The following is a 52,336-nucleotide window of genomic DNA, read 5'->3' as shown; positions in this document are numbered from 1 at the left end:
CATCCTCCCACTGCTAATTCAGTAAATCCGAGGGCAGTCCTGAGAATTTGTATTTTAAAAGTGACTCTGAAGATCATCTAGGTTTGAGAACCATTTATAGGGAGCCACTGTATTTCCCCAAATCCAAACAAAATGGCCCCATGAGGGTCAATTTGTGAGCTGGGCCCAATTTCACCACTTGCTTTAAACAATTAGTTAACCAGTCTATTTTACATCATGCCTGTCTTATTTCAAATCAAGCCTTTTAACATCTAAACATATAAAGTCCTTTATTTATTGACCAAATCTCTGTCCCAAGACAGCATTTATTCTGTGACTATGTGTACTGTAGATCCCTCTGGTCCTCTGCCCTCTCTTGTACTGTAATATCCTAGAAACAGAAATTGAGTATCTATCATTTCATCCTGCACAGAAAGACACATAATACATGCCTCAGCCCAGCACATGTGGCTTGATAGGAAAAGATGTCCGCCTTGTCATCCTCCAGTTTTAGTTCCTGGAGTTCTATAGACTCCTTTCTGGCAGGAAAATTAGACCAAGAGCTGCTTTAAAGATACAGTTCTATGCCCTCCAAGGCATTAATAAACTGAAATCATGTAGGAGCTTTCTAGAGCATAACCATGTCTGCAGTCAGAGCTGAGAGTCTTAACCAATTCAGGAGAGAAGTTGCTGCATATGAAAAGGAGATTTGCTGAGCTTATAAATGGATTTTTTTATGAACTTCTTGTCCTGCCTCTGATTTTGGCACTGGATCATGCTAGATTATGCTTCTAATGCCTTTCCCAATTCAAAAATTAGGCTTACAATAACAACCACTTTTAATAAGTCAAGGAATTTATCTAAAGAATGACTTATTTCATACAGACTGTATTTCTCTCTATTCAAATACTATAACCCTCTTGTTCCACTACCATCGACAGAAAGCCTCAGGGAGCAATAACTAACTTAATAGCTAAAATAAATGTTTAAATTTTCTGTGTAAAAAATAATAGTGTAGCTAAACTTAAACATTAAAAAATAAATTATTGGCTTTCCTTCAGAGTTGGCCAGAAAATATATTAAAAATGCCCCACATAGAATTTTTTTTTAATGCTGGGAAAGGCAGAGAAATGATATAACAGTATAAATGATGACAAAACTTTTTAATGAAGAGCAAAACTTAGTCAGTTAACTCTTGTCTACACCATGTCAGGAAATGTGTTTAATCTTTTCCCACTGAACTGTGTTTCTTCTTACTAAACTGATTCAATTTGCCTGATTGGCCTCAAGACTATATGTGCAATTCACTTCTGTTAGGGCAGTTAACTCATTCCCTGCATGTATGGCAGAGACAAATACTGTGTGGAGTGTAGTGGCCTTGCTTGTCTGGACATCTCATCACTTGGACTTGGGGACAAAAGACATGCCAGGTGACAGCCCCAGGATTTAGCCACTGTGACCTTTCCATTAGGGTCACTAGACAGACACTATATGGACATAAACCAAAGGCACACTGAGGAAGGGGCACAACTGAGCCTGGGATGGGGACAGGTAGAGAGGTTTCACCAAGAGGGGACTTTGCAGCCATGTCTTGAAGGATGAATAGGAGAACAACTAGCAGATCACATTGTCTCGGAGACCCAATAACCAGCTAATTGCTGCATAATCACTTCATTACCTGCTGCAGAGCTGGTGCGGTGCTGAGTCCTCTCTCCTTGCAAACATCCTCTCCTCTTAAAGCGTTATGGCAGGAGATTTCTGTGGGCACACATCCTCAACTTTCCAGTTCTCAGTTTCCATGATTTCCTTTGCTAACCCAATGGACTGGCTTGGGCAGCACATCTGCAGCTGTGGTGACAGGGAGCACTTCCTTCCGCTCCTTCTTATGGTGGTCCATCAGCCCAGTCAGCCCATGGTTGGTGCAGTACTACTCAGGCAGCTGTCTTGTCAGCTTGACTGTGTCCATCTGCCCAGCACTCATTTTCAGCTATTCTAATCTTTCCTATATTAACCTACAACCTTTTAATCCAATGTCCTATGCAGAACAGGGAGAAAAGACATCCAGTGGGCCGCCAAGGTCTGGGGCTCTGGGGGTACAGTGAGGGATCCTTCAGGGTAAAAGGAGTTTCAGTGGCCTGAGTCTTTGTGGTCAGGGCTGCCCAAAGCCATTCCCAAATGGCACTCTTTGTGCATGATGGGCTCCACTTTAAGAGCACTCAATTTATGAAAACCTGAATTGACAAAACAAATACCTCAAGGGCACATGTGTTTCACTCAGCATTCGGGGTGCTTCTTCAATCTGAGATTCATGTATTTCATCAAGTCTGACTATTCTTTTTCTGTAGGGTCATTTCTCATGTTGCTTAACTCTCTCAAATTCTCAGGGGCTCTAATTCTTTTGTGGCTGTGCCTGCTGATATTCTCTAATGGTCTATGAATTTTGCATGTGAGCTCATCTTTCCAGGGGGCACATACGTGTGTGTGTGTATGCCCTCACACATGTGTTCTGTGAACTCCGGAATGTGGAAATGTCCCCACAGAGCAGGTCTGAGTTCCCCTATGCTGAATATCCAAGTATTTCACCTGTGATTAGTTTTCCTCTTAATTTATTGGCTCTCTATTGCTACAACAAGCAGGAAGAGTAAATTTGTGTTCCACCTCCTTGCATGGAATAGGTTTGGGGTTTCAACTTCTCAAGAAGGTCTTTTTTTTTTCCACCCAGAGTCCTGATGAGATAAACTCCCATGCTAGGGTAGGTGTGCACCTAATCACAGAGGTGCAGCCATTCCAGAACCCAGGTTTATGCAGGTGTCAATTCCAGCTCCCCAGCACTTGTGGCTGAAGGCCATATGTCCTATCCCATTGTGGCCAATAAACTGTTTGGGTCAGTATCAAGGTCTGCTGTCCCTGGCCCATCATGGCACTGACTTTCATGGGCACCAATGCAGTGTGAACTCCTCTTCATTGATGGCACATGGGGAAATCTGTTTATTTTGAGCTTGTCATTGAATTTGAACTTTTCAAAAAACATTTTACTCTACTGTTTAAAGCAAGAGGGAGGTCCACATCAGTTCATCATACTATATTCTGAAACCCAAAGTAAATATTTTTAAAGTAAGATAATCCAACAAACAAAATACCAGGACCAGATAGCTTCACTGGTGAATTCTACTAAACACTCAAAGAAAAATTAATGCTAATCCTTCACAAACTCTTCCAAAAAATAGAAGAGGAGGGAACACTTCCAAACTCATTTCACAAGTCCAGCATCACTCTGATACCTAAAGCAGTACTCACAAGGAAAAAAAAATTAAAGTTCAATATCCTTCATGAACATAGATCCAGAAATCCTCTGCAAAATATTATCAAACCGAATTCAACAGTACATTAAAAGGATCATACACTAAGATCTCGTGGGATTTATTCATGAGATGCAAGGATGGTTTAACATTTGCAAATCAATCAATATGATACACCATATTGTGAAAATGTAGAATAAAAATTATACAATCATCTTAATAGATGCAGGAAAAGCTTTTGACAAAATTCAACATCCATTTATGATAAAAACTCTGAACAAGTGGGTATAGAGAAAAGGTACTGCCACATGATAAAGGCCATGTAAGACAAGCCTACAGCTAACATCAAACTCAATGGTGAAAAGCTGAAAGTTTTTCCTCGAAGATCAAGAATAAGACAAGGATGCCCACTCTCACCACTTTTATTCAGCAAAGTATTGGAAGCCCTATCCAAAGCAATCAGAAAAGAAAAAGAAATAGAAAGCATACAAATTGGAAAGGAAGAAGTAAAATTGTCACTATTTGCAGATGATATGACTCTATACACAGAAAATCCTAAAGATGCCACCAAAAACTACTAGTGATCATCAATGAAGCCAGTAAAGTTGCAGAATACAAAATTAATATACAGAAATCTGCTGCATTTCTATACAGTACAAGAAACTATCAGAAAGAGAACTTAAGAAAACAATCTCACTTACAATCATATCAAAAAGAATAAAATAACTAGGAATAAACCTACCTAAAGAGGTAAAAGACCTGTACTTGGAGAATATTAAGACACTGATGAAAGAAACTGAAGATGCCACAAACAGATGGAAAGATAGATTGTGTTCATGGATTGGAAGAATTAATATTGTTAAAATGACCACACTACCCAAGGCAATCTACAGATTCAATGCAATCCCTATCAAAATACCAATGGTATTTTTCACAAAACTAGAAAAAATAATTTTAAAATTTGTATGGAAACACAAAAGACTTTGAATAGCCAAAACAATCTTGAGAAAGAAAAACAGAGCTGGCGGTATCATACTCCCTGACTCCAGACTACAATACAAAGCTACAGGAATCAAAACAGCATACTACTGGCACAAAAACAGACACATAGATCAAAGGACCAGAATAGAGAGCCCAGAAATAAATCCACACACTTATGGTCAATTAATCTACAGCTAAGGAGGCAAGAATACACCAGTCTCTTCAATAAGTGGTGCTGGGAAAACTTGACAGCCAGATGCAAAAGAATGAAATTAGAACATTTTCTAACACCATATACACAAATAAACTCAAAATGGATTGAAGACGTAATGTAAGACCATAAACCATAAAACTCCTAGAAGAAAACATGGCAGAACACTCTTTGACATAAATCATAGCAATATTTTTTTGGATCTATCTCCTAAGGCAAAGGAAACAGAAGCAAAAATAAACAAATGGGTCCTAATTAAACTTAAAGCCTTTTTCACAGCAAAGGAAACCACTGACAAAACGAAAAGACAACCTACTGAATGGGAGAAAATATTTGCAAATGGCATGACTGACAAGGGGTTAATATCCAAAATATATAAACAGCTCATACAACTCAATATCAAAACAAACAAACAAAAACCCAGTCAAAAAATGGGCAGAAGACCTGAATAGACATTTTTCCAAAGAAGACATACAGATGGCTAACAGGCACGTGAAGAGATGCTCAACATCACTAATTATTAAAGAAATGCAAATTGAAACCACCATGAGGTATCACTTCACACCTGTCAGAATGGCTATCATCCAAAAGTCTACAAATAACAAATGTGGGTGAGGATGTGGAAAAAAGGGAACCCTGGTTCACTGTTGGTGGGAATGTAATCAACAGATGAATAGATAAAGAAGATGTGGTACACACACACACACACACACACACACACACACACACACACACACTGGACTATTACTCAGCCATAAAAAAGAATGAAATCTTGCCATTTGAAACAACATGGATGGAGACTTCTCTGGCGGTCCAGTGGTTAAGACTCTGAGCTTCCACTGCAGGAGGCATGAGTTCAATCCTGGTTGGGGAACTAAGATCCCTCATCCCACATGCCAAGCAACGCAGCAAAAAAAAAAAAAAAAAAAAAAAGATGGACCTGGAGGATACTATGCTTAATGAATTAAGAGAGACAAAGTCTGTATGTTTTCACTTATATGTTGAATCTAAAAAATTAAACAAATGAATATAATAAAATAGAAGCAGACTCACAGATACAGAGAATAAATTAGTGGTTACCAGTGGGGAGAGTGTTGGGTGGAGGGGCAACATAAGAGAAAGGATTTTAAGGTACAAATTACTATGTATGAAATAAATAAGATACAGGATGTAATGTAAAGCACAGGGAATATAACCAATATCTTATAATAACTTTAAATGGAGTATAATCTATAATAATATCAAATCACTATGTTGTACACCTGAAACTAATGCAACATTATAAATCAGCTATACTTTAATAGATGGAAAGAAAGGAAGGAAGGAAGGAAAGAAGAGAAAGAGAAAGAAAAAGAAAGAAAGAAAGAAAGGAAGGAAGGAAGGAAGGAAGGAAGGAAGGAAGGAAGGAAGGAAGAAAGAAAGAAAGAAAGAAAGAAAGAAAGGAAGAAAGAAAGGAAGGAGGAGGGAGGGAGGGAAGGAAAGAAGGAAGGAGGGAAAGGAAGGAAGGAAGAAAGGAAGAAAGAAAGGAAGGAGGAGGGAGGGAAGGAAGGAAAGAAGGAAGGAGGGAAAGGAAGGAAGGAAGGAGGGAAAGGAAGGAAGGAAGAAAGGAAGAAAGAAAGGAAGGAGGAGGGAGGGAAGGAAGGAAAGAAGGAAGGAGGGAAAGGAAGGAAGGAAGGAGGGAAGGAAGAAGGAAGGAAGGAAGGAAGGAAGGAAAAGAAAGCAGTGGAGACATAGATGATATGATATGTGGGAATCCTCAACAAAAGGAAGGAACCAACTAATAATCCTTCACGGAAACCTGCTGTAAAATCGACCTCAAAGAGCAGATAAATACCTCTAACACTGTATTTCTCAAAGAACTCTAGGGTTCTTCAAGGTATCACTAGAGGCTCTGTGAAAGATCACTAGTCAAAAAATGATAATAAATATCAGTTATGAACTTCACATGCCTTGTAATGAAATGATGGACAAAAAAAAGATAAATTATGATTTAAAAATTAGAGTGGAACATAAGGACCTGTGCAATTGTTATATTGTGCCTCCTGACAGGCAAAGGGTAATGGGAGATACATAAGGTTCTTTTTATTTTAAAAAAATTGTCAAATATAAGAAAAACTTATCATATTAAAATTAAACTCTGATCTTACGATATAGGTCATGGTAGGAGAATCTCTGGTGGGAAGGTGTATCCAGCTACTGTTATTCTAAGTATGTGTATGACGTTTACAGTTTTTATTTAATAAAATTAATAGATAATTGTTGTAGAAAATATGGTGACTCCAGATTACCAGCAAGAAAATTAAACTCTCAGTAAATCTTACCTTAGTTTATAGCATACCCATGTCTCTGCAGTATACTTAGGACTGATACAGAGAATCATGACTCTGTGCTGTCTCCTGAACCCTCAAAGAAAGACAAAAGCTTTCTAAGAAGGTATACTATAGCGGACTCTGGTGGCTGCTCTGTCACTTACTATATAACACTAGGCAAATTCACCTCTGTGCACCTCAGTTCCCTCATCATAAATTGGGATAGGAACAGTACATATCTGAGGGGTTATGAAGACTAAATGAGTTAATAAATGTAAAATGCCAGGCACATAGTAAGTGCAAATCAAAGATTTGTTATTACCTATAGCAATCAATTTAATATATAACCCAGTTCTTGGAAGGTTAATAATGCACATGTCACATTTGGTAACCCTCACTTATCTAGGAGAGTTGATAAACCAGAGCGCTGCCTTCCTTGACCATGGCAGATAACAGGAAATTTACTGTACTTGGTGTTGTAGAGGTGTACATTAGAAAGGATGGTTAACATCACTATGACCTCATGTACAGCTTAATATAGACACAGATGGATAGATACAGAAGTACTTAATAGATTTACGTACATAAATGGGTTAGTAAATATATATGTGTATTTCTCCTAACTTTGCCCATTGAGGGGGACTCAGTAGCAATGAGAAAATCCAGTGCTGAGATCTTATTTTCTAAATACCATTCTCCAGCAAAAGAAACTAGGTGTCCCTGGAGAAATGGCTGATTTTAGGTCTGGAGTAGGGAAAATATAAGATAAACCTGGAGCATCTTGTAATACCAGGAAGGACTCATTAAAAAAAAAAAAAAGGATGGGGACATGTCAAAGGGACACAGGAGCCAACCTGGAAGAGCTCCCAATGGCCAAGGCTGGAAAAATTTAAGCGACAAAATAAATAATATTATTGGGTTATAACCCAAAACATAAAATATATATACATGAGTCCATACTTATATAAACAAACAATTGAATAGATAAATAATGGAGAGAAGACAAATATTTTGCCAAAGAATTTCTATTGATACCCCTCCCCTCCAGAAAGTGGAGCTTAACTTCCACCCCAGCCCCAAATGGACTATACTTAGCAATTTTCTTCCAAAGAATAGAGTATGGTGGGGAAGGGGCAGCAAGTAACTTTACAATAGAAAAACATGGCAAACACTCCCTGAGGCAGGTGATCAAGGTTAGCATCACCAATGATAAGTCGTGTTGAGAGCATGTAGGATGTGATGAAAAGGGTACCTCGCCTTTGTGATAATCTTCCTAAAACCCATAACTCCATAACTGAGAAAAACTTTAGATAAACCCAAACTGAGGGAGAGTCTAGAAAATACGTAATCAGTACTTCTTAAAACTGTCATGGTCAGGAAAAACAAAGACGGAGAAACTGTCATAGACCAGAGGAGAATAAGAAATCATGTAGAGTTAATGTAATGTGATATACAGGATGTTACTCTGGAACAGTAAAAGTACATTAGTAGAAAAACAAGTGCAATCAGAATAAAGTCTGGAGTTTAGTTAACAGTAATGTACCAAGCTGGATCTTAGCGTTGTGACGGACTTATCATGGCAGTGTAAGATATAAAAATAGAAGGGTTTTGGGGAACTCTCTGTACTATCTTTGCAACTGTTCTGTAAATCTAAAAGTATTCTGAAATAGTTTATGAAACCCACCTTCCCCCCCAAAAAGGAGGGCCAAATATTTGTTTTCTTCTGGATATCTGCTCAGTTAGAGACTCAGCAGAGTCTGCTCCTTATTTGGGCGTCTGGGTAGATCAATCCTGAGTGTCCCTATTTCCCACCATTTTTGCCCTTCAGTCAATTTTTGGTTCCTGTAAGCATTTTTATCCAAGTTACATTAAAATAACATTTTAAATAATTTTGAGGCATCTTTCAAGTGCATAAGGTATAATCAACTACCTTGTTTCCTTCATAAGTTTATTTTATAATTCCAATGGAAAAACCATAGTATTCTTCTAATATGGTTCAAGGTCATATAGTCTTAACCTTTATTACTCACAATCCCACTGTCTTCCAGACTTTGGCACTGAATTTATTATTTTATTTTTAAACAACAAAAGTAGAATCAAGAATCCCTCATTTATCAGTTTAGAAGAACAATAGAAATGATTATGAAGTTTGAGGTATGATGGAAAGACTAATAATAAATCAATACTACATTTGCTAATTTGCCAAGCTTGAAGTGGATTTTTTTAATTAAATGGAAACTGTAAAGAAAAAAATGCTTAATCCCATTAAATGCCGCAGAGGTATTTCCTCTGCTCTTAGTGGCTGGAATACATGCAAATTCTCCAAGGGTTCCTTTAGCAGCTTTTGTCATATTCTTTTTTTTTTTTTTTTTTTTTTTTCCAGTACGCGGGCCTCTCACTGTTGTGGCCTCTCCCGTTGCGGAGCACAGGCTCCGGACACTCAGGCTCAGCGGCCATGGCTCACGGGCCCAGCCGCTCCGCGGCATGTGGGATCTTCCCGGACCGGGGCACGAACCCGTGTCCTCTGCATCGGCAGGCGGATTCTCAACCACTGCGCCACCAGGGAAGCCCTGTCATATTCTTTTTTTTTTCATATTACAGTTGATTTTATTTTGAAATTTTTTAATTGTATAATTGACTTACAATATTATATTCATTTCTGGTGTAATCAAATCTAGTGATTTGATATTTTTATAAATTACAAAAAGATCATCAGATAAGTCTAGTTACTATCTGTCATCAAAGTTATATTATTGAATATATTCCCTATGCTGTACATTACATCCCCGTGACTTGACTATTTTTTTAAAATTGAAGTATAGTTAATTTACAATGTTGTGTTAATTTCAGGTGTAAAATGATTCAGTTGTATATATATATTTTTCAGATTCTTTTCCATTTTAGGTTATTACAAGATAGTAAATGTTCTCTGTGCTATACAGTAGGTCCTTGTTGTTTATTTTATGTATAGTAGTGTGTATATGTTAGTCCCACACTCATAATTTATCTCCCCCCCCAAACCCAGCTATCCCCTTTGGTAACCATAATTTTGTTTTCTATGTCTGTGAGTCTATTTCTGTTTTGTAAATAAGTTGATTTATATCATTTTTTTAGATTCCACATCTAAATGACATCATATGATATTTATCTTCCTCTGACTTATTTCACTTAATATAATAATCTCTAGGTACATCCATGTTGCTACAAATGGCATTATTTCATTTTTTATGGTTGAGTAATATTCCATTGTATATCTATATATCTATATATATCCCCCATCTTCTTTATACATTCATCTGTTGATGGACATTTAGGTCACTTCCATATCTTGGCTATTGTAAATAAAGGTGTCATAAGCATAGAGGTGCATATATCTTTTTGAATTAGTGTTTTTGTTTTCTTCAGAATAAATACCCAGAAGTGGAATTGCTGGATCATATATGGTAGTTCTATTTTTAGTTTTTTGAGGAATCTCCAGACTGTTTTTCATAGAGGCTACACCAATTTACATTCCCACCAAAGGTGAACTAGTGTTCCCTTTTCTCCACATCCTTGCTAACACTATTTATTTATTGTCTTTTTGATAATAGTCATTTTGACAGGTGTGAGGTGGTATCTCCTAGTTATGATTTGCATTTCCCTGATAATTAGCAATGTTGAATATCTTTTCATGTGTTTGTTGGCCATCTGTATGTCTTTTTTGGAAAAATGTCTATTCAGATCCGCTGCCTATTTTTTTGATTGAGTTGCTTGTTTGTTTTATGTTGAATTGTATGAGATCTTTATATATTTTGGATATAAACCCCTTATCAGATATATCATTTGCAAATATCTTCTCCCATTTAGTAGGCTGCCTTTTCGTCTTGTTAATGCTTTCCTTTGCTGTGCAAAAGTTTTTAGTTTGAGGTAGTCCCATTTGTTCCTTTTTGCTTTTATTTCCCTTCCTGAGGAGACATTTCCAAAAAAATATTGCTAAGTCTGATGGCAAAGAGCATACAGCCTATGTTTTCTTCTAGGAGTTTTATGGTTTCTGGTCTTACATTTAAGTCTTTCATCCAGTTTGAATTGATTTTTTGTATAGGTGTGAGAAAGTAGTCCAGTTTGATACTTTTGCATGTAGCTGTCTAGTTTTCCAAACACCATTTACTGAAGAGGCTGTCTTTTCCCCATTATATATTCTTTGTCATGGATTAATTGACCATATAAGTGTGGGTTTATTTCTAGGCTCTCTATTCTGTCCCACCATTGATCTATGTCTCTGTTTTTTGGTTTTGTTTTTTGGATTTGGGGTTTGTTTGTTTTTTTGCCAGTACCATACATACTGTTTTGATTACTTTTGCTTTGTACTATAGTTTGAAATCTGGGAGTGTGATACCTCTAACTTTGTTCTTTCTCAAGATTGTTTTGGCTATTCAGGGTCTTTTGTGTTTCTATACAAATTTTACAATTATATGTTCTAGTTCTGTGAAAAAAAAGCCATTGGTATTTTGATAGAGCTTGCATTTAATTTGTAGATTGCCTTGAGGAGTAAGGTCATTTCAACAATATTAATTAATCCCATCCATGAACACAGTATATCTTTCCATTTGTTTGTGTCATCTTCAATTCTTTTATCATGTATAGCTTTCCAAGTACAGGTCTTTTACCTACTTGGTTAGATTTATTCCTATGTATTTTATTCTTTTTGATGCGATTATAAATGGGATTATTTTCTTAATTTCTCTTTCTGATAGTTCTTTGTTAGTGTACAGAAACACAACAGATTTATGTATACTAATTTTGTATCCTTCAACTTTATTGAATTCCTTTAGTTCTAATAGCTTTTTTGATGGTGTCTTTATGATTTTCTATATATATTATCATGTCATTTACAAACAGTGACAGTTTTACTTCTTCATTTCCAAATTGGATGCTTTTTATTTCTCTTTCTTGTCTGACTACTGTGTCTAGGATTTCCAATACTATGATGAATAAAAGGGATGTTAGGGCATCCTTGTGCTGTTCCTGATCTTAGAGAAAATGTTTTCAGCTTTTCATCATCGAATATGATGTCAGCTGTGGTTTTGTTGTATATATGGTATTTATTATTTTGAGGTATGTTCCCTCTACACTGGCTCTGTTGAAAGTTTTCATGATAAATGGATGTAGAATTTTGTCAAAAGATTTTCTGTATCTATTGAGATGATCATATGATTTTTATTCTTTAATTTGTTAATGTGGTGTGTCACATTGATTGATTTGTAGATTTGTAGAACCATCCTTGCATCCCTGGAATAAATCCCACTTGATCATGGTGTATGATCCTTTTAATGTATTGTTGAATTCATTTGCTAATATTTTGTTGAAGATTTTTGCATCTACATTCAGAGATATTGGCCTGTAATTTTCTTTCTTTTTTTTTTTTTGAGGTGTATGGTTTTGATATCAAGGTAATGACGGTCTCATGACGGTCTCATAAAATGAGTTTTGAAGTGCTCCTTCCTATTCTATTTTTCAGAAGAGTTTGAGCGTATAGGTATTAACTCTAAATATTTGGCAGAATTCACCAGTGAAGATATCTGGTCCTAGAATTTTGTTTGTTGGGAGTTTTCTTACTACTGATTCAACTTCATTATTGGTAATTGGTTTGTTCATATTTTCTATTTCTTCTGATTCAGATTTGGGGAGAATGTATGTTTCTAGGAACTTATCCATTTCTTCCAGGTTTTCCATTTTATTGGAATATAATTGTTCATAGTAGTTTCTTATGATACTTTGTATTTCTGTGTCAGTTGTAACTTCTCATTTTTCATTTCTGGCTTTATTGAATTTTCTCGATGAGTGTTGCTAAAGGTTTATCAATTTTGTTTACCTTTTCAAGAACTAGCTCTTAGTTTTCTTTTATATTTTTTTCTTTTTCTTTTTCTTTTTTATTTATGCTCTTTAGGCTGCTTATTTGAGATTTTTCTTGTTTCCTGAGGTAAGCCTGTGTCACTATAAACTTCCTTCTTAGAAATGTTTTTGCTGCATCCTATAGATTTTGGGTTGTTGTATTTTCATTTGTCTCCAGATATTTTTTATTTCCTCTTTTATTTCTTCAGTGATCCATTGGTCGTTTAGTAGCATATTGGTTAACCTCAACCTGTTTCTGTTTTTTGCAGTTTTTTTTTTCCTGTAGTTGATTTCTAGTCTCATAGCTTTGTAGTCAGAAAATATGCTTGATATGATTTCAATTTTCTTAAATTTACCAAGTCTTGTTTTGTGAGATAGCAAGTGATCTATACTGGAGAATGTTCCATGTGCATTTGAAAAGAATATGTATTCTGCTGCTTTTGGATGGAATGTTCTATATGTGTATAAAGCCCATCCTATCTAACGTGTCATTTAAGGCCAGTGTTTCCTTATAATTTTCTGTCTGTTGGTCCAAGTGAGGTGTTAAAGTCTCCTAGTATTATTGTGTTGTTGTCAATATCTCCCTTTATGTTTGTTAATATTTGCTTTATGTATTTTAGGTGCTCCTATGTTGGGTGCATATATATTTACAATTGTTATATCTTCTTATTTAATTGATCCCTGTATCACTATGTAATGTCCTTCTTTGTCTCTTATTTGCCTGATATAAGTATTGACACCCACACACACCCCCACTTTCTTTTCATTTTCATTTGCATGTAATACCTTTTTCCATCCCCTTCACCTTCAGTCTGTATGTGTCTTTAAAGTGAGTCTCTTGTAGGCTGCATATATATGGTTTTTTTTTTTTTTTTTTTTTTTTTCTGTACGCGGGCCTCTCACTGTCGTGGCCTCTCCCGTCACAGAGCACAGGCTCCAGACACGCAGGCTCAATGGCCCAGCCGCTCCGCAGCATGTGGGATCCTCCCGGACCAGAACACGAACCCGTGTCCCCTGCCTCAGCAGGTGAACTCTCAACCACTGCGCCACCAGGGAAGCCCGGGTCTTTTTTTTTAAAATCCATTCAGCCACTCTATGTCTTTTGATTGCAGCATTTAGTCCATTTACATTTAAAGTAATTATTGATATGTATGTTTTTATTGCCATTTTGTTAATTGTTTGAGGATTGTTTTTGTAGTTCTTTTCTGTTCTTTTTGTCTTCTTTTGCTCTCTTCCTCTGATTTGATGACTATCTTTAGTGTTATGTTTGGATTCCTTTCTCTTTTTGTGTGTAATTATTATTGATTATTGGTTTGTGGTTACTATGATATTTATAACTAGCAATATACATATATAATTATAATTTTATAATATATATGATTATTTTAAGTTGATCTCTTAAGTCTGAATGCATCCTAACAACCCTGCATTTGTACTTCTCCCGACTCAAACTTTTAATGTTTTTGAGATCACATTTTACATCTAATTGTTTTGTGTATCCCCTAACAACTTATTGTGGGTATAGATAATTGTGCTTATTTTATTGTTTAATATTTTTACTACCTTTATAAGTGATAGATCTACTACCTTTACTGTATGTTTGTCTTTACCAATGAGATTTTTCCTTTCTTAATTTTCATATTTCTAGTTGGGTCTTTTCTTTTTTCCTTAGAGAAGTCCCTTTAACATTTCTTGTAAAGCCAACTTAGTGGTGCTGAACACTTTTAGCTTTTTCTTGTCTGTAAGACTGTTTATCTTCCCTTCAAATCTGAATGATAGCCTTGCTGGGTAGAGTATTCTCAGTTTTAGGCTTTCTCCTTTCATCACTCTGAATATATCATACCACTCCCTTCTGGCCTGCAAACTTTCTACAGAAAAGTCAAAGTTTCTACAGATAGTGTTTGGGAGTTCCCTTGTACATAATTAGTTGCTTTTCTCTCCTGCTTTAAAGATTCTTTATCTTTAATTTTGCCATTTTAATTTTAATGTGTCTTGCTTGGTGTGGACCTCTTTGGGACAGAGAGTTTGGGACTCTCTGTTCTTCCTGGACATAGATGTCTGTTTACTTTCCCAGGTAGGAAGTTTTCAGTTATTATTTCTTCAAATAAGTTCTCTGCCCCTTTCTTTCTTTTTTCTCCTTCTGGGACCCCCATATGAATCCTAGTATGCTTGATGTTGTCTCAGAGGTCTCTTAAACTATCTTCATTTTATTTTATTCTTTTTTTTTCTTTTCTGTTCAGCTTGGGTGGTTTCCACTACTCTGTCTTCCAGTTTGCTCATCTGTTCCTCTGTATCACCTAGTCTACTGTTGATCCTTCTAGTGCATTTTTACCTCAGTTACTGTATTCTTTATTGCTGTTTAGTTCTTCTTTATATTTTCTAAATCTTTGCTTAATTTCTCACTATGTCCACTTGTCTCAGTTCACTGAACATTTTTATGATCACTACCTTGAACTCTTTGCTGGGTAGATGTTTTATCTCCACTTCACTTAGTTCTTCTTCCAGGGTTTTGTTTTGTTCCTTCCTTTCTAAAATATTCCTCTGTTGCCTCATTTTGCCTGGTTCTCTATGCTTACTTCTATGAATTAGGTAGGTCAGTTACATTTCCTGATCTTGGAGAAGTGGTCTTAGTAGGAGACATCCTATAGGGCCCAACAGCACTCTCCCCTCTAGTCACCAGAGCTATACACTCTAGGGGTGCCCCCTATGGGGGCTGCATAGGCCCTTCTGCTATGGTGGTTCTACCTACTGTGAGTGTGCTGGTAGACAGGACTGGCCACTGGCCCAGTTGGCTGCCAGGCCCTGCCTTGTGTGGTGGCTGCTGGCCCGCTAGTGGGCAAGACCAGGTCCCAGCACAGCTGACTGTATAATCCAGTGTCTTGGGGCTGATGCTGGCCCACTGGTGGATGGAACCAGGTTTCAGGGTGGCTGGCTGAGAAGCCTGTGAGGTCCCAGGGCTGGTGCCAGTCCACACATGGGCAGGGCTGGGTCCTGGGGCACCTGGCTGTGGGGGGGCCAAAGGAGTTTTGGGCTAGTGCCAGCCCACTAGTGGGCAGGGCTAGGTTTCAGGATGGCTGGCTGTGGGAGCTGGGGTCCAGGGATGGTGCTAGCCCACTGGTAGGTGGGGCTGGATCCCAGGGCCGCTGTTGGCCCACTGGTAGCAGGGCTGGGTTCTGGCTCATGTAGGCCCACTGGAAGGTGTGTAAGCCCCTGGAGATAATAGGCTAGAGGGAAGACTCCAAAATAGTATTTGCTAGCACAGTGCTCTCATGGTAGAACAAGCTCCCCCAAATGGCTGCTGCCAGAATCTGTGTCCCTGGGGTGAGTCCCAGTTACCTCCTTCCTCTCCAGGAGGCTCTCTAAGATCAGCAAATGGGTCTGACCCAGGCTCCTTTCAAATTACTGCCTCTGTGCTGGGACTCAAAGTGCGTGAGATTTTGTGAGTATCCTTCAAGAGCAGTCTGTTTCCCACAGCCCTCCCGCTCTCCCACACACTCCCACTGGCCTTCAAAGTCAGATGTTCTGGGGGCTTATTTTCCTGCTGCAGGACCACTGGGCTGGGGAGCCCAATATGAGGTTTGGATCCCTCACTTCTTGGGAAGAACCTCTGCAATTGTGATGATCCTATTTGTGGGTCACCTACCTGTGGGTTTGGGTCTTGACTATACTGAGTCTCTGTTCCTCCTACCTGTCTCACATTTCCTTCTTTATATTTTTAGTTATGGAAAATCTTTTCTGCTAGTCTTCAGGTAGTTCTCATAGAGAGTTGCTCTGTAAATAGTTGTAATTTTGGTGTGTCTGTGGGAGGAGGTGAGCTCAGGCCCTTCCTGCTCTGCCATCTTGGTGATGCCTCTGTTGCATCCTTTTCTAAAAGATATTTTCCCCCATGTGCAAATTCTTTTAGTGCAAATGTTTGCTCTATTCTTATTCTCTGAAGAAAGGTGTCAAAATTTTCACTACTTGGAGAGAGCTTTAATTTCTCACTCTCCTGGATTAAAAATATTTCTCTAATGTTTGTATTAATTTGGCAGAAATCTTCCAAGATCTTGCTTATAGAGTCTCATAGTTTAATTTTTATAATAGAAGTAATATAAACCAGAAAGTCAAAAATAGAAGTTGCAACCAAATCTGGCATGCACGTTTGTCTTGGTAGGTCCCATATAGCTCAAAAAAAATAAATCCATTTCCCATGAAAATTTGAATTTTCACATTGCCTTGAAACAGCAGTTCTGTCAACATGGGACTTTTTTTCTTTCTTTCTTTCTCTTTCTTCCTCTCTCTCCCTCTCTCTCTCTTTCTTTCTTTCTTTCTTCATTGCATGTGGGATCTTAGTTCTCCTACCAGGGATCGAACGCATGTCCCATGCAGTGGAAGCATGGAGTCTTAACCACTGGACAACCAGGGAAGTCCCAGGACTCACATTTCTATCTATCTGGCTACAATTAGCTAGACCTGAAAAGGGGCTTCTTCATTTAGTTGACATATGAATCCTTCAGAACACCACAATCCTCATCAATCCAAACTGTAGTACCCTCAGTTTACCCCATTTGTGCCCCTCTGCAGCTAATTAAATTTCCAAGTCCTGATCTAGAATATCAAATGCCTTCTTTGTCTAAATGATTTTCTTTTAAGTGTCATAAAGAGAGAGAAAATAACTAAACATATGAAGCAAAATGAACCTAGTACAAATGCTATAAAACCAGCTTAAAGTCAGCTGCTTACACATTTTTAGAATAAAGTAATAAAGAAATTAACAATTTATTATAAATGTACTAATTTGGGGATAGTATTATTGAAGCTGCCAGTCAAAATTTGGGGTTCTTGGTACACAAGGCAAGAAGCAAAGTCAGTTCCCAATCAGTACCCACCTTTGCAATTGCTGTGGGATTCTATGCAGTCCTAATGACTTTAAATTACATGATGAGTGTTTTTCTAAATTTGAAGTGTAATTGTGACTGGAAAACATCAGTTCACAGATGATGAAGCATGATCAATGGTGTTGAAAGAGGGAAAGAGATGAATGCCTTTTCTGCACCCTTTACCATAGTGACAGCACAGTTAGAGACTTTGCTGCTGACACAGCCTGCTCAGGGCAGAGCAGCACAAACACAGCAGAGATGCATGCTATCATTCCAACTTCTCAGATAATGTTGGACATTGACTTTTTTTTTTTTTTTTTTTCCGGTATGCGGGCCTCTCACTGCTGTGGCCTCTCCCGTTGCGGAGCACAGGCTCCGGACGCGCAGGCCTAGCGGCCATGGCTCACGGGCTTAGCCGCTCCGCGGCATGTGGGATCCTCCCGGACCAGGGCACGAACCCGTGTCTCCTGCATCGGCAGGCGGATTCTCAACCACTGCGCCACCAGGGAAGCCCAAGGACATTGACTTTTTAATGTCTATGCAATGAACAAAACTATACATATTTTCACTTCTTTCCTAAAAGGTTCATCTATGACAATACTATATATTTAAAATGGAAAAAAGGAACTGATTTATTTTTTTTCAGCCTAATAGAATGTATATACTGCTTTTCCTGTTTATTATAATTCATTTTGTCTTAAGCATTTCTAAATATTCTGCCACATCTTAGAGCTCTGAATCAAGAGTCATATACACTATGTATTGGACTCCCTCTCTCTAAAGCAGGAGTTGGTAGAGAGATGCATCTGGAAAGTTGGCTTGAAGGCAGGAAACCCCAAAGTCCAGTTGTCCCAAAGGTAGACAGGACCAATGTGAGCTGGGAAGACATAGGTGGCTGCACCACCCCCACCCAAATTATTCATCTCCTGGGACCAAGACTTGATCCAGCCCACTTTCTGGGCCTTCTCAGCTGTTCTCTTAGGGCTTCTCTCCTCAGCAGCAGACAAAGAACAGTTTCTACTGCCCTCTGGTTCAGGTTTGCCAAATACCCTGCCCCCTTTTAACCCTATGAAGTGGGATACAAAGGGGAAGACCGAACTTTAACAAATAGAGCCCTCTGGAAAATTAAATGCCGACCAGGTGGAGCACTTCTAATGGATTTTCCTTTACATGATGTAACAAGAGGAGGCTGATATGCTAGGCCTGGATGGGACGGGGTCAGATGTAGGTGGAGGGGAGGGCCAACTGGGTATTGTCCCAGAATAGAAACCTAAAAGAAATGCTAAGAGATTTTACTGTAGCAGAATAATTTTAGCTCTTTGCTCTTCATCTCCTCCCCATCTTCATCTATTCCAGACTAAAACAAAAGACACCCTGATTGAGGGCTGGTAGACTGGTGGGGAGAAAAGAGAGGTGGAGAGAAAGTGATGAAGGTTTAGACACAGGTGAAAACTGGATAAACAGGAGTGAATGCATAGTCTGGTGGACTATGCACAAAGAACACACTAAAACCCGAGAGTCTGAGAGCAAATAGGTTTGTGTCCTCTCGTGTGGGGAAAGCTGCAAAACTCCAGGGAGGAAATGAATGCACAGGAGGCTAGGCAGATGTGGCTTCAGAGAGATACAGTTACTTCCCAAAGCCTAAGCACAGCAATGGAAGCAGAAGCAGTGATGCCATTCACAGGTGTGGACCCAGCTACATGACCTAAAGGGTCCAGGCAGATTCAGGGAGGGACGGCTTCATGGACACTTGGTAGGCAACAAAGAGGACACACCTCAACTTCCTGGTATGACAAAAGCCCCTAGAGCTTAGACATAACCACAGGAAAGGGAGGAGCTCCAAGTTTCCACAGCCTTGGTCAAATAGGGGTCCTAGATAGAAATTGAATTCTAGAACAACAGAAAAAGTTCTATTTCTTGCCTACCTCAGTTGTATGCCCACTGCAAAATGTAAACTGCACTGGTTTTAGCCAAGGACGACAGCACCATGAAGCTGAAATCATAAAACATTTCCAGCATTTCCAGCCACACACAGCCATGGTCAATATATCTGAACTGAATAATACATGGTGTTGTATTGCTTATTGGGAATGAGTGACTTATTTTATGATCTAAATTTTAAATCCTTTAATATGCCTCCCAAGGGGTCATCTGATTTGGAAAATTAAAAAGGAGTGAATAGCTAACTAGTGAGTGAAAAAGACTACAGAAAAAGCAAACACTGTTTCACTGAATTTTTTTCTAACATGAACTGCTTTGACCAAATAAGGTAAATTAGTAAGCCAATCTGTTTCTAGGTACAATTTTTATTAAAATTTGGTGGAAAAGAAAAACTGTGTTCTATACAATTATTTGTGTATAAAATGTATATATGCTTACATGTGCATAGAAAATGCCTGAGATTATGCATAAGAGACTGTTATTAACAGAAATTATCTTCTGAGGAAAAAGGCTGAGAGTCTGGAGTGGAAGAGAAATAATTCTTTATTCATGAATGTATCATTTTAATTTTAAAAGCAACATCAGCAATTAGCCAAAACGATGACGACAACAACAACAACAAAACCAAAAACACCCAAAGCCATTGGTAAAGAAAATTTATTAGAGGAGTAGGCAGAGGAAGCCAGTGAGCAGAGAGTAGGACAGAGTAGGCCCTCCAAATTGGGGGCACACAGTTCCCACAGTTACTGGTCCCAGGTTCCTGTGGCAGCTCCTGGTATTGGATCAAGGTTTGGGTCAAACCTTATAAATCCTTATAATAAAACTATCTTTGGGGAATTCCCTGGCTGTCCAGTGGTTAGGACTCCACACTCTCACTGCTGAGGGCCCAGGTTCAATCTCTGGTCGGGGAACTAAGATCCCACAAGCCTTGTGGCCCAGCGTGGGAGGGAAACAAACCTTCTTTGCCTGAGTAAGCTCAAGGGCACCTCTGTTCCCTGCCACCCAGAGTCCTACTGAAATCACCAGTCTCCTGGGAAGAAAGGCTGATTTGAAAATAAAATATCTAGACCAGACAGTCCCAGCTTATGTACTCTCCCCATGAGCAATGGGAAGGAGTCTGATTCACAATTTTTACCCTGTGTTTTTCACCCTTTGTGGCAACTTTGTTGTCTCTCATCTGCCTTCTCTTGGCCATGGTTCTGACAGATGGGCTGAATTCTGTATCATATAGCTAATAGGTGCTATTTGGGCAGATTTTTTAATAGTTATTAATATGATGATGCATTTTATTTATTAATATATTTCAGTTGAAAATGGGTTTTGTGATTTTGGTGATCCATAAACCCCTCTGAAATTAAAAGAAGGTAGAATGTAGAATGCTGGGGCAATGGGGCAGTGGAAATCTGAGTGTATGCAGGGCCACTTTTCTGCTTTACAAACTTCTTAGAACATAACAGTTCTCAGTTAAGCGACATCAAACTTATTACAAATTCTCAAATTCACAACTTAGCATTAATAGGGGACATAATTTTTTTGATAGGGGACATATTAATAATACAAGTTCAACAGGAGTCTAAAGAAATTTTAATTGAGGGACTTCCCTGGTGGTCCAGTGGTTAAGAATCCACCTTCCAACACAGGGTACATGGGTTCGATCCCTGATCGGGGAACTAAGATCCCACATGCTGTGGGGCAACTAAGCCCACGCACCGCAACCACTGAGCACACGCACCACAACTAGAGAGCCCGTGCAAGCCCACGTGCCACAACGAAGATCCTGCGTGCCACAACTAAGACCCAATGCAGCCAAAAATAAAATTTAAATTAAAAAAAAAGAAATTTTAATTGAATTACATCATGTACAGAAAAAGCACAAGAGTAGATGTTTCTGAGCAGAACCCTGGTACCATTTACAATATGTATATATTTTAATATAAAAAACCTTTGTGTTTTCTAAACAAAAAGATTTTAAAATAAATTCATACGGAAAATGCTTGGGAACATAACACATTCAGAAAAATTTATTCACTCAGCAAACATGTATTCAGTGTCTACTCTATGCCAGGTACTTTGGTAGGAAATAGAGAAATAAAGACAAAAGTCACAAACCCTACCCATTAAGAACCTAAATTCGAATGGGTTCAACATTCAAGTTAAACATAATCCAGGGCAGTAAATGCTAAGCACATGCACAAGTCAAGAAATTGGCTGGGGCATGCTACTTGGCATTACCTTTTTTTAGGGGGCTTTATATTTTTGCTTTACACATGTGAACACTGTGTCAGTGCAACATACTACGGTTGCAGACACAACTCAACACCAGTTGTAAGAGCATTTCCCCATGGTTTTCACCCTTCACTTTTTTTTCACACCTCACAACAGATCCATAAGCCATTACTTTCTGTGTCATCTTTAAAAATCAATCCAGGGGGCTTCCCTGGTGGCGCAGTGGTTGAGAATCCGCCTGCCAATGCAGGGGACACGGGTTTGTGCCCCGGTCCGGGAAGATCCCACATGCTGCAGAGCGGCTGGGCGCGTGGGCCATGGCCTCTGAGCCTGTGTGTCTGGAGCCTGTGCTCCGCAATGGGAGAGGCCACAACAGTGAGAGGCCCGCGTACCACCAAAAAAAAAAAAAAAATCAATCCAGGGCTTCCCTGGTGGCACAGTGGTTGAGAGTCTGCCTACCGATGCAGGGGACACGGGTTCGTGCCCCGGTCTGGGAAGATCCCACATGCCGCGGAATGGCTGGGCCCATGAGCCATGGCCGCTGAGCCTGAGCGTCCAGAGCCTGTGCTCCGCAATGGGAGAGGCCACAACAGTGAGAGGCCTGCGTACCGCAAAAAAATATATATATATAATAATAATAAAATAAAATAAAATAAAAATCAATCCAGAATTCAGCCACTGCTAAGTATCTGGCACCAATAACACCCTGGACATCTCTTGCCTGGATTGTTGCAATAACCTCCTAACTTCTGCCCTTACTGCTCTTCAATCCATTCTCAATATAGCAGAGTACACTTTGAAAATGTCCATCCCACCACATTGCTTCCCTGCTCAAAATCTTTCAATGTCTTCCCATCTCACCCTGGGTAAAGGCCAAAGTCTATACAATGAACATAAGACTCTGTGTGTCCTGCCTTACTTTACATTTCTGACCCTGTCACACTCCTTGGCACCCTCCTGCCACAGGATCTGTACACCTGCTGTTCCTTCTGCTTGAATTGGAATGTTCTTTCCCCAGGTATCTGGTAGATCCTTCCTTCCCTCACTTCCATCTGGGCTTTACTTAAATATCACCATCTTAGGGAGGTCTTCTATGGCCACCATATCTAAGATTTCAATACTATATCCTTCCCCTAACAGTTCCTATTCTCTTTTCCTGCTTTTTCTTCTACTTAGCATTGATAACAATCACACTTAACATATTATTTTACTTACTTATCTCGTTTACCAACTAGAATATAAGTTCCATGAGGGCAGGGACTGAATCTGGCAATTGCCCACTGACTTTTCCCCCCAAGGGCCTAGAACAGTGTCTATACTATAAATATTTCACTTATATATTTGTGAAATGAACAAATGGATGAATAAATGAATATTTTATATAAGGAATTCATTATTCTTTATTATTCATTCCCCAGATATCTGAATGCTTTTGAAAAAGATTCTCTCGTTGACCAAATTCTACTCAGATTCCCCTGAACTTGTTTTAAACTATGCATGACCTTTGGACTTCTTTATTCATCTACTTCATTGTCCAATTTAAACAAGAATCCTGATAAATCTGTTTAGCCAGAATCTCCCATCCTGCATATCTCATCACCCTCAATATCTAATCAGGTTCCTCATCCTCTACCATCCCCCAGACGATGTCTGATCACCCTGGGCTGCCTTCAGCAAGAATCCTGTTAGGTCAGTTTAGCGAGAATCTCCCCTTACCTCTGATGTTGTTTCCTAGTAATTTTCCACCCACTGACCCCCACTCTGCTCCTTGGCTATAAATTCCCTCTTGTCCATGCTATGTTAAGAGTTAAGTGCAATCTTTCTCTCTCAATGCAAAATTCCACCCCAGTGGTACTATACCTATCACTATAGTGCTCTTCCCCCTCCTACCCCCTGTAAAGTCTTCCTTAATATGTTTTAACAAGTGTCATTTTAATATTTTACCGCTATGTACGAAGCACTTTTTAAAGTAGAGGAAATAAAACAAGCAAGAGAGATATAATTCCTGCTCCCATGAAACTTACAGAAGAGTAGGAAGGGATTTTTAAACTACTTACACCCTCAGAAAACTTACCGCACAACAGGACATAAGAACTGTGGTCTTCGGGCTGTGCACAAATCTACAGATGGCATTTCCTTTACCCTTATAGAGCATCCTGGAAGCTAACAATTATAGTATTTATCTCCTATCTCCAAAGAGCAATGGAATCCTTCTTATTAGTGATCAACCACATTCACGTCTCAATCTTCATCTAATTCTGGAATCCAATTGCTGGAAAACACAGGCAGTGTTGAAGCTGTCTTCATGGTCTTTAAAGAAAGAGGCCATGCCCATTCTCTAGTACCTGGCAAGAGTGAGTATTCAGTAAATGGTAGTTATTGTTGTTACTGACCACCTCAGCAAAGAATAGCCACAACTTGTGGCCTTTCCCAGAGCAACTTTTAGAGCAGTGGTCACAACTAAGATTTAGAACTTCATTAATCCTGCTAAGAAAGAGAAAAATGAACTCTTATAAGAAATTCTTGCAGAAGGTGTGGCACTTCACTTCAGGTCACCATTGATATGGTGGCTTTTTAGATAAAGAGAGCTATGCATTTATGAACCTTCTTAGTCTGCCAGCCCCCTAATCTGGATGGAAAAAAAGTATTTAAATAACTGATCTTTGGTTTGCCGAAAGAAAACTTCAGAATGGGATCTTCTTTCCAAGGAGACACAGACTGGAACTATAATCATTTCAGTGAGTTTTATCACTCATGGATATCCCCCTAAAGAGTATTCTACTGTGGTTTCTTTAAGAGGAAAAGAGGGCTTCCATCGCCAAGGCCAACAATCCTCTGGATTTCGTCTATGTATTTTTCCAGTTGGACCTGAGTACCTTGTTTCTTTAGCAGAATAAATCTGCTAGCCAAGTTCACAGCTAAACCACATCTAAAGTAATGTCTCCATTACGTTGACCTAGAAACTGTAATTCAAAGCTACTGTTCTTACAATTTCGAGATATCTTTCCCTGAAACACAGGAGAGACTTAATGACTGAGCTCAAGTGACAAACACTGATGCTGATGGCTGTTAGCTTTAGATAGTCCCCTGGGAGCTCCTTAACTCTAAGATATTTGAAATTAATGCCTCCTGTTCTAAAGAAAATTTGAAATTTTCTTTCAATTAAAGCAATTTCCTTTAAAAATCAAGTTATCAAAAATAAATTCAAAACATCTTTCAGCCTTGTAGAATACTCCTGAAGAATTAGAGCCTATTTTCTAAAAGTTGGGAAATAAAGAATAACTTCTAACGTGTTTTCATCTCTGGCATAGATACATATCTTAATTACCAGATAACAAGTCAATTGTCCATCAATAAAGAGCTAATTAAATAAATCATGGTACATTCTCACAATGTATGTTGCTACAAAAAAGAATCAGAAAAAAAAAAAGAATGAGGAAAATCTCTATGTACTGCTGTGGAAGGATTTTCAGGATTCATTAGGTGATCAAAGCCAGTGCAGAGCAGTACATATGGTATTTTACTTTTTATATTTAAAAAAAGTGGAAGTAAGAATATAAATTTGTATTGCTTGACTTGTATAAAGAAACAATGGAAGGATAAGTAAGAAATATAGGCAACTGGGGTGAGGTAAACAGGGGTGGAGAGGACAGGGATGGAAGCAAGATTTCCTTTGTATAATTTTGAACTACATAAATGTATTTATAAAAAACCTTAATTTCCTTGTAAGCAAGATGTCTACATTCATAAAGTCATAGGTCTAAGAAACATTCAAGCTGAGACAGACGAAACTGAAAAATCGGTGATTCTGAAAATCATTTAATGAAATTTTTCTAAAGTAGATTGAATCAAGTTCTTTTTTTTTTTTCTTCTTTTTCCTTTAAGAAACTGATCAATCCTTCAGACCCAGAAATTTAGAGAGAAAGCATTAGGACTCTTGATTTGGCTAGAATTGGAAAAATATCCAATATCTTTTAATATAAAGTTCTGTAATAAATCATTCTAGGGTTTTTGCAGCCAGATCACACCAGATTTGAACTGTTTCAAAGCAACACTGGCTGGTACTAGAAGAAGTTTAAATTCCTGTTGATTGGGTCTAAAATTATGAAGTCTGAAATTCTTCCTCTCTGCTCTCTGGAATTCACTGCCCATCAAAATTCCCATACCCTCAACTCCTGTGAACTTTCCCTTTGCCTTCTTATTCAAATGGAAACTGCAGCCCTCTTAAACTGTGGCTGTTTTTCCTCCTTTCCCCTGGGCCTGGAGGGTGACTTTAACCAGTTCCCAGACACTGAATGCCACCTAGCATAACTGCTGCAAATTTTCTATCCCAATCCTGACCCTGAGCTCTAAGTGATCAGATCTGATTCCTTAGTCTACATCTCTAGTTAGATATTGGAATTTCCAATTTAACTCGCCAAAATAGAGTTCTCGATTCACACAACCACCAAATCTTCCTCAGCCTTTTTCATCTCTATAAATGACTTTACTACCACTTTAGTGACTCAAATAAAAATCTGAAATCATCTTGATTTTTCTCATCTTTCAAATATCTATATTAAGTCCATCAGCAAGTCCTATAAGGACTCATAATCCACTGAAAGTACCACATACTCACTGACATTCACCATCAAACATTATCATCTGTCTCCTGCACACCCTCAAAGTCCTTGTTCTATTCTCATAATGGTCTCCACTTTGCTAAATCCAATCCTGGTGTGGCTGAAAGATTGTTGGGGTCAGAGTATTAGAGGGAGTGGAAAAATAGGTGTAATCAGTGAATGAGATTAAGGAGAGTTTGGCAATGACAAAGTCATAAAACCAAGAGAGTGAGTAGCTCCATGGCGACAGAGGACAAGACCACTGGATGTAAGTTCAAGGAAGTGAGAGGCCAGGCTGTTGGGAGTATCATTTACAAGCTAAAAATTAGGACAGTAGTGGAGTTGGAGAGCAAGCCAAGAGTTACAATTTTTAAGAAATAAGAGGGATTCTATGGGTCAATAAATTGACAATGAAATATCAGGTAATAGGTGATATTGTCTGGTGACTAAAAACTAAAGGCTTTACGTTTTCAGGAATATGGGAGGAAGAAATATCTGGAAATAGCAATGAGATTCACCCATATTATCTGCAGGCTTTACTTCTAAAATATATACCAGGGCTTCCCTGGTGGCACAGTGGTTGAGAGTCCGCCTGCCAATGCAGGGGACACGGGCTCGTGCCCCGGTCCGGGAAGATCCCACATGCCGTGGAGTGGCTGGGCCTGTGAGCCATGGCCGCTGAGCCTGCGCGTCCGGAGCCTGTTCTCCGTGGCGGGAGAGGCCACAACAGTGAGAGGCCCGCGTACCACACACACACACACAAAAATAAAATAAAATAAAATAAAATATATACCAAATCCATCCACTCCTGTCCATTTTTACTGTTGCCATCCTAGTCCACGCTGTCTATCTTTCTCTCTCTCTCTCTCTCTCTCTCCACCTTTCTCTCTCTCTCTCTCCTGAATCCCTGCAAATGAGCTTCCTAATTGGTTTGCTTGATCCTTGTTTACCAACATTTTACATTGTGTGTCATTGATTCTGTTATTTGTTTTAACCTGATGAAATTCACAGAGAAAGAAGGTATCTCATAAGAATATTAAACTGACTCCCAGATTGTGACTACCTTGATGGCTAAGTCAGAATTGAATGAGCTTTCTGTTTTCTATTCATTTTTTGCTCCTTCTTAGCTATGATTTCTTTTTTTCTGATTAAGCAATGTTAAGACCTCTTAGCACTATGTCTAGGAAAAAAGATTTGACACTTAAATGTCACTACAGATTTTGGATGATTTTCCTAATCTATATTATCAATTGTTAAATAACAATTGTTCTAACACTTAAGGTATGGAAATTTTATTAAGCAGATTCACAACTTTAGAAAACTTTAAGAATTGTATTCCAGAACAAAAGCATGTGTTCTTCATGTGTGAATTGACAAAATAAAAATAATTAACAGTATTCTAGAAACATATCCTATGGAAGCACTAAGAATATTCACAAGAAATTAGACTATAAGGCAGTTCACAGAAGCACTGTTTACAATGTTAAAAAAAAACTATAAACAATCTAAGTATTCAAAAATAGAATCACCATAGACTATTTTTAAAAGTACAATATCTCACCCTATTTCTTTTTTCTTTTTTTTTTTTTTTGCAATACGCGGGCCTTTTACTGTTGTGGTCTCTCCCGTTGTGGAGCACAGGCTCCGGACGCCCAGGCTCAGCGGCCATGGGTCACGGGCCTAGCTGCTCCACGGCATGTGGGATCTTCTCAGACCGGGGCACGAGCCCGTGTCCCCTGCATTGGCAGGTGGACTCTCAACCGCTGTGCCACCAGGGAAGCCCTCACCCTATGTCTGATCAATTCAGTCCGGAGCTCTGGGAGGACACTAGAATTTTTTAAAAGTTCCTCCAGGGGTTCTAATGTGCAGTTATTGAGTCAACTATCATAGGTGAGATTACCCAGTCTTATCTTTTTATACACCATCAATGTGTTGACAGGGTCCTAAATTTACATCTTCAGCCTGGACTGCAGCCGTTCCAACTCTATTCTTATAAACCCACTGCTTCCTCAGCATTGCTCCTTGAACGTCTAATAAGCATCTCTAATTTAACATGAACTCTTATTTTTACCCCACTCCCATTTCTGCCCCAAATTTAATTCTATCAGCTCCAAGTTCAAAATATATCCAGAATCCAACCATTCCTCACCAACTCCAGCTCTTCTACCTGGGCCCAAGTCATCCCTCTCCAGGGTTTTATTACAATAGATTCTCAACACAGCTACCAGATGCATTTAAAATACCACTTAGTTTATGCTTCTCTTCTGCTCAAACCCTTTAATGGCTTCCCATATCACTCAGGGTAAAAGCCAAAGTCTTTACAATGGACCTAATTGGGTCTTTCACAACGTCTGACTTCAACTCCTAATATCTCCTTAACTTGCTGTCACCCAGCCATACTGGCTTCCTTCCTCTAACAAACCAGGCATGCTCTGCCTTAGGGCCTTTGCAGGCCCACTGCTGGGAAGTTTTCTCAAATATCCTCGTAGCTAACTCCCTCACTTCCTTTAAAGTTCAAATATCACCCTATCAATGAAGTCTTCCCCAAATACCATAAATAAAAATAGTGTCCAACTTCAATACTTCCTTATCTCTCTTCTTTCTCATCTGTTATACTGTATATTTACTTGTTTGTTTACCTTCTGTCTTCACCACTAGGATGTAAGCTCTGTGAAGGAAGAGATTTTGTTTTGTTTATGATTGTATCCTTAGCCCTGACAAGTGCCTGACACACAGTGGATCCATAATACATATTTGTTGAATGAATGAATATATAGACATATTTTCACCACTATTTTTCCCCACACAAATGGTTAAACTTTCCAGTTTCTCTGCTTACTATACCATTGCAATGATATAAGCAAACTGAAAGTTCAAATGTGCTAATTGACTTGGAAGGGTTTGACATGACAGGGTTTGACAGGATAGCAGTGGGGCTATACAGCCATATACACTGTACGTACATGTGTATGTATACAAATGTATATATGTATGTAAACATAGCTACATATATACTATATATAACCATGCGTCCTATCACTAAACAATCCAGTTTAGCAACTGCAAGGAATGCAGCCTATCCAGTGATCCAAACCCCACAATTTTTTCTTCTCAGAGTACCAACAATCATCGATTCTAATGGCACTAATATCCTCATGACAAGAGGATATTAGGATATTAGGACTTAGGATATTCCATATACCATGAAAAATATTTCAAATGGCATCACCTGCTCTGTACATTCAAAACTAGTTAGATTTATAGAACACTCCACACAACAACAGCAGAATAAACATTCTTTTCAAGTGCACATACACACACAAAACTAGTTAGATAAAATGCAGAAAGCAAAACTACTGCTTGAACTGCCTGAATCATATACACAAGGCTATCTAAAATAATGGGTTACATGGTTCTGTATTCAGTTAGCTGGGAACAATATGAATGGCCTTTCTGGTTCATACAGTCTCTCCCTAGTCCGTATCCACCTACTCTCCACCTCAACCCCACAAAGTTACACAAGTATACCAAATTTTTAAAAAAAAGATAAAAGAAAGAAATTGAACAATATAAACCTAGCAGAAATCTGAAATCACTCCAACTTCAAACTTTAAATCATTTGCCTAGTGACAGCAGCCCTCAGATGCACTGTGACTCAGCATTTTATGATGCCTGAGACATGAAATGAGATAAAGGTCTTGTTCCCCTCATGGCATTACCTAAATATGGAGCGAAATGAGCTACCTTAAAAACACAAACTCAGTGGCTGAAATGTTACAGTGCTCACCCTGACGCAGATCTGACTCAATATGTGATGACAGGGAGGACGGCAACGGCAAGTGTCAGCTGAAGCACACAGAACCATTCTGAAATAACTTGTTGACCTGAAACATTAGCAAATAACAATGCTGACTACAATTAACACTCAGAAATGGAGAAAATATTGTGAATAAGTGAAAATTAAAAATATATGAACTGCGGCGACTGATTTAAGTCAGGTAAAAAAAAATAACTTAGACCTGGGGTGGGGTGGGGGGATTTACCCAGCTACTCTTCACTAGAAAACAGAAGCTAAAATTGAACCAAGGGAAAACCCTTGCTAAAAAAACATTAAAACTGAAACAAATAGAAAAGTTCAGCTCTTTTTGACTCATTATGGACAGAAAGAAAATAAGATGAAAATAAAATAATAAGCTATATGACAGTTGCAATAAAGACAAAGTTTTCAGTTTATATTCTCGTGTGGAGAACAAACGGATGGAGGAAAAAGAGAATATGGTCATCGGCAAGCAGGGAGAGCTGGATATCTGAGATCAGGAAGAAGGACTGAGGAGTATTCCACATAGGCAATGGAGGAAGTTGGGGAATTCCACTTGGGAATCCAAGAATTTAAATAAAGACAATGAATAGAGACGTGGAGACAGCTTATAGGCAAATGGGCCAAAAAAAGTTGCTAATACTTACTTGGTTTTAGTTCCTGTTTTTAGTACTCTGTATTAACTCTTTTAATCCTCAAAACAAGCCAATGCTATAAATACTATTAAACCCCATTTCCCACGTGAGGCGACAGCCTCAGAAAAGTTAAGTAACTTGTTCAAGGTCACATTGTTAATAAATGGCGGAGTCAGGCTACCAGCCCACACACTCTAACTCCACCACAACTTTATGCTGCCTCTTATGAACCACTCAAAATGTGAAAAGGAAGTGGGGGAATTGAAATTATTGAGGCTTTACTGCATTCAAAACTAGACCATCTGCATTCAAAAACAGAGGAGTGAATTTTCCCTAAGGAACTTACAGCCCATTAATGGAGTTCAGACTCACAGCAAAATACCACTCAAGTCCCACATCAGACCTATCTTACAAAAGGCACAAGCCAAGAACAGTGGGAACTCAAATGAGATAGTAATTTTCACCAGGTTGTGGAATCTAGGAAGACTTCACTGAAACAGCAGCATTTTGGACAGGATTTGAGAAAACTGGAAGAGTTAGGTGAAAGGAGCATCATGACTTCACATCAATTAACTCTCCAGGGTTTTCAGGATAAATTTCAACTCCTTGGCATGGCACTCAATGCCCTCCAAACTAGGTCTGGGGGAAAGCCAGGGAGAAGGGATTATCCTAAGTGAGATGCCTATGCTGGAGTCTTTATTACCAGTTCAGGTTCCGAAGGATCAGAACATCTTATTTTTTCTGTCTCCATAAATCGTTAGTGGGTTGAAGGCAGGAACCATGGCTTATTCTTAACACTCCCCTCCACCAGTCCAGGCGTCCATACCTCTTAGCACATGGCAGGTGCATAGCAAACATTTTCTGAAGCAAATCTAAATCATGGGCAACAATCACCAGATGACTGTGCGCCCAACCAGGCTGCCTGATACCATCTAGACCTCTGGTGTTGGCTAATTTTAAAGCTACCAAGAGACCTGAACACATGATCCGGAGGTAACGGTTGGAACTTGTGGATCTAGATGCCACAAACCAATTGTGAACGGACATGAGACAGTTGTGAAAATCTAAACACGGACTAGGAATTAGATGAAGGAATTCATTTCATTAAATGTGGTGATGTGATTATGCCTTAAAAAGTAATCTGTTAGACTTATATATACATAGAGTATTTATAAACTTAATGATTTCCCTTAAAACACTGGAAGTGGGGAGTATGGGGGGAATAGATGAAACAAAGTGGGCAAAATGTAGCTAACCGTTCGGTATAATATACTACTTTTGGTGAATGTCTGAAAATGCCCTAATATAAAACACAACAGCACACACACACCCAGGTGCTGTTTTTCATCGTAAACCCCGAGGGAACCAGATCCAGAGAGTTCACCGGCGGCAGCTCGGATTCTGAGGACTACCTCCGCGAGCCCGGACCGTCTTTCTCTCCCGCCGGACTCGAAGCTGACCGAGGGGGCGGCTGTGGGCCGCATCGGCCTCTTCATCCTTTCAGCACCCCCCTAAACGCCTCTGGAGAGAGCTGGTGTCACGGAAGGTAGCGTGCACACTTAATTATCCCAGTTTCTACGCTGGACTTCACCCAGCGGCCCAGAGCCTCAAAGTAGTAGACCACCTCAACCGCTCCCTCACCACCCGAGACGCGGCCACCATCGCGCCCGAGCGCTCGAGGCGGGCTCCGCGAAGCAACGTCACAGCGCGCCGTGCGTCGGTTCAAAGTTCGGCCCCGCCCCCGCTTCCCCCTCGCTGTCTCGCTCGGCCTGCGCTGCCGCTGCCGCCGCTGCTGCTGTGGGCCCGGCTCCGCTCCGCCTGCTCCGCCGCCTTCCTCCCTGAGCGCTGCCCGGCCGGCCGCCATGGCGAACGTGGCCGACACGAAGCTGTACGACATCCTGGGCGTCCCGCCCGGCGCCAGTGAGAACGAGCTGAAGAAGGTATTGGGGAGCGGGCCGCCCGGGCAGGGTGTGAGGGGCGCGGGCCTGCGCGGCTGGGACTGCCAGGCCGCGCTGCGGGGCGGCCCGCTAGCCGGCGGCGGCGGGCCCAGGCTGGGGGCCGGCGGCGAGACCGGCCCGCCGCGGGCCGCGCACTCCAGCCTCGGCTGACCTTGGGCCGCCGGCTCCGCCCGCCCGCCTACAGATGCAGCAAATAAAACCCACCCCTGCGCAAACACGACGAAAACGCTTCCTTCTTCCCTCCCCTGGCGGGCGCCGGAGGCCGGGCGCTCCCGGGAGGCAGCTGCCTGCCCGGCCCTCCCTGCGCCGAGGTCACCACCCTCGAAAAACAGGTTGGACCGAGACGCCCAGCGCATCCCGGCCCCGGGAGAGGAGCTGACCGCGCCGCGGACGTCGGCGCCCGAGCCGCGTCGGGGCTGGTCTGGGGCCTGGCGGAGGGTCGAGGCCGCCCCCGCCGGGTGCCTGCAGGAACTTAGGGATGTTTCCTGGGAGCCGCGGCCGCGGAGCTTCTCCCCCTCTTCCTCCCTCGCCCATTGACCCGGAGGTGGCGTGGGTCTGTGTCTGGGTGCATTGTTCTGTGGGCAGGTAACCCAAATGTTATGTACTCGTTTCAGGAAAAAGCTGTGGGTCCCAGCCAAACACCTGAGTGTACACTGACAAAAAATAAATAGAAGGCCTCATTGTCGCTGTTTGCATTGCTGCGAATCTTTCATCTCAGGATTTCAAAGCATTTGAGGCATTTGATTAAGCCCCACAGCATCTTCAGGCTTAGAGTATCCGGATTTGTAAGCTTAGAAAAATGAGAATGCTCCTTAGGCAGTGGGACGGGTGCAATTGAGAGTAAAAGCACTTCCTGTTACCTTACCGGAAATGCTATTCTGTGTTACATAATTCAGGTGTCTGTGAATGAACGCTTAAGCGCTTTATATCTCAGCCACCCAAATGTATGCAGCTTCACTAAGACCGAGGTCACTCCAGTTAAGACCCCAATCAATCCACTGTATGAAAATAAACCATGACCTAGGAGGTTGTCTTGGCTTTTTCCTGATGCTACAATTGGAGGAGCCATCGTGAGCCCGGATTCTTACCTTAGCTTAATTTTTTTGTTTTAACATCTTTATTAGAGTATAACTGCTTTACAATGGTGTGTTACTTTCTGCTTTATAACAAAGTGAATCAGTTATACATATATATATGTTCCCATATCTCTTCCCTTAGCTTAATTTTAATATAAGTGTTTTTGCAGGCTGTAGAGCTTAACAGTCATTTCTCTTTAGAGTTTATTGGAATCGTCTTGGTCTGCTTATGGGCCATCAAAGACATTTGACAATAGTGAAAATAGGGGATTTTTCAGTATTGTTTTTCTCTGTGGCTTTGTTTCATTGTTTGTATCTGGCTTTAGTATAACCTATTTTCAAGTATAACTACTGTCTGATTTGTTATTAGTGAGTAAACAGTATTAAGATGGAATATGCCCAATAATGCCAATGAATAAAGGATATTTTGGGAGGTTATAATTTTAGAACATTGCTTCTCAGAAAATTGGATGTTATGTTAGTATTCACAAATCTTTAAACTGGTCTTTATATATAACCTTTTTTCAAATAATCTTTTATTGAAGGCATACAGAAAGTTAGCCAAGGAATACCATCCCGATAAGAATCCAAATGCTGGTGACAAAGTAAGTTATTTGAAACTTTTTTCCCCTGAGATTTCTGTTTTAAATTTAAATCGCCCTTCTTGGGGAAAAAAAGGGAATGTTGTAAGAAAAGTCCATTTATGCCCATAGTGCCAAATTTTTATGTTAAGAGTATTTTGGTTTTATAATGGGAATACTATCATTCTGGGCAGTGGTTGGTGGTAAATAGGACCAGAATCAAACCAAAGGTAACTTGTAACTTTTCTTAGAATTAAATGAATTCTAGATTGCTATAGCTTTTTATTTGTAGTCTTTTATTTGAAAATCCAGTTTTTTTACTTTTTCTTTATAGTTCAAAGAAATAAGTTTTGCATATGAAGTACTATCAAATCCTGAGAAGCGCGAACTATATGACAGATATGGAGAACAAGGTCTTCGGGAAGGTAGCGGCGGAGGTGGTGGCATGGATGATATTTTCTCTCACATTTTTGGTGGGGGATTATTCGGCTTCATGGGCAATCAGAGCAGAAGTCGAAATGGCAGAAGAAGAGGAGAAGACATGATGCATCCACTCAAGTGAATATCTTTTTTCTTTTTTTAAATAAATGCTAAATACGTTTTTTCAAGTAGAAGTACTCAGTAAAAGAGAGAAGAGGCATCAAAAAGTACTCTGTCCATCAGAAAAAAAAAAATCTTCCATTTACCATGCTGTCCTCATTGGGTGACTAAGTTGAATTTAATAACCTGAATGTTGGTATTTTGCTAACAGATCTTAAAGGATGGTTGGTGTTTTTACAGGGTAGGAAGATTGTTTTGGTATATGCTTCTGAGGCTGCTTGTTTTTAAAGTTTCAATAATGAAGATTCTTTTCTTTGAAGTATTTAAACCTCCTGAGTTACTTTTTATTTAAAAACTTGCAAATTGAGTGACCATCTGGCTAGTTTGTTAACATGTTACAGTAACTCGTTATTTTTCCTCAGTGTGAACTCTCCTAAATTGATTTCCAAGCCTGACATTAACCTGCCAACATATGAATGGTGTCTGACCTTGATCTTAAGACTATGAACCCAATATGAAAATAACTGTTTTACTTTGCAGAATTTGTGAGATCTTTTGTCCCGTTAAATTTTCATCGACCAGTAATGGTTATACTAGCAAATGCCAGAGACTGAAGTTCAAGTGTTTATTTGAAATATTTCATAGTATCTAGTTTATACATTTGAGTAGGTGAGAGGAAGTAAAATGTAATTTGTTAAAATTTTCCTATTATTACAACATTTCATTTTGGGTGGCTTTATAATATTCCATTCCATCATTTATTTAATCATTCCCTTTTCTATAGGATGTTACCAGTTTTTTCCTATCATAAATAGTGCTGCTGTGAGTATCTTTGTATACAGCTTTGTCTCTCCTTGGCAGAGAGTCCTGGGCAGGCATCAGTGTTTTGAGGCTGATAAATATAACTAAATTGCCTTGTAGAGGATTGTGCCAATTTAGCCCCACTGGTGGAGAGTGCCAGCTTCACTAGACCATTATCCACAATTTTCCTTCTTTTGCCATGTTTATTGATATGAAGATTTTTCTGGCCTCTTACACAGTGGTGTTGCATACTAATTGCAGTTTAATATGTAAGGAGAAGAAGACCTACCTATCTATCATGTAAATGGCTGGTTAAAGGTTCTTAGGAGGAGGTTAAAGTCTTATGGAACCAAGTGCTTTGGTCTAAGGTCTAGATATGCCGTTGTTTGGAAGTGCTGGTAGTGTTTTGACCATAAGTGTTTTATTATACTGTCTAGAATGTATAAAAGATAACAATTTTGAGAAAGTTTGAATGCCACAAAATAGTATAGGTGCTTTGCAAAGCACATTTAACTTCTTTTGTTCCTCTATTTTAAAGTAAACCTTTACTATTAAAGGAGATTTTAAAACACCATGAGAAGGGTAAAACCAAATTAAATGCATTGCTTGCAAATTATAAATGAATATGTTTGAGAATTTTGATGTATATAGATTTTTTTTTGATGTTTATTTGGAAATGAATGGTCCTGCAGTTTAGATATGCTGTATGAATAAAGACGAGTTGGGTTTTATCAGTTGGGATTTTTAATAGGCTTTTTTTTTTTTTGCGGTACGCAGGCCTCTCACTGCTGTGGCCTCTCCCGTTGCGGGGCACAGGCTCCGGACGTGCAGGCCCAGCTGCTCTGCGGCATGTGGGATCCTCCCGGACTGGGGCACAAACCCGTGTCCCCCACATTGGCAGGCGGACTCTCAGCCACTGTGCCACCAGGGAAGCCCTTAATAGGCTTTTTAACTTGGCCATTTTGGGGTCATAGACCCCTTTGAAATTTTTGTAAAAGTTGCTCAAGTTTTGCTTAAATTCACTGCTCTCTTGGAAACCTATTCTTCTCGTCTGTCACACTCTAGATAAGGCCAATTTTTTTTTAAGACATATGCAATCTAATTGCCTCCCATAAATTGTAATGTAACTTTGTAGCGTTTCTGAATTGTCCTTGAAGGGGACAGAGCCTTATAGTAGAGCCTGGACTCTGGAGCCAGACTGCCTATGTGATCTTGGGCAAGTTAACTTCTCTGTGCCTCAATTTTGTCCTGTAATATGAGGATAATAATTTTACCTTATTTAGAGGGTGGAGGTCTTCCTTGAGGCCAGAAGAAGGTGTGATGTTTTGAGTTTGTGCAGTTATCAGCTTTATCAGGAAATGCAGCACAGTAAATTATTGGCCTGATCCTTTAGGTTCTGGCTTTGAGCAATACATATATTGTTTATAGCCATAAACAATTTGAGCTACAAAATAAAATCTCACTCAGTTGATTTATGTAAGGTGTTCTTGAATTCTTTGTTTAGAAGGTTATAGTGGAATTTGCTATATCAGCTATTGTTTATATCTTGAATTTAAGAGAACTTGGCAAAATTTGAACCTAATTTTTTTCTCTCCAGAGTATCTTTAGAAGATCTGTATAATGGCAAGACAACCAAACTACAACTTAGCAAGAATGTACTCTGTAGCGCATGCAGTGGGTAAGTGTGTTTTCTGGTTATGAAATGAATTTCATCCATTCTTTCAGTGGCACATTGAGTCTATATCAGATAAAAATTGTTCATGACTTCAAACTCACTACCCAACCCAGAACACTTTCTGATACCTCTGAAAGTCTTTTTAAATACCAGTCATTGGGCATTGAAGATGAAGGTGAAAAGCACAATTCCTATTTGTCATGGTCTAGGGGGAAAATTCTAATTTATACTTTTGCTTGCTTTAGCCAAGGTGGAAAGTCTGGAGCTGTTCAGAAGTGTAGTGCTTGTCGGGGTCGAGGTGTACGCATCATGATCAGACAGCTGGCTCCAGGAATGGTACAACAGATGCAGTCTGTGTGTTCTGACTGTAATGGAGAAGGTATGCATGCCAGTGTTTCTTTGCTTTTATGTTGGATGGATTGGGAATGCAGAAGTTGGAGAGTCTTACAGTTTTTCTTTTTCAACATGTGTTTGTATTCATCTTATTAAAGATACAGAGAGTTCTGAAAGAAAAATGTAAAAATAATATTTCCTTATGCATAGGCCCAGTGAACACAGATAAACAGTAAACTTACATTATGTTGAGTGAAATGTTAGTCTTTTTTCATTCCAAAAAGATGGGGCAAAGTTTTTTGTTCCTTTATATTTTAAAAAGTTATATTTGGTAAAAGCGAGAAAGCAAATTGTTTAGTTCTCATTCTGATAAGTGGAGAATTTTACTGTAAGCTTTAGTTAGCTTATGAGGATAGATTATTGCAATTGAAGCACTTTTTACAGAAGTAAATATTTTAGGCTTTGTGGGCGAATGTTTTCTGAAACTGCTATTCACTTCTGCCCTTTTAGCACTTTTATAGCCACAGACAATATGTAAACAAGTGGGCATGATTGTCTTCTAGATAAACATTACTTACAGAAACAAGGGCATGCCCATTTTGGCCTGTGAGCCTTAGTTTGCCAGCTCTTGTTCTAGAGCAGTGCTATCCAAAAGAGTTTTACTGTGATGATGGGAAAGTTCTGTGTATGTAATATCTAGTATAGTAGCCACTAGCCACCTGTGTATGACTGAAGAACTGAACTTTTAATTATTTTTAAATTAAATAGCCACATAGGTTAGTGGCTACCATATTGGGCAGTTCTAGAACATCCTTTTCCAAATTGCTTCTGGAAGAGACAAGATAATTTGGAGAAGCTGCATATCATATTCCCCTCCTGGAGCGTCTCAGGGCATTTTTACCTTATTAAAGTTGCTAACAATTCCCACTCTCAAGAAATCAGAATTGACTGAAATCTTTTCCCATGTGCCATTACCATTTTAAGGAACTGGTGCTTTGCAGAACATACTTTGCAGTGTAGAAGCAGTGTTCCTGAAGTCACTTATACATGTCATCTGAGCATTAAAGTGTGCCACTAATCAGCCATTAGAAATTGATGGCATTTTTTTTCACAGTATACTGTGTACAGCTTTGGTTTTATTTTATTATAGCACTGATCAGATATTTCAGAAGAATACATAGAAGAAAAAAACTGTTAGGGTCATAAAGGATGTTTAAATCTTTATTTGGATTGTCTCTCTCCATTGTTAAATTTAAATGAAACTAAAAGAAAAATTGAAGAAGCAGTTATAGAAGTTCCAGCATCCGACCACCCATTTTGTTTGCTTGATCATTAGGCTTTGTTTTAACTTAGGAAGTAGAATCAGGAGTTAAGAAAATATTGTTTAAGATATTTTATACTGTGGAATAGAGGAGACTAAGTAGCTGGGTCCTTTAGGTAACCTGCAGTAAGATGTGAGTTTTTGTTATTAAGAATGATATTTTAATCAAAAGTTCAGGTAGCAGTTTAAAGATGTTCAGGAAATTTATTTAGTGAATAAAGGCATTATCAAGACCAATCTTACTTAAGAGTGTGTTATAGTACCCTTGCTGGAAGTTTAAATGACCTGTTTTTCCAGGGGAGGTAATTAATGAAAAGGACCGCTGTAAAAAATGTGAAGGGAAGAAGGTGATTAAAGAAGTCAAGATTCTTGAAGTCCACGTAGACAAAGGCATGAAACATGGACAGAGAATTACATTTACTGGGGAAGCAGACCAGGCCCCAGGAGTGGAACCAGGAGACATTGTTCTTTTGCTACAAGAGAAAGAACATGAGGTAATTTCTTTTTTGTTTGTTTTATTTTTGCCTCAGAAGACCAGAAATGGGTCTTGTATGCAAGATATAGGTTAGATAAGTTTGAGTTTCCTGAAGCAACACTGAACATAGATGAAGTTGTTAAGTCCTTAGGCTGCGTTTATAAGAACTGACTTCTTTAGTAGACCAACAAGACAGGTGCTGTCAGAAGCACTGTAGAAGGAGTTGGTCTTGGTCCCAGCTCTGCCATTGACTGGCAGTATAACCTTAAGTAATCCTGTTGTGTCTGTACCCCAGTTTCCTTATTTATGGAAAAAAGGGCATTGGACCAGATAATCTAGGCAGCGTTTTCACAGTTTTCACTGTGAAACTCCTTGGATGGTTGGTGAGGGCTTCACTCCTCAGTACTGCTCTGTTGACTTGTTTTACATATTGGGTATCTATGTGAGCTTTCTTGAAAGAAAAGTTTCTGCAGTTTTAAAAACATTTTATTTTTAAATTTCTTTTCTTTTTTTTTTTTTGGCCGTGCCACGCAGCTTGTGGGATCTTAGTTCCCCAGCCAGGGATTGAACCCAGGCCCAAGGCAGTGAAAGCGCCGAGTCCTAACCACTGGACTGCAAGGGAACACCCTATTTTTAAATTGCTCATTGACTCTGTATTGTATCCGTTAATGTACATGGCAAAATGTACTGAGCTGATGATGTGGCCTGGTATATGTTATTTTGATTATACCATTGTATCTTTATTTTTTAAATGTGCGATGGAGTATATTTTAAGTTGTTTGTTTTTTGATTTGGACCATTTTTAAAGTCTTCATTGAATTTGTTACAATATTGCTTCTGTTTTATGTTTTGGTTTCTTTGGCCACGAGCCATGTGGGATCTTAGCTCCCCACCAGGGATTGAACCCGCAACCCCTGCATTAGAAGGTGAAGTCTTAACCACTGGGCCACCAGGGAAGTCCCCTAAATTCTTGGATATAGAAGCATTTGACAGGATTCTGGCTTTGTACTTGATCACATTGCCATTTTGAGTTCCTTTGGAAGTATTTAGATTACAAGTCAGCCGCCTGTTTTAGTTCACACTAAAATTTTCTCCCATTTGATGATTTCTACAAATAAAGTAAATTTTAAAAATCACTTCAAGAATCCAATAGAGATTAAAGCCATACTGAGATGCAGATTCTGGGAATTTCATTTGATTCATTCCCTCATTAGATTGTGGCTTGCTCTCCTAGACAAGCCTTTCTTAAGGTATACTAGTCAAATTTATTGCCTCAGCAAAGCTGTAAATTGCTATATATCTTGGTCTTTTGTGAATATTGCCAAACCTACTAGTGGCAAGGGTCCCTAGATTGCTTTTTTTTTTTTTTTTTTTTTTTAAAGGAGTAATTTCTAGAATTCTGCCTTAGAGTGTTATGGTTTAAAATATTCTGTAAGTATACTGGGATTTTTAAAAATAGAAATCACTGACTGTGGAGACAAGGGACTTAAGTTCTGGCTCCCATTTACTAGCTTTAGCTTCCCTGGGCTTGGCTTTGCATAGTAAAAAAAAAAAAACGTCGTCCCTCAGATAGTGTAGAATCAAATGAGATAATGAATAAGCTGCTCTTCTTTCTTGGGGCTGTGAGGAGGAGGCATTTGGAAGTAAATCACCTCCAAAATTATTGGCAGCAGTGGAATTGCGTAGAATTTCCAACGGACGGCAGATGTTACTGGTTGTCTAAAGTAGAAAATAGAAGATGATAAAGGGTAGAATGGAAGTTCATCTAGTAAGAGGTCAAAGACTGTTCCTTCTTGGTTTTATTGTGACTGGTAAAGTAAATTTGAGCCCAAAATGAGATTTAGGTATCTTGTTTCATTTATACCACTGAGAATATTCTTAACCTTCTTAAGAAAAATTGATTAGTTTGACTAGTTCATGAACATACTTGTATTTTCTTTGGGGCTTTCTTTTTTGTGGTACACGGGCCTCTCACTGTTGTGGCTTCTCCCGTTGCGGAGCACAGGCTCCGGATGCGCAGGCTCAGCGGCCATGGCTCACGGGCCCAGCCGCTCCGCGGCATGTGGGATCCTCCCGGACCGGGGCACGAACCCGTGTCCCCTGCATCGGCAGGCGGACTCCCAACCACTGCGCCACCAGGGAAGCCCTGGGGCTTTCTTTTTTAAAAAAACTCCCAACACTTCTGCTGAAGGAATTGTGAGGCCATGAGATCAGGGTGGGTACTATAGCTGAAACAGAGTGTAAATCTTCTGATCAAAAAATAATTCAATTTTGAGAGTGCTGTGTGTATGCATGTGTATCATTTTTTAGTACTGGTGTGTATGTATTTTGGTAGCCTTGCTATCATAGTGCATTTGTACAGCAAAGAACCAAGGTGGTGGGTAAGATCTGGTGATGTTAGTCTCTCCTCTATACTCTCTTTTTTTTTTTTCCAGAAATTATTACAGCTTTTATGTGTTTTACTGTCTGGTTCTTGGTAATTTCTCCTCATTAGTCTGGTTTTTCAAAAATTTCCTGACCATTCTTGCCTGTTTGTTCTCTGTTTGAATTTTGGCATCAAATTGTCTAATATAACCACCCTTCCTGCTGGTCCCCTCCCCCCAAAAAAAACCCCTTTGGAATTACTTTAAGTTGAGCTCTCCTATACAAGAACATAGTATCCCTTCATGCTCCCTACTTCTTTTTTTTTTTTTTTTTTTAATTTACTTGGTCGCACTGTGCAGCATGTGGAACTTCCCCAACCAGGGATGGAACCTGTGTCCCCTGCATTGGGAATGCAGAGTGTTAACCACTGGACCACCAGGGAAGTCCACTCCCTACTTCTAATATAGCTTTAACCAAAGGATATTTGGCTAGTGATAGTTTTTGGAACAGTAATGTAATGATATGTTCAGAAACACTTTCTTTCATTTTATGAACTTGCAAAAGCATTGAAAAGTGCTGCGTGAAAGAAACAGTATTGAAATTAATTTTTCCACCCATTGTGAGAAACTGAGTAAACTCTCATAGGAAATATACGTTCAGTGGTTCTCAAACTTTAGCATACATTAGAATCCCCTGGAGGGTTTATTAAAACTACAGATTGCAGGTCCTCACCTTCATAGATTCTGATGCAGTGGTTATGGGATGAGGCCCAAGAATGTGCATTCCTAACCAGTTTCCTGGTGCTGCTGAGGCTGCTGGTCCAGGACCACTGGTCAAGATAATGGTTTGAGATTAACTTTTCTTCGTAGGTAAATTTAGGAGGATAATACTAGGTGACCTTTCACTGCAGTTAATTTTATTTCAGCTTAAATTTCAAAAGTTAACTATAGATATTTGTGAATTCTAATAAGCAAACGTTATAAGTTGGGCATGTGTGAAATTGGATGTATTTTTTGCTACACATTGAATGCTCATTTTTTTAATGTTTATTGAATAACCTTTGCATTACCTAGTCCATAGGCTTATGGTAATAATAAGCCAACTTTAGTATTTGTTTTACATTCACCTAAGCAAGTTTTGAATTTTAGGTGAGGTAAAATTTGTTTGTACTTGTATGAAGCATGGGGTTTGAGCCCCTTTGCTGGCTGAGCATTACTGGTTGAGCTTTTTTAGTTGAACTTGGGCCTTCCCCTTCCCCTGTTAGGATCACGTCTGGAGGAAACTCCAAGTGAACCTGTTCTCCAGAATCCCACTGGGCCTTGTACACCTTTTCACTCAGAGGCAGTGTTTGGAAATGGTCCATAATTGTAAAATATACCTGGTTCTGTTTTTGAAGCTTCAGTCGTACCTCATGAGCCATTGTTTTCCCAATTCCAGTTCTTTCGTGATAGAAGTTTTTAGCTTATTACTTGAGAATAGCTAGGTTTCCTTATATAAATTTAGGAAACCATGGGATGGTGGCAGTTTGGCTTTTGCAGTAAACGGTAGAACTAAGGTTTTGAAATTGATTCAAGGAGCACAGAACAACAGAGTATGCCTCCATAACTTTTTTAAAAAATAAATTTATTTATTTTTGGCTGTGTTGGGTCTTCGTTTCTGTGCGAGGGCTTTTTCTAGTTGCGGCGAGCGGGGGCCACTCTTCATCGCAGTGCGCGGGCCTCTCACTGTTGCGGCCTCTCTTGTTGCTGAGCACAGGCTCCAGACGCGCAGGCTCAGTAGCTGTGGCTCACGGGCCCAGTTGCTCCATGGCATGTTGGATCTTCCCGGACCAAGGCATGAACCTGTGTCCCCTGCATTGGCAGGCAGATTCTCAACCACTGTGCCGCCAGAGAAGCCCCCTCCATAATTTTTTTAAAAGATGTTTCTGGTGTGCTTTATTTGTAGGTGTTCCAGAGAGATGGAAATGATTTGCACATGACATATAAGATAGGACTTGTTGAAGCTCTATGTGGATTTCAGTTCACATTTAAGCACCTTGATGGACGTCAGATTGTGGTGAAATACCCCCCTGGCAAAGTAATTGAGCCAGGTAAATCTTGATTTTCGTCTGATCCAAGATTCTGTGTAATCTTCTACAGTAGGTGACTCAAAAAAATATTATTGAGCACCTTCTTGGGTAAAATTCTTAATACTTTCCCCTTTATTTACTCAAATAATAGGATGTGTCCGTGTAGTTCGAGGTGAAGGAATGCCACAGTATCGTAATCCCTTTGAAAAAGGTGATCTTTACATAAAATTTGATGTGCAGTTTCCTGAAAACAACTGGATCAACCCAGACAAGCTTTCTGTAAGTGTTCTCTAAATTTAGGCAACAGATGAGTTAAAGTTTAATAATAGTTGTGTTTCTGTGTCACCTTCCGTTTGTTTTGGGTGCTAAGATTAGATTACACAATTTATTAATTTCAGTGATTGATGGGCTGTTCTGGTTGTTTTTAAAGTGAGGGGACCTGATGTAAAAGTTTATGGGGCCAAGTAGGGAATAGTGAAGGAGTAAAGCAGACTGTGTGTGAGGTGGTGGTGGGAGGATTGGGGCTCCCTGGAGAGCAGATCTCTCACCTAAAGAGGGCAACCCCCCAGCTTAGCATCTGCTGGTTGTTCATGCAGGAAGGCATGTCTAGTGTGAAATTTTCCAATGTTTAAATGTTAGCAACTAATTCTGTTTTTTGTTTTCTAAGCAATAGATGGGTTGTGCAAAAGATGTCTGCAGATTTGGTCTGTGGGTCATCCATTTGTGATCTCTGGCTTAAAGTGCAAAGACTAACTGTCAGACATATACCTTGGATTGTATCAAAAGGGAACTTGATAGTGGATGAAGATAATCTTCCAGCTAACCTTATTTTTGTTTATTTTAATGAAGGAATTAGAAGACCTTCTGCCATCTAGACCAGAAGTTCCGAACATTATTGGAGACACAGAGGAGGTAGAGCTTCAAGAGTTTGATAGCACTCGGGGCTCAGGAGGTGGTCAGAGGCGTGAGGCCTATAATGATAGCTCTGATGAAGAAAGCAGTAGCCATCATGGACCAGGAGTGCAATGTGCCCATCAGTAAACTGCAAACAAATTGCACAGGTGGATTTTCTTTCCACACTTGCCTGGTTTGTTTTCAGCGATCCAGCTGGTCAACCCAGATGAACTGATGGACATCTGTTGGTCTATGTGTAACTTTTAAAATTGGTATAGTATCTACAGAGTGTATAATTTAAACTAACCACAAAGCTTTACATCTTCATTTCGACTGTTCTGTAGCAGAATAAAGCACTTGAAAGGAAACAAGACTCCCTTTCACACATGGGTTATAAGTTTCAGTCCTGGTATCTGTGCTTGATTTTTATCAGTTTTGTGTAGATTTTATGTTTCATATTTTAACTTCAGATCCCACATTGTAAAGTTTGTGTACAATTTGTCCTGAAGCTTTGTGTTTGGCTGCACCTGCATAAGCTGCTACAAATAGAATAAAGAATTTCATAGCCTGTATCTATCATTTAGATGCATGGAAAAATGGGCTTTGCACACAATGGGTTTGGAGCTGACTGGGAACAATGGAAAAAATAACATTAGCTTAGCTGTGGTTGTAAAGTTTGGGGTTTCTCCCCCTGCCCCTTTTTTTCTTTCTTTCTTTTTTTTCTTTACTTTTTTTTTTTTTTTACCATCTTGTGAAAGGTTTCTGAAACTCAATAATAAAAAGCAGTTGTGTAAATTACTCTTTGTCTCACATTTTTAGAAGGAAGAAATATTTTGAACTGTAAAAATCTATCCTTAAACTGGAGAATGTACCCTTAGTTCTGGTTCTTAAACAGCCGTTAAAAACCCATTGGCCTGAAGCTTATGCCTCAGGCACATGCCCATTTTATAGTTTCAAAAGACAAAAGAAAGTTTGATATGTTGGTAGAAACAGGCTTTATTGGCTTCAATTAATGCTTTGTAGAGTCAAGGGCATCTGAGTTATGTAACTCCTAAGTTATGATCCTGAGCACTGGGGCCAGGTTAACCTGGCCTGTATTTCCTCACCCCACCCACTTTTAAAAAAAATAAGGTAACACCAAATCAGTATTAGAACCATGTCTGCATAGAACCTGTTAAAATGCTCTGTTTTCATTAAATGTTAAGTTAAAAATTCTCTTGTCTCCATTTAGTTGAATATTTGAGATTGGGGGGGAAGCATTGATTACTATTGTTTTATAGAAAAGTGAGACTCTTAGGCTGGTATGAGAAAAATTCAGGTAAAACTACTATGAAAAGGATGTTGTATTGCTCTTCTTTCATCTTCTACTATCTTCTTTTCATTTCCAGAGTAGGTATTTTTAGAACACACTTTAATTTTAGGGAAAAGAGACACATCATTTATAGATTTTACATTTGTAAAAGGACAAATGGGAGAAAGCCCAAAACTAAAAATTTTAAATGTATTATGCCATCCCTGAGCCTAATTGTAGTACTTGTAGTTTATTTCTAGGTCTACTAGAACCTGAATGAAAAAAAAAAAAGGTGTCCTGGCATTAAGGCCTTGAGGTTTAAATTATTGCCCTATCCACTCTACCTCCATTGTAAAAAAACTATTTTACAACCAGCCTGGGCAAGATGCAACAGCATAGTAGTTTTGTATCCAAGGTTACTTCCCCACAACCACTTTAAGTAAGAAATGCAGTGGCAATACAAAGTTTGTAGCCTTTCCAATAAAGGTTTATAAAACAGAGTTGTTCAGTGTAGTCTTTCAATTCTACCCAGGTTTTTGGACTACAGTAGAGAACCATATGGAAGGGGAATAAAACCTCATTAAGGTCTGTTACTTCCCTGAAACTACTGGCTCTACGTTGTAGAGCATCTGTCTAGAGAATAAGCATATATCATCAGTACAAAGAGCCTTTTATAACAGTTTTATTGAAATATTCATATACCATTAAATCTACTTTTTAAGGAAGGTGTGCAGGGAATTCCCTGGCAGTCCAGTGGTTAGGACTTTGCTTCCACTGCTGGGGCCCTGGGTTATATTTGCGGTCTGGGAACTAAGATTCTGCAAGCTGTGCAGCCAAAAAAAAAAAAAGTGTGCAATTCATTGGTTTTTAGTGTATTCACAGTGTTTTGCAACCATCACCACTGATTCCAGCATATTTTCATCACGCCAGAAAAGAAAAATCCATTAGTATTTACTTGCAATCTCTAATCTAGTTTCTAAGTGTTTGCCTATTTCAGATATTTTCTATAAAATGGAATCATAACAGTATGTGGCCGTTTGTGATGTGTTCATTTAGTATGTTTTCAAGCTTCATCCCTGTCATAGCATGTACTGGTATTTCATTTTTATGGCAAAATAATACCCCCTTGTATAGAAATAGCATATGTTTGTTTACTCATCCATCAGTTGGTGGACATTTGAGTTTTTTCCATTTGGAATAATGCTGCTATGCACATTCATGTACAAATTTGTGTGTGGACATGTTTAAAATTCTTTTGGATAGGGCTTCCCTGGTGGTGCAGTGGTTGAGAGTCCGCCTGCCGATGCAGGGGACACGGGTTCGTGCCCCGGTCCAGGAAGGTCCCACATGCCATGGAGCGGCTGGGCCCGTGAGCCTTGGCCGCTGAGCCTGCGCGTCCGGAGCCTGTGCTCTGCAACGGGAGAGGCCACAACAGTGAGAGGCCCGCGTAACGCCCCCCCGGCAAAAAAAAAATCTTTTGGATAAACCTAGGAATGGAATTGCTGGGTCACATGGTAACTGTTAAATCTTTTGAAGAACTGTCAAACTTCCAAAAAGGCTGCACCATGTACAATACAATGTATGAGGGTTTCAATTTTTCCATGTAACTGCTAACATTTGCTGTCTTTTAGTATAGCTATCCTAGTGGGTATGAGGTGGTTTTGATTTGCATTTGCCTACGACTAATGATGTTAAGCATCTTTTCATGTACTTACTGGTCATCTGTGTGTTTTTGGAGAAATGTCTATTTCAGATCCTTTTCCCATACTTTATTCAATAGATTTTCTTACTTTTTCTGTTCTAGGACACCATATTACACTTAGTCATATCGGCATAGGCTCCTCTTGGCTGTAACAGTTCTGATTTTATTTGTTTTTGATTGGTGGCCTAGACAATTTTGAGCAATAGTAGTCAGGTATTTTGTAGAATGAACAATGTAATATTAGTATTAACATATGTAAAAGTTGATTCTGATAGTACTAGTTGCAGGAATGTATCAGTATGATGTTTAAAAGAAAAACCTGTTTTCTCTACTCATAACACTTTTGATACTACCTGGAGTTAGACCCCACAGGTTAAGAGCTCAGTCCCATAAGAATGCCTGGTCTTCAGACACCAATCATAAGTCCCAGATTGTCACCTGTACTTTCGACCAACTGGTTATAAATGCAGGGTACCCACAACCCCCTCCTCGGTTTCAGTAATTTGCTAGAATGGCTCATAGAACTCAGGAACACTTTTCTTATAGATTACCAAGTTATTATAGGAGATGCAACTCAGGAACAACCAAATGGAATAGGGCGTAGTCATTCACCATTGATGATTGAACTCAGTGTCAGCCCCTCTCCCCTTCCCAGAGGTCTAGGTGTGGGACCGAAAGTTCCAACCTTCTTACCATATGGTTGGTTCCCTCTGGTAAGTAGCCCCCGTCATTAATATAAACTCAGGAATAGCTGAAAGGTGCTTGTTACAAATTTAAAGACACACCACTAACCCCTATCAGGAAGTTCCATGGGTTTGGGGAGCTCTCTGTCAAGAACCAGGGATGAAAACCCAATTATTTTTCTTATTCTACCACAGTATCACAGTGTTATTGATATTTCAGTGAAACAGCTGCATATTATAAACTGTCAAGGCACGTGTGTATAAGTTATTTTTAATAGTCTTAATTGCATGAGTGAATCAGTGTGTACTTTGGGAGAAACATGGGATACCTTGCTCCCACCATCTGCCAACTTTTGGCTTAGTTGTTCAATTCCAGTATATACGTATGGTAGTATCAGAATTGTTAACCCACACCCACATGGGAAAAAAAACCTAATCAACTAGAGTACAGTGCTAAGCATAGTTTCTTTTACCTTTAATTTCACAGACTCCATTTCCAAAGTTACTTAGGAAAGTAACCTTTCCCCCCACCCCCTTCCATGAGATTGTTTCATACGTTTGTAATATAGTTAAATTGTGTGATTGCATTCTACATTCTATCCTAGGAACAACCCCACCAACGCCTCCTAAATGATTTTTAAAAATCTGCGTACAGGGAATTCCCTGGTGGTCCAGTGGTTAGGACTCCACGCTTTCACTGCTGAGGGCGCAGGTTCAATCCCTGGTTGGGAAAGTAAAATCCCACAAGCTGTGCAGCGTGGCCAAAAATAAATAAAATCTGCATTCATTGAGGGTCACTCTTTGTGTTGTGAAGTTCAAAATGTCTTGACAAATGCACAGTGTCATGTATTTACTAGTATGTCATACACAATTAAAAAAATCCCCTAGACTTCACCTATTCAACTCCTCTCCCCCTCCTGATTCCATGGCAAGCACTTACTGTTTTGCCTTTTCCAAAATTTCATATAGAGTCATATAGTATGTAGCCTTTTCAGTCTTTCACTTAGTAATATGCACATAAGATGTGTTCATATCTTGGGGACTTCCCTGGTGGTCCAGTGGTTAAGACTTCACCTTCCAATGCAGGGGGTGCAGGTTCAATCCCTGGTTGGGGAGCTAGGATCCCACATGCCTCATGGCCAAAAAGCCAAAACATAAAACAGAAGCAATATTGTAACAAAAATTCAATAAAGACATTAAAAAAATGGTCCAAATAAAAAAAAATCTTAAAAAAAAAGATGCGTTCTTGTCTTTTTGTGGCTTGATAGCTCATTTCTTATTATTGCTGAAAAATATTCCATTGTATGGCTGTACCACAGTTTATCCCTTATCAGATTTATTTATTTATTTGTTTGTTTATTTTTAGCTTTGTCGTGTCTGAGTTGTGGCACGTGGGCTTCTCTCTAGTTGTGGCTCGTGGGCTCAGTAGTTGCGGTGCTCAGGCTTAGTTGCCCCTCAGCATGTGGGATCTTAGTTCCCTGACCAGAGATCGAACCCTAGTCTCCTGCATTGGAAGGGGGATTCTTTTTGTGTGTGTTTGGGGGGGACTCTCACTGTTGTGGCCTCTCCTGTTGTGGAGCACAGGCTCCAGATGCGCAGGCTCAGCGGCCATGGCTCACGGGCCCAGCCGCTCCGCGGCATGTGGGATCTTCCCAGACCGGGGCACGAACCCGCGTCCCCTGCATCGGCAGGTGGACCCTCAACTACTGCGCCACCAGGGAAGCCCCTGGAAGGGGGATTCTTAACCACTGGACCACCAGGGAAGTTCCACCTTATCAGATATTTGATTTGCAAATATTTTTTCCCATTCCATGGGTTGTCTTCACTTTCTTGATAGTGTCCTTTGAAGCACAAAGTGTTTTAAATTTTCATTAAGTCCAATTTATTTCTTTTGTTACTTATATAACATTTTTTTTTTTTTTTTTTTGCGGTATGCGGGCCTCTCACTGTTGTGGCCTCTCCCGTTGCGGAGCACAGGCTCCGGACGCGCAGGCCTAGCGGCCATGGCTCACGGGCTTAGTTACTCCGCGGCATGTGGGATCTTCCCGGACCAGGGCACGAACCCGTGTCTCCTGCATCGGCAGGCGGATTCTCAACCACTGCGCCACCAGGGAAGCCCCTTTATATAACATTTTTAACCAAAGTGTATAACACTGGAAATGACCTTCAGTGTTCATTGTGGTATAGTAGCTGGTTTTTTACATACAGCAGTCATCTGGCTCTGGGAGTACGTAGGGCATTGTAGACCTTACTTGGTTATTGATAATTTACTTGGGAAGCCTACATGAAGTTACTGTTCAACAGTTACATCAATTAAGTCTTGGGTATTTTGTCCCAAGTACTGATTATGCCCACTCATTTTCTTTTTCTTTCTTTCAGTTTTATTGAAATATAATTGACATACAGCACTGTATAAGCTTAAGGTGTGACAGCATAATGATTTGACTTTCATAATCATGAAATGATTATCACAATAAGTTTAGTGAACATCCATCATCTCATATAGATAACAACAGTAAAGAAATAGAAAAAAATACTTTTTGTGTGTGATGGGAACTCTTAGGATTTGCTCTCTAAACTTTTATATAATATATAGCAGTGTTAATGACATTTATTATGTTGTACATTACATCCCTAGTACTTATAACTGGAAGTGTGTGCCTTTTGACTGTCTTCATCCAATCCCCCTTCCCCACACCTCTGCCTCTGGTAACCACAAATCTGATCTCTTTGGCTATGAGTTTTTGAGCTATAATTGACCTACAACTTTATGTTAGTTCCTGGTACACAACATAGTGATTTGATATTTTCATACATTTCAAAATGATCCCTTGATAAATCTAGTTGTCATGTGTCATTATACAAAGATATTATCATATTATTGACTGTATTCCCCACACTGTACATTTCATACCTGTACTCATTTATTTTGTAACTGAAAGTTTGTTACCTCTTAATCTCCCTCACGTATTTCTCTCATCCCCCCATCCCTCGTCCCTTGGCAACCACCTGTATATTCTCTATATCTATGACTCTGTATCTGTTTAGTTATGTTTGTTCATTTGTTTTGTTTTTTAGATTCCACATGTAAGTGGAATCATACACTATTTGTCTTTGTCTGACTTATTTGACTTAGCATAATATCCTCTAGGTCCACCCATGTTGTCGCAAATGGCAAGATTACATTCTTTCTTGTGGCTAATATTCCACTATATATATATATATATATATATATATATATATATATATATATATATATATCCATTCATCTATTGATGGGCACTTGGGTTGCTTCCATATCTTAGCTATTGTAAATAATGTTACAATGAACACAGACATGCATACATCTTTTCAAATTAGTGTTTTCGTTTTGTTTGGGAAAATGAATTGCTGGATCGTACGTATGGTAGTTATAGTTTTATTTTTTTGAGAACTCTTCATACTGTTTTCCACAGTGGCCGCTACACCCACTCATTTTCTTGCTTTTCCTTGCTAACCCATTTACTTATGCCACACTTAGTAAGTTAGATCCATAAACCTAGTCTTCCTTTTCTGGCTTACTAGCTTGGAAGTTTTTATAGTATTTCATTAAGTAAACGCATTTTATATAAATATAAATAGCTGGAGTGCATGTAATCTAATAATAAAGACTCCCGGGAATTCCCTGGCAGTCCAGTGGTTAGGACTCGGTGCTTTCACTGCCAGGGCCCCGGTTGGATCCCCCCCGCAAGCCGAGTGGCTCAGCCAAAATAATAATAATAATATAGACTCCCAAAGTCTTGTGATTAAGTCATCTCCAGTTGCAAGGGATTTGATAAAATTCTGAAGCCCATGTAATCTGGCAC

The 52,336-nt window shown here is 39.4% G+C and overlaps 1 protein-coding gene across 1 annotated transcript; it reads left to right on the top strand.

Annotated features, from left to right (window-relative positions):
• The first annotated feature begins 32,063 nt into the window (after positions 1–32,063).
• Positions 32,064–46,030, top strand: DNAJA2 (DnaJ heat shock protein family (Hsp40) member A2). The gene is made up of 9 exons (XM_059045671.2): positions 32,064–32,669; positions 34,309–34,368; positions 34,679–34,902; positions 37,283–37,363; positions 37,606–37,739; positions 39,312–39,508; positions 43,798–43,942; positions 44,073–44,200; positions 44,771–46,030. Exons 1-9 carry the CDS (start codon positions 32,592–32,594, stop codon positions 44,960–44,962), a joined length of 1,239 nt encoding a protein of 412 aa, XP_058901654.1. The 5' UTR covers positions 32,064–32,591; the 3' UTR covers positions 44,963–46,030.
• Positions 46,031–52,336: the final 6,306 nt, after the last annotated feature.

Source organism: Kogia breviceps, chromosome 18 (genome assembly GCF_026419965.1).
Source record: "Kogia breviceps isolate mKogBre1 chromosome 18, mKogBre1 haplotype 1, whole genome shotgun sequence".
Classification (NCBI taxonomy): Eukaryota; Metazoa; Chordata; class Mammalia; order Artiodactyla; family Physeteridae; genus Kogia; species Kogia breviceps.
The sequence above is the reverse complement of the archived record's forward strand: the minus strand, read 5'-3'. Positions and strand labels throughout refer to the sequence as shown.

Coding starts and splice junctions, on each gene's coding strand:
- DNAJA2 (XM_059045671.2), top strand. CDS start 32,592: ATGGCGAACGTGGCCGACACGAAGCTGTACGACATCCTGGGCGTCCCG. Junction 32,670..34,308: donor GTGAGAACGAGCTGAAGAAG/GTATTGGGGAGC, acceptor CTTTTATTGAAG/GCATACAGAAAGTTAGCCAA. Junction 34,903..37,282: donor GACATGATGCATCCACTCAA/GTGAATATCTTT, acceptor TTTTCTCTCCAG/AGTATCTTTAGAAGATCTGT.